Source organism: Odocoileus virginianus, chromosome 27, assembly GCF_023699985.2.
Source record: "Odocoileus virginianus isolate 20LAN1187 ecotype Illinois chromosome 27, Ovbor_1.2, whole genome shotgun sequence".
In the NCBI taxonomy this organism is placed as follows: domain Eukaryota; kingdom Metazoa; phylum Chordata; class Mammalia; order Artiodactyla; family Cervidae; genus Odocoileus; species Odocoileus virginianus.
The window spans coordinates 36,467,567-36,539,655 of NC_069700.1; the positions used below are offsets into that span (position 1 = coordinate 36,467,567).

Sequence of the window (72,089 nt, forward strand, 5' to 3'; positions counted from 1 at the left end):
CTGGGAAAGTGAATGTGGCAAAATACTAGCATTTGATGAGTCTGAGTTATATAGACTTTTGGTCTAATTTTTGCAACTTTTCCATAAATTTGAAATTAATCCAAAATAAAAAGTGAAAAAAATTGTCCTATGATTTGTAGATCCAGTTTTCCAATTTGAAAAATGGATTAATTATACTTTATGGTCTTTGGGAATGATGATAATATTTTCTGAGTTGCAAACTGGGAAATCTCTAAGTTTTCAATGTTTTAAAAATCTTGTAGGGACTTCCGTGGTGGTCCAGTGGCTGGGGCTCCATGCTTCCAACACAGGAGGCTCTGGTTGTCTCCCACCCTTCTTTTTCATGCTCTTGACTTGAAAACAGGCTCATTGTCCTGTAATATATTGCTTATTGATTTGACTGATTGCTTCCTGGTGGTGACATTTGAAATTATTCTTAATTGCTTATATTTCCTGAAAGTTGGAAGTTAGAACTAAAGTCTTAACTAGATTCAGGTTCAGCTTTTTAAAAATTTTATTTATTTATTTATTTTAATTTTTAAAATTAACTTATTTTACTTTACAACATTGTATTGGTTTTGCCATACATTGACTTGAATCTGCCATGGGTGTACATGTGTTCCCCATCCTGAACCTCGCCCCTCACCTCCCTCCCCATCCCATCCCTCTGGGTCATCCCAATGCACCAGCCTCGAGCATCCTGTATCATGCATTGAACCTGGACTGGTGATTCATTTCACATATGATAATTTACATGTTTCAATGCCATTCTCCCATATCATCCTGCCCTTGCCCTCTCCCACAGAGTCCAAAAGACTGTTCAATACATCTGTGTCTCTCTTGCTGTTTTGCATACAGGGTTATCGTTACCATCTTTCTAAATTTCATATATATGCGTTAGTATACTGTATTGGTGTTTTTCTTTCTGGCTTACTTCACTCTGTATAATAGGCTCCAGTTTCATCCACCTCATTAGAACTGATTCAAATGTATTCTTTTTAATGGCTGAGTAATACTCCATTGTGTATATGTACCACAGCTTTCTTATCTGTTCATCTGCTGATGGACATCTAGGTTGCTTCCATGTCCAGGCTATTATAGATAGTGTTGCGAAGAACATTGGGATATGTGTGTCTTTTTCAATTCTGGTTTTCTTGGTGTGTATGCTCAGCAGTGGGATTGCTGGGTCATATGGCAGTTCTATTTCCAGTTTTTTAAGAAATCTCCACACTGTTCTACATAGTGGCTGTACTAGTTTGCATTCCCACCAACACTGTAAGAGGGTTCCTTTTTCTCCACACCCTCTCCAGCATTTATTGCTTGTAGACTTTTGGATAGCAGCCATTCTGACTGGCATGTAATGGTACCTCATTGTGGTTTTGATTTGCATTTCTCTGATAGTGAGTGATGTTGAGCATCTTTTCATGTGTTTGTTAGCCATCTGTATGTCTTCTTTGGAGAAATGTCTGTTTAGTTCTTTGGCCCACTTTTTGATTGGGTCATTTATTTTTCTGGAATTGAGCTGGAGGAGTTGCTTGTATATTTCTGAGATTAACTCTTTGTCCGTTGCTTCATTTGCTATTATTTTCTCCCATTCTGAAGGCTGTCTTTTCACCTTGTTATAGTTTCCTTTATGTGCAGAAGCTTTTAATTTTAATTATGTCCCATTTGTTTATTTTTGCTTTTATTTCTAATATCCTGGGAGGTGGGTCATAGAGGATCCTGCTGTGATTTATGTCGGAGTGTTTTGCCTTTGTTTTCCTCTAGGAGTTTTATAGTTTCTGGTCTTACATTTAGATCTTTAATCCATTTTGAGTTTATTTTTGTGTATGGTGTTAGAAAGTGTTCTAGTTTCATTCTTTTACAAGTGGTTGACCAGTTTTCCCAGCACCACTTGTTAAAGAGATTGTTTTTTCTCCATTGTATATTCTTGCCTCCTTGGTCAAAGATAAGGTGTCCATAGGTGTGTGGATTTATCTCTGGGCTTTCTATTTTGTTCCATTGATCTATATTTCGGTCTTTGTGCCAGTACCACACTGTCTTGATGACTGTGGCTTTGTAGTAGAGCCTGAAGTCAGGCAAATTGATTCCTCCAGTTCCATTCTTCTTTCTCAAGATTGCTTTGGCTATTAGAGGTTTTTTGTATTTCCATACAAATTGTGAAATTATTTATTGGTAGTTTAATAGGGATTGCATTGAATCTATAGATTGCTTTCATTTCACTATATTGATTCTTCTGATCCATGAACACGATATATTTCTCCATCTATTTGTGTCCTCTTTGATTTCTTTCATCAGTGTTTTATAGTTTTCTATATATAGGTTTTTTGGTTCTTTAGGTTAATTTATTTTTAACTGGAGACTTCCCTGGTGGCTCAGATGGTAAAGCATCTGCCTACAGTGTGGGAGACCCAGGTTTGATCCCTGGGTTGGGAAGATCCTCTGGAGAAGGAAATGGCAACCCACTCCAGTACTCTTGCCTGGAAAATCCCATGGACAGAGGAGCCTGGTAGTCTATAGTCCATGGGGTCACAAAGAGTCGGACAGGACTGAATGACTAAACTTTAATTGGAAGATAATTGCTTTCCAATATTGTGTTGGTTCCTGCTATACAACAACATGCATCAGCCATGAGTACCCATGTGGCCCCTCCCTCCTGAACTTCCCCCCTCATCCCACTCCTCCAGGTTGTCACAGAGCACACAGTTGAGCTCCCTGCATCCATTCAGCAGCTTCCCACTGGCTCTCTATTTCACATGGGCAGGAATACTTGATAGGTGGTGTGTGTACTTCATCATCATGAGAAAATACCGGATCTTGGGCCTTCACACTTAGAGTGACACTAAGATTGATCACCGGCTCTAGGTGATGGCAGCTTGATGGCTTTGTAAAGTTCCTCATCAACTTTCTTCTAGTGCTTTTATCATCATTATTAATTATTGCATGAAGCAGTTGCTCCATGAGAGTAAAAAATTTACTTTTCTAATTAGATCGTTTCCATTTTTGTGGTTGGAATTATGATTTATTTTAAAGGATTTTTTAATCCCTGGTTGGGGAACTAACATCCCACATGGTGTGCAGTGCAATCAAAAGAAGAAAAAAAAAAAGCAAGCAAATAAAAAGTTTTTAAAAAATTCAATTTAAAAACAAATAAAAATCCTGTAAAGATTACATTAAAGCACATTAATAGATACACTCATTAGAACATGACTGAGCAACTAATACACACATCATGTTTGAGACTTCCAATTCATACAAAGTTCTCAATATAAAAACTAAATGTTCTTAAAAATTTATAAATTCTTAGTATAAAAATACCCCAAAGTAAAAAGACAGAGTCATGGGGATTTTTTTAGTTCTGAAATATTCATATTCATAGAATAAATGTCTGTAAATACACTTTATCATCTTTGATGTATCGTTTTTCTGTGCCATATTCAGCTATTAAGTTCTCTTCAAAATAAGGTTTTATGCTACAAAGTTAATTTTAAAATCAAACTACCAATAGCAGGGAATGTTAAAAGCATGACAAATGGGCTACCAGTTTAAAATGCAATGTGTTCTCATGCAACACGTAAAATTATTATACAGCCAGCATCTCACCCAGACACTGAAAAATGATGAATCCACAGAACCATGACTCTGGAAAGGAAGTGGAAGCAGCACTTGGAATCTGAGAGGAAACACCATTAAGTGAAAATCTTATGGAGTCTGACTGGCAGTCCCTGGCAGGAGCAGCCACAGCTTTGCCTCCTGACATGGAAAATCTTGCTGGTGGTTGAGAGAACCTTCTGCCTACTTCCTGGTTCAGGAACCCAAGATCTTTATCAGCCAGAGCACAAGGCAGCCATTCTGCTGTGAAGGTTAAAAAATAAAAAGGCCAACAATATAATTTACAAAAGGAAGAAAGAAGAAGGAAGAAGAAGAAAAATAAAATGCCATTTTATTAACATTAGTGTCATTCAAAGCAAAAACAACTTGTCAGAAAAGCAAGGGTCATTTCATATCGATAAATGATATAATCCACAATGAAGATGTAGAGGTTGTGAACCTTTATAAAATAGGACAGGCTTAAAATAGAAAAGGAGTAAAGCTTATGGAAAGTCAAGGAGAAACTGGCAGAAATATGAATTGTGCTAAGAAGAATTAACATGTCTTTCTCAAGGTTTGGAGACTGAAGAATAAAATAAGATTCAATCAGCAGGTTGATATTGAACAATGTATCTTACAGGTAAGTGTTACCCTATACCTTTGACTGTGGACAGACCAGGCTTCACAGCCCCCCGTTCAGCTGCCAGATCCTGGACTAAAGTCCTCCCTCTGCCCCTGCTCCCCATCTGGGTAGTGTTCATTGCCTGAACAGCAGGGAACATGTGCCTCGTGCTCTCAGACCCCCAGCCACCCCACCCTCCTTCCCCACTGAACTCTGATGCTTGGCAGCTCTAGCAAACTGCTCCCATTCTTTGTTGAAAGAACTGTGATGAAATTTTGCTTCCTTTTGCTTGCTCAAAATTAAAATTAGTTATTTTCTTAGGAAAAAAGTACTATTTTCAGCAGCTGGTTATATACTAGGACACATAATTTTACTATATAATAAAAATGAGAAAATGTAGAAGCCACGTTGATAGGGTCATAGCTAACATATACTGAGATAAGTTCAAACAAACAAAACTCTTCGATCCATGAATTATCCAACAATTTCCAAAATGAGGTCTTAGAACATTTGTGTTTTTGAAACTTCACTTTATAATCTGCAGAAGGACATTCATTACAACCATGTTTGTAACAACAAAATGTTGGAAAAACCCAAATTTTTTTGTCAGTAGGGAACCTAGGACATCTGTCAATGGAGAATTATGCAGCTGTAACCGACGAGTGTGTATAAGTTTGTTATTATCTCATCTCCATATATTCTGCAGGATGCATTATTATTTTTAAAAAGTAAGGTGGAGAAAATATAGATAATATGCTACCATTCACTCAAAAAATGTGGCAAGAATATGAATATCTCTTTGCTTATATTTAATTCACAGCAAGAAAATAAGAACATAATAAAAAACTGAAAAACTATAAAAAAATTGGTTACCTGCCCTGGGAACGTGGTGGAGGAAACATGAATAAAAATCTTACTTTTTGATTATACCTTATTTTGTAGATTGGATTTTGAAACCGTGTGAAGATTTTTCATGATTATGAAATCAAATTAAATTTTAAAAATAATTCCTAAAAACAGAAAACAAAATGAGGATTACTGTGTTGAGTTAGTGACTTAACTACACAGAGAGGATTATTTCAAGTGACTTAAAAAAATCCAGTAATTTTTTTTTCCATTTATTTTTATTAGTTGGAGGCTAATTACTTTACATCATTACAGTAGTTTTTGTTATACATTGAAATGAATTAACCATGGATTTACATGTATTCCCCATCCCAGTCCCCCCTCCCACCTCCCTCTCCACCCGATCCCTCTGGGTCTTCCCAGTGCACCATGCCCGAGCACTTGTCTCATGCACCCAACCTGAGCTGGTTATCTGTTTCACCCTAGATAATATACATGTTTCAATGCTGTTCTCTTGAAACATCCCACCCTCGCCTTCTCCCAGAGTCCACAAGTCTGTTCTATACATCTGAGTCTCTTTTTCTGTTTTGCATATAGGGTTATCATTACCATCTTTCTAAAGTCCATATATATGTGTTAGTATACTGTAATGGTCTTTATCTTTCTGGCTTACTTGGCTCTGTATAATGGGCTCCAGTTTCATCCATCTCAGAACTGATTCAAATGAATTCTTTTTAATGGCTGAGTAATATTCCATGGTGTATATGTACCACAGCTTCCTCATCCATTCGTCTGCTGATGGGCATCTAGGTTGCTTCCATGGCTATTATAAACAGTGCTGTGATGAACATTGGGGTGCACGTGTCTCTTTCAGATCTGGTTTCCTTGGTGTGTATGCCCAGAAGTGGGATTGCTGGGTCATATGGCAGATCTATTTCCAGCTTTTTAAGAAATCTCCACACTGTTTTCCATAGTGGCTGTACTAATTTGCATTCCCACCAACAGTGTAAGAGGGTTCCCTTTTCTCCACACCCTCTCCAGCATTTATTGCTTGTAGACTTTTGGATAGCAGCCATCCTGACTGGCGTATAATGGTACCTCATTGTGGTTTTGATTTGCATTTCTCTGATAATGAGTGATGTTGAGCATTTTTTCATGTGTTTGTTAGCCATCTATATGTCTTCCTTGGAGAAATGTCTGTTGAGTTCTTTGGCCCATTTTTTGATTGGGTCATTTATTTTTCTGGAGTTGAGCTGGAGGAGTTGCTTGTATATTTTTGAGATTAATCCTTTGTCTGTTGCTTCGTTTGCTATTATTTTCTCCCAATCTGAGGGCTGTCTTTTCACCTTGCTTATAGTTTCCTTTGTTGTGCAAAAGCTTTTAAGTTTCATTAGGTCCCATTTGTTTATTTTTGCTTTTATTTCTGAAATTCTGGGAGGTGGGTCATAGAGGATCCTGCTGTGATTTATGTCGGAGAGTGTTTTGCCTATGTTCTCCTCTAGGAGTTTGATAGTTTCTGGTCTTACATTTAGATCTTTAATCCATTTTGAGTTTATTTTTGTGTATGGTGTTAGAAAGTGTTCTAGTTTCATTCTTTTACAGGTGGTTGACCAGTTTTCCCAGCACCACTTGTTAAAGAGGTTGTCTTTTTTCCATTGTATATCCTTGCCTCCTTTGTCGAAGATAAGGTGACCATAGGTTCGTGGATTTATCTCTGGGCTTTCTATTCTGTTCCATTGATCTATATTTCTGTCTTTGTGCCAGTACCATACTGTCTTGATGACTGTGGCTTTGTAGTAGAGTCTGAAGTCAGGCAGATTGATTCCTCCAGTTCCATTCTTCTTTCTCAGGATTACTTTGGCTATTCGAGGTTTTTTGTATTTCCATACAAATTGTGAAATTATTTGTTCTAGTTCTGTGAAAAATACCGTTGGTAGTTTGATAGGGATTGCATTGAATCTATAGATTACTTTGAAAACCCAGTAATTAAATATATAAACCTAGTGGGATATATTCTAAGGATAAAAAGAATTGCAAATACCTTTAAGCTACTTTCAATTATCATGCTGTTTGTAATAATATTAGCATTGCTGTTTTGAAACTATGGTATATAGTACAAGATATGGCATATAAGTAATTATGCTTATATTAATAAAAATCAAGGGGTTAGCATGAGAAAAGATATATAAAATCAAAGAATAGCTAACCATATAACCCTAAACTTAAACTGAAAACATCAGTATGATCTCAGAATGCATTTCTCTTAAAATACAAAAAGAAAAAAACAAAAAAACAAAAACCTTATTCCTACCTCTGGCCACCAAAAAAGCCTAGAAATAATGACTTAGTAGTGATGTCAACTGATAGAACTTGGACTGTGTTTCCTATTACTATTTTTCACTAAAAGGAACCTGAATTCTTGAAGAAATAGCTAATTTCAAAACCGGGACAGGAAAAATTCAAGAAGGTCCTGGGACATACTGTCATATGATAAAAGCAAGAATTTTTCAATGACCATCAAAATAATGACAAAAAGAACTCACAAGTCAATCTGAATGGATTTTCACTGGCCAAAAATGGGAGCATTTGGGCTATAGATTGAAACTCAGGCCTCTCTAGATGGCGCTAGTGGTAAAGAACTAGCCTGCCAATGCAGGGGAGGTTGAGTGCTGCGGGTTCGATCCCCGAGTCCAGAAGGTCCCCCGGAGAAGGGTACGGCAACCCACTCCTGGGTTCTGTCCTAGAGAATGCCATGGACAGAGGAGCCTGGCAGGCCACAGACCATGGGGTCGCAAAGAGTCGGACACGACTGAAGCGACTTAGCTTGCAGGTATGTTTAAATCTATGAGTTCATAAAAAAATAAAGAACTCCTGATCACCTATAGTGGTTTCTGGTAATTGGCAAATAAAAGGAAAGGATCAAGGGTTTGTCTTATGTGTCTTATACCTTGGGGTAATCAAATAGTTGACAAGAAAAAGTTTCTGTATTCTAGAAGCATTTCTGCTAATAAGTTAATGAAGAGTGAGGGAATATTTGCATGCTCTAATGATATAATGAACTTGGACAAAAATTCCTAACACTACACAAAGAGAGAAAACTGGGCATTACATATTTGCTGATGAAAAGTCCTGTCATTATCACCAATGGTGTCTTCTAGCAAAAATATCCAGTCTGTTAAATTATTAAGTCTGTATCCAACTACCCATTGGAGAATGAGAACACAGCGAGTGCAGGGGACAGCAGACAGATGAAAAGACGCAGTGGATGCAGTCAGAAACACCCAGAGGGTTGGAAATTCTCCAGAACAAATCACCCTGGTATCTCCACCATATAAATGGTGAGAAGGGGAGAGTGGGTAGCAATCACTGTCCGTGCTCACCCCGGTCTTCTGTGCCCTTCACTGTACTCAGCCTGACTTCCAGTCGTCACGGGCTCCTCTGTGCCAAAGGAGCTTTTCCCCTGAACTGTGGGAGGCTGTTCTGCCCAATTCTGAAAGGTCAGGGGTGCCCGGAAATCAATGCCTGCAGAAGCAGCCCTTAACCAATGATTAAATCAAGTGGGTGAATAAGTACCCAGCTTTTTCAACTCTCAGGGAGATAATCCTGAGGGGCGTGTATGTGTGTGTTAATAGCTTTTCCAAGAATTCGGCTGAAAGGATTAAGCTTCTATTCTGCACTGGTAAATGGTTAAATGACCTTGTTGGTTTACGTTTAATACCCTTTGTTGGTTGTCTTCTCTTCCTGACTTCCCTTTCTCTTTCCCTTGTGGTGTTCCCTGAACTTAAACTCCATGGACTTGAATCCTGTCTTACAGTCTCTTTCTGGAGGAACTCAAACAATAGTAGAGGAAGATCTTTAGCTTAAAAGTGACTTAAGAGGCAGGGGAATTTGCACACTGACTGGATATTTGATAACTATACAGAAATATTTTTTTTGGTGTTTTATTTAGGTGGCATAATGCTATTATGCTTGTATTTAAAATCAAGAGTAAATAATAAAAGTATACAGATAAAATGATATTGGCAATTTGATTTCAAATAATATGGAGTTGTAGCTGGGAATACAGTATAAGACTGATACTGTAATGAGCTGATAATATTTAAAACTGGGTGATGGGTGTGTGAGAGTTCCTCATTCTCTTTTTTGTGTACTTTTGTGTATGCTGGAAATTTTCCCTAATTACCAAGAAAAAAAAGCACTCCCAGGGTGTTGTTTATAACTACTTAGTGCTTGATACTGCCTTATACAGAGTAAGCCAAGAGGCACTCAAAACATTATTATTGAGTTAGCATGTTGTGTCTTATGTTGGAGATACCAAGTCAAATACTGTTGATATTAATACTTTTAACTGATATACCAGAAAACTTACATAGAACGGGGAGGGGGGGGGGGGGATCATTGTATCAATTAGAATGATGTCAGCTTTTAAAAATTTCTTATTTGCTCTATCACTAATTAAAGTATTTCTTTGGCTTATGATTAGTCCTCATCTGTGGCTTGAAGTTATTCTTAAGTTATGAATGTTTTTATTGTAATGTTTAAGTGCTGGAATTTCTGGGGCATTTTGATGGTTCAGTGGGACGGGATATGGGACAGAATACTTCAAGCAGGACTCAGAAAATCTGAGCTTGTGAGTGCTGAATATTCTGGGCTATGTGTTTGAAATTTACAAGGTGACTGTTTTGTAGGAATCAAAACCTGATATAACTAACACTTTATTGAGAAAATCTTTAAAAGTATTTTATGTTAAGTGGAAGGGTAGGGTATATCTGAAGTCTGAAGCTTGTAAACAGAAACTTGTAGCAATTCCTACAGAAATTTTCTATCTTAAAATAGTTGGTTAGAGTTTTAAAATTTTTAAAATAGCTTGACTTTTTATACATATAAAATATTTAAATTTTCACTTTTTCCAGTTTAAGGACATTTGAAGGACATTCCAAACATATTCCTTTGCACTTTTCATAATCTTCTAATGAGTCTTCCTACAATCAAAGTCACATCTTATTATGATATTTATATTAATATTATATCAAACTGAATATTGATATATCAAACTAATAGCTTGAAAACAAGCTAGAAAATCCTACAAAAAGCAAATCTCAGCCTGTGTGAACTCCTGGGAAGTGACAGGATTTTATAGGGACTTACATGTATATAAAGTCAAGCTATTTTTTTTTCACTTCCTCTTAACCAACTTGGTACCAAAGTAACTAAATAGCTTCATATAGTAGACAATTTTTTCTGAGACTTATTCCTAGTTCTAGTTCATATATTTTGTTTTCCACCAATATGTAATTTATGTTATTAAGCTCTATTTTATAAAACCATCTAAGTAACTTATTATTATTTATAGAAAATGGTGTGGGAGTAACTAATTAGCCTACTAGTTAAATTTTTAAAATGTAACCAAGTAGATAAAGATTGCACAATGTTGTTCTCATAGATTGTTATCCTCAGAGTAGCATTCATGGAATTTATTTTCTTTTTAACAATTTTTTGCAGTGATATTTATTTATTTTGTCTGCACTGTGTGGCGTGTGGGATCTTAGATCCCCAACCAGGGATTGAATCTGTGCCCCCTGCATTGGGAGTGCAGAGTCTTAACCACTAGACCACCCCAGGGAAGTCCCAGAATTTATTTTCTAAGGTATTTCAGAAAATTATATTCTCATGCACATCATCAGCTAGATTCACTCAAATTTACTACTTGGATTTGACTGTTTGGACTGTATGATTAAATCTTAACAAGTTTGCCAGTTCTTGGAATCCATCAATGAATGATGGATTTAATATTTCTGTTAACAAAGAGTCAAAGAGATTTACTATAAGCTCTAAATAAGTGATTTAATTTCTTTAAGTTGTCAAGGAACAGTTTGGTCCCCCAAAGGACTCTGAATTGGCTAAACATATTATTATTATTAAGAAAAATGACCGTCAACTTCCTTTTAACTCAGTAACATAAAAAAACAGCTAAGACAATAGTTCATCCTAACATCATTAAATTGTAATTCTCAGTAACTCACAACTTTCTCTCATCATAAATTTATCTGCAAAATTTCAGTTTTGATCCTGATGCAGAACGGTGCTGACTTCTACTGCTCCCCTTCCTCGGGCCTTACTGCTCCACGGCTTCCCGAACCTTCTCTAAAGTTCTCATTTGAAGCCATGGTAGGGCTTCCCTGGTGGCTCAGTGGTAAAGAATCAGCCTGCCAATGCAGAAGACACGGGTTCGATCCCAGGTCCTGGAAGATCCCCTGAAGAAGGAAATGGCAACCTACTCGAGTATTCTTGCCTGGGAAATCCCAGGAACAGAGGAGCCTGGCAGGCTACAGTCCATGGGGTTGCAAAAGAGTCAGATGTGACTGAGTGACTAAACAACCACGAGTGTATGAAAGCACGTTCTCCCCATGCTGTGGCACGTGAGGGCCCAGAAGTGCCCCTGAGCGAATGCCCTCTGTCCTCTGCCCACTTCTCATGCCTTGTAAACTTGTCCTTAAGTTCCATGCACTCCTGGACCCACTAACAGAAACTCTGCGGATGCAAGTCCTCTGTTACTTTGAAGCAAGGGGTGGGAGAGGCTGAGACCCTGGTGGTGTAGCGTGTGGAGACTTGTCTGAGCTCTCCAGGCCTGTGGACAACCCAGGAGAGCAGACTTATCTATTTTTTTACATCCAGAAACTGAGGCCCAGAGAAGGCACTGGGGCTCCTTAGCTGGGAGCTGTCAGCCTGTCTAAGTCAGACCGTTTTATCTACAGCACGACTTCCTGTAGCACTTAATAACACTCAGAACTTAATAACAGTGACTCAGAAGAAAGCAGACCCTTGGGGAATGGGCCACCACCCACTGTGTGTTGACCTGGCCTTGAGCACAAGGGAAATCAGGCCGTTATGGGCACCTGGGGGTGGAAGTCGAGGACTTACCTTGCTATAAGAGAGGCACTGAAAGAAACTGGGGAAATAAAAATGTTCAAGCTTCAAATTCCCTCCTTTCGGCCAGCTCAAGCTGGAGCTTGTTTTATAGTAGAAGTTAGGCAGCCAGACCGGTCTGTAGGGCACCGATGTTTTTGTTGAAAATGTATGTTTGACTCTGGTGAAACAGAGTCTTTCACCAAATCAAGGGTCTCTTGTGTGTTCTGCAGGAGTGTGCATGCTTGGTTGTTTTATTTCTTCCTCTTCATGCTGCTCAGTGTCTCTTTTTTCTTTTGCTTTATCCAGAAATACCAGTTAAAGAGGGCAAGAAAATGCCCTCTCTTATCAGAGTTACACATCAGGTGGGAAGAAGGCTGTGTTAGGTGAGAGGGTATAAGATCTGGTTATAGTAAAACCCGGCAGCTCATCAGTGATTCCAGACACCGAGGCAGCCTCTCTCTCATCCCCCACTCCTGGGTACCGTGCTCAGATGGTCAAAAGAGGGAAGCTGGGTGATGGGCCTGCAAAGATTTTCACTGATTTTTCTCTGTTTACCCTTTTCTATGTGCTATTTCTAGATCTTCACTGTTTTGATCTAGGCAAGGATCGTTTGTTTGCAATGAGTGAAAACTAACTGAATCTTGTCTGGGTAAAGCTGGGGAGGTGGGTGGATAATGGAAGGAATTGAAGAAATATCCTGAACTTCACTTGCAGGAAGTGTGTCTGGACCTCCGGGGAACTCTCCCTGTCTCTCACTGTCTCCTGACTGAGATGACAACTGCTCTCTCCTATTTCCTAGGACCCTTGCTATAAAGCTGCCCTAGTGACTATGGTGCTGTAATAGCTACATAACCATTCAAGTTTAGTTATTAAGGATGTGTTTTTTGGGGACGTCCCTAGAGGTCTTGTGATTAAGACTCCATGCTTCCACTGCTGGAGATGCAGTTTCAGTCCTTGGTTGGGTAACTAAGATCCCTCATGCCTCAAGATACACTCCCCAACCCAGGCCAAAAAAAGTGTTTCTTAAGGCAAGGAAGATTCTGTAAAATGCTTACAATAAAAGTTTTATTAATTCACATTCATCTTAAAAAGTGTAATGAATCTACGCCTTGTAACTTGTTTCCTGTAAGTGCAGATGGAGGCTGTGTATAAGTCTAGATGATCAAGCAAATAGTGATGGGGTGCAGAATTCCTCAGAGGTTGGGGGTTGTTGTTAGGGGTGGTCAAAGAATCTGTTCCCCCAAAAGGCATGTGGCTTCTGGCCAGCACAGCTCAGAATTCCTTCCCTTCTCTTCCCTCCTCTCTTCTGCATGCCTTCTTAAAATGTAACCAGGTGGAGTGAAGGGTAAGGTAGGTCACCCTTCTAACATACACAGTTACTTCTGCGATACATGGCTGCTTGCAATGGTTGAGTGTGCTGTTCTGGCTTTTGTCCTTTGAAAGTTTTACAGTCTCTTCTTCATCTTGTATCAAATGCTGGGCCAGAGGTCAGAGTCCAGAACATTAGACTCAGATGGTAAACTGGTGGGTTGTAAATAGGGACAAGAATGGCACTAAACCTAAATAGATCTAGAATGAGTTACTAAAATTAAGGAAATGAGAAGCAAATTTGGATCCACTTAAAAGGAGTAAAACTAAAGAGATGTTCTATTTATGAACAGAATGAAAAGAACTGGAGAATGAAGAGAACGTGCGTGTTCTCTGGTAAGTGACGGGTTGGCCACCTCTCCTGTGCTGACTCTGGTCCTGCTGTGCTGACCACACTGTCGCTGTAGCTTCCAGGAGATGGGACCCGTGAGTCGGGCACCTCCAGAGGGCTCGGTCAGGGTGACACCTTAGGTACCAGAACGTCAATGTGGTTGGCACCGAAAGGCCAAGACATACCTGTGGTCTGATTAGAGCAAGAACAGTTAAGGTCACAGAGCTGTGGAAGCAGTTTTCTTCTTCCCTAGGAAAGGATGATGTGATAGATGACAACAAGCATCTGGGTAAATCCCTCCATCCAGTCTTGGACGGCATTCACGCCACCTGGCAGGTGGGTGGGAGAAGTTTCTTTGGTCCCAAGTGTTCTTCCAGGGCCCACATCCAGCCAGAGCCTTTCAGTTCTAAGCCAAGAGTGGGGCCAACATTTCCCATCCATTTGTGAACCACCCAGAGAGTGAGATGAGGAGAGGAAGAGACCACTTTTTTTTTTTTTTAAAGTTCTACCACTTTATTGCTACCAACCCATCTCCCTCCACCCTCGTGCACACATGCTCAGTCATGTAACCCCATGGACTACAGCCCGCCAGGCTCCTCTGTCCATGGACTTTTCCAGGCAAGAATACTGGAGTGGGTTGCCATTTCCTTCTCTGAAGAGACCACTTTTAATCTAGCTTGGAGGAGTCTCTAAAGCCTTGATCTGATTGAGGAGTGTGTGGTCTAATTGAGCAGTGAGTGGTACAGTGTTATTTTTAACTTGAAATTAATTGATTTGTTAGTGAATCGGCTGATTGATGGGTGTTGGGGATCTAAACATGAAAATCACAGGGTCATACCCCTTACGGAGCTCAGAGTTTAGTGGAGAATGTGGATAAATATTTATGGTATCGTGTGATGAGAGCAACCATAAAGCAGGTTCCAAGACAGAAGGAATCTTCTGGGCTTCATGTTAGACACAATGCTTCTGGAAGGCCCTCTTACCTGCAGGCTGATGTGGGCCTAGCTCCAGCTCCTGTTCTTCTAAATGAGACCTGAGTCTAAAGATCACAGATTATCTCATATCTGGAGCCATGCCTGCTGTCTGAAATTTCCGTGTGGTTACCGAGTTACTGGTCTGGTCCCTACAGGCCCATTAATTATTATCCATCCCACACGGCTACTTCTGGAGCAGACACTAGATAGGTAGTGTCAGGAACGGTACAGCATGTGTTTGTCTCAACTAATCTTTGAAACAGGCCTGTTCCCATTTGGCTGGTGCTGGGGAACCAGCATCTTTGCTTCCTGGTTTCTGTTACACCCTTTCCCTTGGCCCTGTCTGCCAGGCCCAGCTGGTCAAAGAGCTCAAAGGGAAAGACATTAGCATGGGAGAGACCCGAAGCTCAAGAAATGAGCAGCAATGTCACAGCCTGGATGGGAGGGGAGTTTGGGGGAGAATGGATACATGTATATGCATGGCTGAGTCCCTTTGCTGTTCACCTGAGACTGTCACAACATTGTTAATTGGCTGTATTCCAATATAAAATAAAGAGTTCAAAAAAAAAATGAGCAATAAATACTTCAGTTCAGTTCAGTTCAGTCGCTTAGTCGTGTCTGACTCTTTGCGACCCCATGAATCGCAGCACGCCAGGCCTCCCTGTCCATCACCAACTCCCAGAGTTGACTCAAACTCATGCCCATTGAGTCGGTGATGCCATTCAGCCATCTCATCCTCTGTCGTCCCCTTCTCCTCCTGCCCTCAATCCCTCCCAGCATCAGGGTCTTTTCCAATGAGTCAACTCTTCATATGAGGTGGCCAAAGTATTGGAGTTTCAGCTTCAGCATCAGTCCGTCCAGTGAACACCCAATAAATACTTAGTACATCATAATTATGTATAATTCAGCAGCCCATGAAAATAGATGACCCTGGGGGGCTGTGGTGATGTTTAATAAATATGCTGTCTCTGACTCTGAGTGGTTCTTTCTGTGCTAGTATTTGGGGAAAAACAATCCTTGCTACATGCAAAAGTATAAAAGACAGTCTGTTGAAAAGATGAAAAAGGAGCTTCTGTTTTAGACAAAGCTTGTGAAGTTTCAAGGATCACTTATCTATTGGTCCAACTGAGTTTCAGTGGCTTAAAAATAAAAGAAGAAAAATAAATACAGATATTTTGGTCTTCTCATTCTACTTACAGGCACATTTCCTAAGATTTTCTTCTCTACCTAGAAATAGGAATTGAGAACTATTCAGAAGAGATACTAGATAAGACTAGAATTTCAGTAACCTGAAGATAAATCCTATTCTTAGAAGTAAATGCTTGGTTCCAAAAGGTCTCTGAACACCATGGAGCAAGAAAAAACCACAGTCACTGGCTCAGATAACATAATAACGAACAAGTATTAGGTGTCTGGGCTTCCCAGGTGGTGCTAGTGGTAAGGAACCCGCCTACCAATGCGGGAGACATAAGCGACATGGGTTCGATCTCTGGTTTGGGAAGATCCCCTGGAGTAAGGCATGGCAACCCACCCCAGTATTCTTGCCTGGACAATCCCATGGACAGAAGAGCCTGGTGGGCTACAGTCTATGGGGTCACAAAGAGTCGGACATGACTAAAGTGAGCACATACGAGCATTAGGTGATTATGATAGTCAAGCACGATTCTAAAAGCTGTATATGTATACTAATTTATTTATTCTTGTAGGACAGAAAAGATTAGCAGCCCCTTCAGGTTCTGGTATGTTCTAATATGGGTTAACCCAGAAACTGTCACGGAAAGACAGATTCAGCAAAAAGACAACAGCCAATATATTAGAATCAAAGTCCCTGTGGCTTAGTGGTAGTGACTGGACATTGTGCCCTTGGGGAAAAATTAATGAGGTCAGAGCAGACTGGGTGAGATCTGGCACTTTTGCCACAGAGCCTGGATTCAGAGATGATCTGATGGGAAGCCAGGCAGACAGTGCAACTGAGGCATTCACCCAAGGGGCCGGGCCAGAAAGGCAGAGTTTGGGCTGGGAATACGGATTTGCCTGATGAAAGCCAGAGGCTGGCAGAAAGGATGTGGGAGCTGAGAGGAGCCTCACCCCTGGGACAAAATTGAGGTGCTTTTCATAGAGCACTGGGTTTGGGATGCTCCGGGGGACCCCGGGAAGGCCTCGAGGTCCCCAGCACTTTTGGAGATATCCTGCTGTGATTTGATGACCCTGGAGAAGGAGGGGACAAACTACAAGAACGACAGCAGCGGGAGAAGTTGTGCCAGGTTTCATCCCAAGCATAAGATTTCACCCCCTTGTCAGAGATTATCCCCTAACGGCAGAGAATCATGTTTTATTTGGTGGGCTTTGCTGAGGTCTTAAGCCTGGGAGGCAGCCTCTCAGGTATCTCTATGGGACTGCTCTGAGGTCATAGGGAGGAGTCTTTGCAACAAAACCCATGAATTTAGGGACATCAAAAGATGACTGTTAATTAAAGAAAAGCAGCATCTCAAATGGATGAGAAGCATCCACATGAGAAGCAGCATCTGCTATGGATGGGAAGACTGAGGAGTCTGCACTCCCTGAAGCCATCCCTCTGACATGCACCTAAACTACACACGGCCGGTACCCAACTTTTTCTCGGTCCCGAGTCCCCTCAGGTGCCCTACGTCGGGGTGGCTGCCATGGCTGAGGTCTTGATGCTGCAACATCCTTGGTTTACTGATAAGGCAGATGACAACCTTCGTTCACACCCTGCTTCAAGCCTTAGAGGGCTATTCGAAACTGTGATTCAGTCTTCTTTTCTATTCATTCTGGGATTCTGATTCTTAATAGTGCTCACTTCTGGCATCTCTATTGTTATGATTGCTAGGGGGTTTTGGTGGTTTAAACCCTACCTGGCTTGTACCAATAGGTACAAATGCCAAGCATTAACCACTAAGCTCATAGGCTTGTTATGAACCAGGAGATTGCAGGTTACTGCTGGTAACCCATGTGTTTGGGGCCTTGTAATATCCTTCAGTTCGTAATTCCCTAAATCTGGATAAAGCTTTGGCAGACTTCTGTAAAGGGCCAGATGGTAGATATTTTAGGTTTTGCTGGCAACGCCCAGTTCTGCCATATAGTGGGTAGCAGGGATAGACAATAAAACAAATAGGGGTGGCCGTGTTCCAATAAAACTTTATTCACAAAACAAGCAGTCATTGGGTTGACATGTGGGCCCCCATTGCTGACCCATGATATAAATAAATACACAGGCGAGCAAACAGGTAAATAACTTTCATGCTCTTCACAAGCAATTTTTAAAAAAATTTTAAATTGTCTTTTCCTGAAGAATGGGGAAAGAAGGACCCATTTTGCCTGTGTGGAAGTATGTGACTGTCTTTTCCCTTCTACCTCACATTGTGACTTTGGAAACTAACAGCCTTAAACCAAACTTTATGTCTGCTTTTAAGATACAGAAAGAATGTGTTGTTCCAGGCTTCCTTTAAAGAGAGGGGTCCCCTTTGCTATTCCCCCACCCCCACCCCAGCTAGTGAAGTTCTTTGCAGGACGGCCTCTGGTGGGAGTTGAGGAACGTCTCTGAGACGGTCTGTCTTCTTTCTCCTGCGTCAATGCCAACAATGACCAACTGAACAGTGTTTGGAATTTTACCTTCTAGGGTGACATCCACACTAACAACAGATTTAAAGATAGGACAAAGACCATTTCTTCCAAAACTGGAAGCGTACTAAAACAGAATTCATGTGAAAAACTAGAAGAGAGCTTTTCTTGGAAGATTAAGTCTAAGGGTAAAATGTCTTTGCTCTTCTCATTTAAGGAGAAAATACTCAGACCAGTGGGCAAAACTTGATTGACTCTGAATTCTCTTCAGCAATTAGCAAATCCATACCTGTTATTGTTTAAATTGTGTCTCCCGCCCCCAAAGAGATGTTGAAATCCTAACTCCTGCTACTTGGGAACGTGATCTTACCTGTGATAAAGGTCTTTGCAGATGTGATCAAGGTAAGTTGAAGCCATTAAGATGGTACCCATCCAACACCCCGGAGAAGGCAATGGCACCCCACTCCAGTACTCTTGCCTGGAAAATCCCGTGGACGGAGGAGCCTGGTGGGCTGCAGTCCATGGGGTCGCTAAGAGTCAGACATGACTGAGCGACTTCACTTTCATTTTTCACTTTCATGCATTGGAGAAGGAAATGGCAACCCACTCCAGAGTTCTTGCCTGGAGAATCCCAGGGATGGGGGAGCCTGGTGGGCTGCCATCTATGGGGTTGCACAGAGTCAGACACGACTGATGTGACTTAGCAGCAGCAGTAGCAGTAGCAGTAATCCAACACCCTAAGGGAAGTTTGCACACACACACACACCACACACACACACACACACAGAAAAATGCCGTGAGAAGACACAGGGACACACTGGGAGAAGACGGTCACAGAGTCATGGAGCTACAAGTCAAGAAACACCAAAGATGGGTGGACACCGCCAGCAGCTGGGAGAGAGGCACAGAACAGATGCCCCCTTGCAGCCCTCCAGAAGGAGCCAACTTTGTTGGCACCTTGATTTTGGACCTCTTGCCTCCAGGACAGTGAAAGAATACATTTCTATTGTTGTGAGTCACCCAAGTTGTGGTCATTTGTTATGACAGCCCTAGAAAACTAGTCCACCGCCTGTGGACTCAGATAAATCCTGTGCAGGGCTCCCCTCTGCTCATGTTTGCCAAACGCTCCCTTCCTCCTATTTAGATGCCTGAGGAATGGAATAAATTTAATAATTCGGCCACCAGATGCGACCGGCTGCACTCTGGTTTTAGTTGGACTGATCTTTCAGATAATCTGGGACTTTTAAAGTCTGATGGAAGTGAGCATTTTAATACCCATCCTCTTTTTGTTCTGTGAATTCAGGGACGAGGCCGAAGGCGGTTTGGCAAACAGTCAGCCACTGGTAGCATGACTGCAAAACCTGATATGTCAGCTATTGTCCTCCTGTATTAGCGGCATCTTTGGGTGCCATGAACTCATGAGATATAACAAAGCAGGGTATTGTCTAAACTCTTCTGAATATATGGCTGGTGTTCACATAACTCCCTTTGTCTTGGTCTGTGCCTGTCAAACGGGAATTCTCTGGTGTCTTTGTTTTCCTGTGGAGCTTTCCTTTCTAATTTGGTCTGTGTTTGATGACATGCTTAGAAAGGGCACCGTGCACCTGGCATAGCCGGGTCACGACAAGCGCTGCTGAGTCGTTCCGTAGTGCTCCGCACTTCCAGGGGGAAGGGAAGGAAATTTTCCAGGGAGAAGAATGGTCACAGCTATCACACTTAGCCTATAATTACCTACGTGCAAAACCCTCCTCTAGGTACTGACAGCAGATAACTCTTTCCATTCTCACAGGTACCACTTGAGGCAGGTATCCTCACTCAACTGCCCAGGCATCTGAATTGCAGGGATGGTAAGTAAAACCTGCTGGTCACAAGACTGGCCAGGGCCGGAGCTGAGCCAAGGAACCCAGGGCAACTGGCTGCAAAGTCTTAGGTTTCACCATTACTCCGTTGGCTTCCTGCCTGGGAAATACTCCCATCCTGAATCTGAATGCTGTGATTTTTTTTTTTTTCCTCACTGAAAACTAGTCTTTCTATCCTTTTCAGCTAATGCAAACTTTGGGTCTATGTCCTTGCCCAAGGTTGTGTGATCATCTTTGGAGGAAGGGGAGAGGATGAGATGGCCTCTGGAGTCCAGCTTGAGGGAGTCACAGTTGGTGGTGTTACAGAGGTCTCTCCATCTTGGAATGAGGAAAACCATGTGGGCACTGTTTTCAAGCAGTTACATTTCCTCCAACTAGGCCCACTCACCAGAAATACCCTGCCTCTGTTGATATTCAGTCGCTCAGTCGTGTCTGACTCTTTGTGACCCCATGGACTGCAGCATGCCAGACTTCCTTCACTATCTCCCAGAGTTTACTCAAACTCATGTCCATTGAGTTGATGATACCATCCAACTATGTCATCCTCTGTTGCCCCTTTCTACTCCTGCCCCCAATCTTTCCCAGCATCAGGCTAAAAATTGAATATTTTACTTTAAAAAATCATGCTATTATATGATAAAATTAGTGACAGTGACCATTTGCAGATCTACTACTTCCTTACAGAATACACACATTTTTGCGGGGGGAGTGTGGATGTCAGAGACCCAGAAAGGGAGGGTCCAGGCCCAGAGCCTTATGGCCCCGCAGGCCAGCATCTCCTCCGGTTGGAGTGGGGAGGAAAGCAGAGAGCTAAGGGAAAGGATGGTCAGAAATGCTTTGAGGGCAGGGTTTCAATCCCATCTTCCCCAACACCTCTCCCTGTCAAAAAAAAAAAAAAAATTAACTCCTTTATCTTAAAATAACTTTCAGAGATAACATAACCTATTATAGAATCAATATAATGTCCCACCTGAAAAATAAAGAAAAAATAAAAGGAACATAAGTTAAACTCATAATAGTTTGATATCTGTTGCTTGGGACCAACTAAAATCACAGTGATGTAGCCAAATGTTTGCACCCACATGGACACTCTGCAAAGCCACACAGAGGAGGATGTGCTGAATTGAGGGTGTGTGCCTGACTCAGGCACTCCCCATGGCCTTTACCGCAAGAGCTGAGATCTTCCGGTTGTGAGCAAATCAAATAGAATTATTACAAAACAACCTACAGTCGTCCTCTGCTTTAAAAAAAAATTATCATCAAAGCAACATACAATTTTCTTTTTAATCTAGCGGCATTACTGGGATATTCAGCTTATATCAAAATAGAGCAAAAATACTGTGTGCTAAAATGGAAAACAGAGTCGACTCCTGAATCTGTCACCTTCCTAGATTAGTTCCATGGTTAAGTAGGATGTGGTGGATAAATGACAAGGTCCTACTGTATAGCACAGAGAAAAAGAATATGCATATATTTATATATAATACACAATATATTATATTTAATTATATTAATTATTATTAATAATTATTATTAATTGATTATATTCATTATATTTAATTTATTGTATATAATATATATAACAGAATCACTATGTTGTATAGCAATAATGAACAGAACATTGTAAATCAACTCTACTTCAATTAAAAAATAGGATATATAAACCATCATTATTAAGTGACTTTTAAAGCATAATAAATATTGATAAGATAAAGTTAAAAAAAAAAGCCAGATGGGACTCTTCTTTGAGTTGTGGGATCTGGAGACGCACATGGAGTCCACGCCATCTGCCCAATATGCCACCTGCAAGTGTTGGGCCGGGCAGCCACGCCCTTAGATTTTCCCAGCATCCTCCGGGGCTGTAACACTCCATCCAGACTCAGAGGTGAGCACGTCCCGGTCACAGGGCTTCTCTCGCCTGTTCTCCATCTCTGTGCATCGCCTTCTCCCTTCTCCGTCCCTCGACCACTTTCTTCTTCATCTTACCTGCCCCTTACGTTCTGCACTTCTCTGTTTACCTTCCCCAGACCCTCCCCCTTCAGCAGGAGGCGGTGACGGCCGCTTTCAGGAGTGGAGCTGAGGGCTGCTCGTCTCTTGTGGAGAACAGATCTCATCAGGCTGCCCCTGTGGTCCTCCCAGCCCTGGCCTCCTGATACTACACAGTCTTTCTCTTTTTTCCAGTTCTCAAGTTTTAATATAATTTCAACGGCAAACGCCAGACAATACTGTGTGAGGAACACAGTGATATCAGAACCATAACTCTTTAATACAGTTTTTATATAGATGCTTAAGCACCAAACAATGGCTAAAAATTTGTTCAAAAACTTGCTTACTGGCACTGTGCCAGATACACATTATTGGCTTTGATGTCCGTGTTAACCCCATTTTGCAGATGAGGACTAAGACTTTAGGAAATTAAATGGTAGGCCAAGCTTGCAGATCTCATAAATGACAGAATTGGAACGTATGCTTATGTACCAGGTAAAGGGGCACCAGAGAACCAATTTCCCTCCTCAGAGAGCTGAAGAGAACCTGACTGCTAGTATTTACTGGTTGGGCTTCCCAGGTGGCGCTAGTGGAGAAGAACCCACCTGCCATTGCAGGAGACATAAGAGATGTGGGTTCGATCCCTGGGTTGAGACGATTTCCCTGGAGGAGAGCATGGCGACCCACTCTAATATTCTTGCTTGAAGAATCCCATGGACAGAGAAGCTTGGCAGCCTACAGTCCATAGAGTCACAAAGAGCTGGACGTGACTGAAGCAACTCAGCACATACCCATGCGTTCATTGGGCATTGCACGTGTCATCAAGTGTGCGCCACTTGCATTATCTTATCATCATCATCCCCTTAACAACCCTGTAATGACCAGGCCTTTGTTAGCATGGCCACCACAGCCTCCCCCTTACAGATAAGGGGCCAGAGGCAGGAAGGTTAAGTAGCAAGGCGGAGGTTCAGACTCAGGCTGACTTCCTGGGGACCTGGGTTCTTTCCCACTAGTCTAAGCTGATGAATGTGTTCCTGATATCTGGGATCAGGGATGAGGGGTATTTGGGCTGAACTTAGGGAGGAGAAGGGCCTCCCTGGTGTCTCAGATGGTAAAGAATCTGCCTGCAGTGCAGGAGATCTGATTCCATCCCTGGGTCAGGAAGATCTCCCTGGAGATGAGAATGGCAACCCACTCCAGTATTCTTGTCTGGAGAATTCCACAGACAGAGGAGCCTGGCAGGCCTCAGTCAAAGGAGTCGCAAAGCATCAGACACGACTGAGCGACTAACACTTAGGGAGGAGAGGAGTTTCCAGAGGTGGGAAAAGGGGGCGCTGTGCCCAGACGGCTGGAGGGGCACAGAGCAGGGAGGGCCCCACAGCTGTGCAGGCCCCGGGGAAGAGGGCGGGAGCCGGGAGGGCAGGCAGCCTGTGCTTTCTCCTTTATGTTTTAGAGGCATGGGGCTTTTTATTGTTCCTTTTTTTCTCCAGCTGTATATTGAAGGGAATGAACTTTACTGGTGAGCATTTGTAATTGGAGTAAATATATCCCTGTCTGTCCTGAGTGACTATTAAAATGATGTGTTAGGAGGCATTGCTGTCTTTCCTCTTTGGTACTCTGGGTACCACGTGTACACAGGGGATGGTCTGATAGCAGGAGCTGGAGTCCAAGTCTGGATCCCACCCTGTGACTTCATCTTCCTCATTCTTCTGCAAGTCTGGGGCAGTCATATGTGCCCCAGCTTATCCTAGAAAGACATTAGGAGAGTCCAAGAGAGAACAGATGTGCAAGGCTTCAGAAGGAAGGTGCTGTCAAACTCGAAGGAATGAAATTGTGTGTTACTCTGATGAGTCTGTTCTTTTAGAACATGGCAGTCATTCACAGCAGCGACAGGAACTCAGTGTCAAAACGTCGTGACCTGAAGTGATCTGCCGGGTGCCCTAGTGTTTTCATATACATGATCTAATTTAATCTTTACAACTGTCCTACGAGATAAGCAGAATGGTTAATGTTTACCATTTTTACAGAAACCAAACCATTTGTTTAGCAGATGCTGGAGTTAGATATAAAACACCAGTTTTCCAACTCTCAATTTAGGCTTCTTTCCAGAGACAATAGATGAGGTCACAAGGGGATAACCCTTGTTAAATTTTTGGCTCATTGTTTTTCGGTCTCTTCTCTAGTTGGAGTGGTGGGGGCTACTCTTCGCTGCGGGCTGCAAGCCTCTCGCCGTGGTGGCTTCTCCCGTTGCAGATCACGGCTCTCGGGCACATGGAGTTCAGTAGCTGTGGCTCCCGGGCGCTAGAGCAGTTGGGGCGCACGGGTTCCGTTGCTCCACAGCAGGTGGGAGCTTCCCAGAGCTGGATCGAACCCACGTCTCCTGCATTGGCAGGCGGATTCTTCACCAACTGAGCCACCAGGGAAGCCCTACAATGCTTTTTGAATGTAGTGCACGATCCACAGAAACACTGGATTTCTAAATCTTTTTTTAAAATCCACTTGGAAGTTTGCCTCTTTTGCGTTGACCCGTGTAGAGAAGTGGCCTCTCCCGCAGGATCCCATGAGGCGCTGCACACACCCTGGGGTTCTGTGCATTGCATCATCCGGCAATTACTTGTTTACACTTCTGTCTCCCAGCCTCACTCCCACACCCCTCCTCCCCTGGGGACATCCAAGGACTAGTTATCTTGGGTCCAGCGCCTCGCAGGTTGCTAGACATAACAGTTCAAGATGTATCTTTATTTTTTCACAAAGGGAAAATTTGTTTTGACTGCATAACATTTAAAGACATTTAAACAGTAAAGGATATGTCCTAAACAAAATAAAGGTTAAAAACAAATGGAAAAATTAGAAACAAAGGTGAATGTCAAATCCCCTAAACTATGAGTTAGTGATTATAAAAATATTGCAAGACTAAGTTTAGCTGGGGGTAGTGGTGTCATTTGGGTTTGTGTGTGTGTGTGTGTGTGTGTGTGTGTGTGTGTGCATGCACACTTGTGTTGTTTTAAAAAACAATAAAAAATTTTGAGATATTAACCAAATATCATAGTTTTCTAATAACAGCTCATAGGATATACAAATGATCTTTATGCTTTTGAATGTTTCCTTCTGACTATGTTGAAGTTTAATGATGGCTTAAATGATCATGGACCTTTTATTTTAAGCAAAATATAATATTTATATGATTTATTCTCTAAAGGAAATAACGTGTGCATAAGAATTACATAACAACCACTTATATTTGAAAAACAATACCTTAGAAATTGTAATTTTATCAGCAAATGTGGTATCAATGAAAAGAATAGTGGTTAAACTAAAAGCAGATAAATCAAGATGACTTTTAAAGAGAGAAAACACAGGCAAATTTCCTGTGGCCATGGAATTACAGGGGCCACTGAAAACGGAAACAACCTGCATGTGACCCCGGGTTCCAGAGTCCTTAACTCTCCTCCTCCCTCGGGGACCTGCTGCACTGGTCTTTTAAGACCTGTGTGCAGGGCTGCTTGTCAACTGGGAGAACATCAGCTCTCAACTTAGTTCCTCAAAGCAACACACATTTATTCTAGTTCTGTAGGTTAGAGGTGTGATTTTGCTCTCTGGTTTCTTTGCATCAAAGTGCTGATGGGCAGGACTCTCATAGAGAGGCTCAGGCTAGGCTCATTCAGGTTGTCGGCAAAACTCAGTTCCTTGCAGCTGTAGGTCCGAGGTCCTGTTTCCTCGCCAGTTGTCAACTGGGGGCTGGCAGTAGCTTCTAGAGGCCTTTCTTCAGCCTTTGCACATGGACAACTGCAGCTTGGCAGTGCAGTGAATCCTACTCCCACTTGGAAATTCCCTGACTTCCTCTCTGACTCCAGCTGGAGGAATTTCTCTGGTTTTTCGAGGTCTCAAGTGACTACACTGGGTCCATCTGGTGAGTCCAGGATAGTCATCACCTCAAGATCCATAACCTTAATTACCTCTGTGACTCCCCTTTGGCCACATGACATAAGATATGCACAAGATCCAAACAGTGGGGTGTGGCCATTAATCGGCCCACTCTAGGGCTGCTTGGGGAAATTGGAAATTTACTTCAGCTGATTTCCCTTGTCTTAGCTCACTGAAGTTTCTTTCAGTTGTTGAAGCTGCCAGCCAGCTCTCTTGAGTTTTTTTCTCATGGGAGAAATATCCATCTAGCTTTCCAAGAAGGAAGTTGTAATTCTTTCTCCAGACCTTCAGCCAGACCTTCTTCTGGTTGGAGTTGTGTCTCCAATTCATGCTTCTGATGCTTTTCTACATTTTTGGAAGTTTTTCTTCTAAGAGATAAATTACCTCCTCAGCTGATTTTCTGCAGAGTTTCACTGTGTGTTCTTGACACAGTTCAGGCAGTATTTGAAGTTTCAGTTGAAGTTCTTGACTCTCATCTTTAGGCTGTGAATTTTTAGACATTAAGATACTTGCTCAGTTTGGAAACTTTTCATTTGAACTGTAAACTCTTCATCCATCTGATTTTAGTCAAATTATTTAAAATAATTCCTGTTTTTCTCTTTCAAGGATACATTTAAGTAAGCAGCATTGATAAGTTTCTTCAGATTGACTTCTGACTGCTAGTATAAGCAACTGTGTTTGAATAACTTTTTTCATCTAATTCAAATGTAATCTTTCCTAAACTAAGCAGGCAGATGTATCATCTTCAGTATAGTTTCAGTTAGAGATGTGAACTGGCTCCTTTCATCACTTGAAACTATTTTGTTTTGTATGGTTTGAGTATTTTTCCCCCTTTTTTTAATTCCCACACTTTCCTCCATCTCATAACTTCTTGGATAAGCAGTTTAAAGCTTTCCAGAAGATGAGTATTTTCATCCAAACCACTCATCATTTCTCTTTGAAGTTGTTCTACAATCTTCTGAGATGCCTTTAATATATTTTTGGTGTGAGTTACTAGGCACTGGGGGATGTTGATGCCTCTTCAACTGACTGTGTGTTTGTCCTTCAAGGTAAGCCATTGTCACACCAAGAAATGAGAGGTTGGGGGTCTCGATTTTCTTTTTCAGGAAGCCCTATTGTATCCTCAAGTGAAGAGATGGACATATTCGGATTTTTGTCACGTGCTTGTAACTTCAGAGGACCGACCTCCACTAGAGGTGACTCAGGCCTTTTTGAGTCTTATAGTCAGTCTGATCTTCTCTCTGACTTTACCGTAGTATTAATCCCTGGCACAAAACCTTTTGCTTCACTCTTTTTCCCTTCTTATAGCTCAGTTGGTAAAGAATCCACCTGCAATGCAGGAGACCCCAGTGCAATTCCTGGGTCAGAAAGATCCAATGGAGAAGGGATAGGCTACCCACTCCAGTATTCTTGGACTTCCCTTGTGGCTCAGTTGGTAAAGAATCTGCCTGCAATGCAGGAGATCTGGGTTTGATCCCTGGGTTGGGAAGATCCCCTGGAGAAGGGAAAGACTGCCCACTCCAGTATTCTGGCCTGGAAAATTCCATGGACTGTATAGTCCATGGGGTTGCCAAGAGTCAGACATGACTGAGCAACTTTCACTTTTCCCTCCTTAAAGTACATGGGCTCTTTAGTACAATGAGCAGATACCACACTCAGTGGGAAACTCAGAGAGAACTGAGCACCATTCCCAGCATTCTGACAACACAGGGAGACCTCCACCCAGCTGTTCCATGGCTGCTGGAAGGATATTTCTGTGGCAGTCAGCAGGCCCTGCATGGCTCCAAAGAACACTGCAGCTCTGTCACTGGTTGCCAGTGTCCTGTGAGCCACAACTGATACTCTGCATGGAATCCTGCAGAGTTCTGACCCAAACAAGTGCCTGATATCCAGGGCAGACCATCAGTGGGGCTGGATTCTATAAAACGGGGCTCTTGAACTTTGCAGTGCATGAGCAAAGAGAAAATGCACAAAGAGAAAGTGGAATTATATAATGTGGTACGTTGGGGAAAAATGGAGAAGACTGACTGCAGCCTGAGAAGCACTGGCCTCTGTGGGTTCCATCTGGCAAACCCACAGCCAAATCCCTTCCACTACTTCCCAACAGCAAAGAGGAACTGAAGAGTCTCTTGATGAAAGTGAAAGAAGAGAGTGAAAAAGCTGGCTTAAAACTCAACATTCAAAAAACTAAGATCATGGCATCCAGTCCCATCACTTCATGGCAAATAGGTGGGGAAACAGTGGGAACAGTGACAGACTTTATTTTCTTGGGCTCCAAAATCACTGCAGATGGTGACTGCAGACATGAAATTAAAAGATGCTTGCTCATTGCAAGAAAAGTTACGACTAAGCTAGACAGCATATTAAAAAGCAGAGACATTACTTTGCTGACAAAGTCCCTATAGTCAAAGCCATGGTTTTTCCAGTAGTCATGTATGGATGTGAGAGTTGGATTATAAAGAAAGTTGAGCACCGAAGAATTGATGCCATTGAACTCTGGTGTTGGGGAAGACTCTAAGGACTTGAGAGTCATTTTAGACTGCAAGGAGATCAAACCAGTCCATCCTAAAGGAAATCAGTCCTGAATATTCATTGGAAGGACTGATGCTGAAGCTGAAACTCCAGTACTTTGGCCACCTGATGCAAAGGACTGATACATTGGAAAAGACGCTGATGGGTCTTTTCCCATCTTGCTGGGCAAGATTGAAGGCCAGAGGAGAAGGGATGAGATGGTTGAATGGCATCACTGACTCAAAGGATGTGAGTTTGAGCAAGGTCCGGGAGATGGTGATGGACAGGGAGGCCTGGCGTGCTGCAGTTCATGGGGTCGCAAAGAGTCAGACACGACTGAGCGACTGAACTGAACATCCCAACAGCAAACTCAAGAGGCATCAAAGCAGGGCTGGGTCATTACTAGTTCCCTGCTCAGGAGCGTGGCAGAGCATATGGTGGCACGTGCTCCATCCCTGGGGAAGCCCACCCCCCCGCCATGTAAAGTCTCCTCCTGCAGCTTGGAACCCAGGGCTGCCTGTGGTCATAAGGACCTCTCACCCCTGAGAACTCCCTCTCTCATCTGTGTTTGGTCAGTGTTGTCAGGGTCAGAGGGCTGACAGACTTCACCAAAGGCACAGACTTGTTGAGCTGGATTTCTACTGGAGGATAGGCTTCCCTGGTGGATCAGTGTTAAAGAATCTTCCTGCCAATGGTTTGATCCCTGGGTCAGGAAACGTCCCTGGAGGAAATGGCAACCCACTCCAGTATTCTTGCCTGGAGAATTCCATGGACAGAGAAAGCCTGGCAGGCTACAATCTACAGGGTCACAAGGAATTGGACACGACTGAGCAACTGAGCATGACTGAAGGAATTCATCAGAAATCAAAGGGAAGTGATGGTATCTCAATATTTCATGGACTTCTGGTGGAGCCAGTTTGTCCCTGCTCCATCCAATCCTTCTTGGATGGAGAAGCTCTCCTCCAGGGACCCTGCCACCTCCAGCACGTGCCCTCCGCCCTTGCCTGGGGCCAGGCTCTAGAATACTGTACCACCTTCAGAAGGGGCCTCTGGGGAGAGCCTCTGAAGAGTGGGCAGGTCTTTCTTTGAGCTGAACTCACCACCTTCTATTTTATTTAATGTCACATTTTAGTGTCTCTGGAAGATGTCCTAGTATCTCAGGTCAGAGCTGTGCTGTCCATCACCCAGAGTCCTGACTGGTCCTTGGTATCTTTATCCATGAGGGAAATGAGGGAAAGCCATCAGTGAAGGCCTGTCGGGGGGTCTGAGGGGCTCGAGGGTTTGGGCTGCAGGTGCCCCGCTCCCAGGAGCCCCTCTGTCTGGCTCACTCCTGAACCAGAAGCAGTCCTCTGGGGGTCGGTGGGTGGCCTCCAACCCTCTCAGGTTTCTTCATGTGTCCAGGAACATGGCGGCCCTCAAGACGTATTTAAAGAAATGAATGTTGCCTGCCAACTCATTCAGCGCCCATGTAATTTAAGGCACTGGAATCGGAATGGCTGTTAAATCTCAGAACACAAACGTGATGAGACACAGATATGTCTCTGTCTCTATAATTGCCATCTCCACCTCTGTTCCTAGCTCAGTCTGCGGCAGCTGGGGCTGCTATAACAAAACACCATAGACCAGGAGGCTCAACAACATGCATTCATTTCTCACCGTTCTGGAGGCGGGGAAGTCCTGAGAGCTAGTCGGGTCAGTCTGGATGAAGGCCCTCTTCCTGGTCCACAGGTGGCCATCTTCTCAAGGCGACCTCACAGGGGAACAGGGAGGGCTCACTCCATCTCTTCTTACAAGGACACTAATCCCATCACGGGGCTCCACCCTCAGGACTTAATGATCTCCCAAAGGCCCGCTTGCACATATAATCACATTAGGGGTTCAACATAGGAATTTTGAGGGAACACAGTCCCCTGTTACACATAACATTGTAACTGTATATATAAGTACATATATATGTATAAAGCTATATATAGGATTCATTTCTACATTTAGCTGATACTTATTTAGTGATAAATATAGATAGATCTAGCTATCTACAAAATTTAGTAGGATATATTTTTATATTCATATATAACACCATTTAACAGAATAAATATAAACAAATATATTCTATCAAATTGTATATAACTATATACTGTATATTTATATTCTATATAGTAAACACTAAATAAACACATCAGCTAATTGCTGAAATTAGTCCTAATCTGCTTTTAAAGGTTTGGAAATTTTAGAGAAAAAGTATGCAATTTAAAAAATTTTACTGGGAAAATAAATATAGAAATATTATCAACCTTCTAAGAAATTTAAAAGTAAATAGGCAGATGTAGACTAAGGTTTGGCTGGATAACCCCTTTTGCCTGTGATGTGTTCTCAGCTGTGGAATTCATGATGTCCTGTTAGTTTGGAGAGGTTCTTGTTGCCATGGATGTGGCAACAGCCTTCATTATACTCGCCTCTTCTTGGGGCAAGGGAGAGCGCTTTGAATGTAGTAGATGTGCAGTAATTGATTATTAAATAAATGAATGGGGCTTCCCTGGTAGCGCAGTGGATAAGAATCCACCTACCAGTGGAGAGGACACGTGTTCCATCCCTGGTCCAGGAAGATTCCCACATACCACGCAGACAGTAAGCCCATGCGCCACAACTACTGAACCCTCCTGCTCCAACCACTGAAGCCCACAAGCCTAGAGCCTGTGCTCCTCGATGAAGAAGCCACCACAATGAGAAGCCTGCACAGCACAAAAAAGAGTAGCCGCACTCACTAAAACCAGAGAAAGCCAGTGCAAAGCAGCAAAGACCCAGCGCAGCCAAAACCAACCAAATAAATAAACAGAAATCAGCTGTTTAAAAATAGTAATAATAAAGGACCTTGTGTGTGTGCTAAGCCGCTTCAGTTGTGTCTGACTCTGTGTGACCCTACGGACTATAGTCCGACAGGCTCCTCTGTCCATGGGATTCTCCAGGCAAGAATATTAGAATGGGTTGCCATGCCCTCCTCCAGGGGATCTTCCTGACCCCGGGACTGAACCTGCATCTCTTACATCTCCTGCACTGGCGGGTGGGTTCTTCTTTACCACTAGCGCCACCTGGGAAGTTCCATAAAGGACCTTCCCATTCTTTAAGAATAATTGGAATGGGAATCTAGCAAGCAGTGAGTTACAATGGGTTTGTTATTTTATCCACATGTTCACTCATTTATTCAGTCAACAAAATGTGCTGATCCCCTGATGTGCACTAGGCATGTTCTAGATGCTGGATGTTCACGGCAGTGCCTGAGACAGACAAGGTCCTCTCTCTGAAGGAACATAGTCCCAGAAGGGTGGCAGAACGTCAACAAGCCAGTGAGAAGGTACCCAGCGCTGGCAGCTGTGGTGTGGAGGTGTGAGTCCAGTGAGAGCTGCAGTCCCGGGGGTGGAGGCTGCGCGGCTGGAGCTGCAGGCACAGAAGAGCCGTGGAGAGGGACACCTGCTGGAGGACAGGCCAGAAGCACCGCGGCCACTCTCTCCCACCTCTGACCTCCCTGGGTTCTCCCCCTGGAGAAATACAACCTCAGCTGAAGAGTCTGAGACCAGGTGCTGCAGTCCCTGGGGGTCAGCCCCCCAGAGCACAGAGCAGGGCAGAGACAGAGCATGATCCAGGCCCAGCGGGGTCAGCCAGGAAGCTTCTCCCCACATCTGAGCACCCTGAGGGCAGGCTCTAAGTTGGGTTTACCTTTCTCTTCTCCATGGCACCCAGGGGACACAAAACTTGGCAAGAAGCACATGCTTGCTAATTTAATTGTGTGCTGTGGGGTTGGCCCTGCCTGATCTAAATGTGCGCTTCAGGCATCAGTCACCCCATGGGGACTCTGGTTCTTCACTGTCCTTGGGGAAACACGACATCTTGTTCACCATATATCATAGCAGAGTGCCTGGTACTTGTAAACATTTGCTAAATGAGGATTCTTTTTGCATGCAGAATTTTCTTTGTTACCCATATGCAGAACTGTGATAGAATAAAACATGTCTCAGCTTCAAGCCTGCACTAAATGGAAAGGTTTCATAGAGGTTAGGGAAGAAGACTTGGAGGACAGACTAATTATTTCAGTTTCCTTCCTCCTGTCTCCCTGAGGAATCCTCTCTTGTGATGGTGATGAAGAATTGATGAATTGAGGGGAGAAGGATAAATTAGGAATCTGGGATTAACAGATACACACTACTGGATGTAAAACAGATAAACAACAAGGACCCACTGTATAACACAGGGAACTCTACTCACATCTTATAACAATCTATGATGGAAAAGAATCTAAAAAAGAATATATATATGTATTCTTTTGTACATATTCATATATGTTAAGTGTAATTGAATTACTTTGCTGTACATCTGACACTAACGTAAAAAGAAAACAAAAGAATTGATGCATATTATTTCCTCTCTTAGACTATATAATGTGCTCTTTCCCCCAAATCATCATGCATTAGGAACCTTCTTCTATGGCTGGAATGAGAGGAATTTAGTCACAGACATGGACTGTCCATATTGTCTTAGAAGAGTATTTTAATAAAATCAAGAAGCGTTTAGAGCATTCTAGAAATAGAGGAACAGGGAGACCTGGGGAGGAGAGGTGAGGGGGGCAATTCTGGTATTAGACCAGTTTCCTTGAGTTCATTGGCACCAGATTTATGCAAGCACCCGAGGCTTACAGAACCCATTAAATGTAGGCTAGAGACCCATAAGAGCACTGAATTGAGAAAAGGCTGCAAGAGCTGTCTGCGCTTGTCCTTCAGAAGGGAAGAAGCAAGATCTAAGGAGGGGGCCGAGTGCAAGACCTGTGAGCCCGGAAGCGGGTGGATGGAGCGCGTGCTGCAGCGTGAACGCAGACAGAGGGGCGCTGGGGAGGCGGGCAGGGCTCTGGGAAGCTCCTTACTCCCTGGACAGCTGGGGCGGGAGATGAGAGCTACAGCTTCCAAACGGTAATCCTTCATCGTGTACAGACAACACTCTAGGAAAGCTTTTCTTTTTCCCTCCCGGGCTCACCTGAAGCCCTTCCCCAGCTCCTATGCATCCAGGAGGGCCACATGCCTACTTCCGGCCGAAGTGATGTAGATGCAATTGACATAAATCACTTCCATCCCTGGCCTACCAAACATGCATCCTGCTCAGTGTCCCCCCCATCTTGTTGAGGAGGAAAGATATCCCCAAGATGGAAAGAGAATTTCCAAATGTGGAGCCTCTGATGATAACCTAAACGTGAATGCAAAGCAAACATGGTCAGAAAGGGGGAGTAAGTTCTCCGTTCGTATCACTGGACTCTTCCCTCCTCTGGGTACATGTTGCTGGCTGGGATGGGGAGACAGTGGGAGAAATGTTTGTTGCTATGATCAGAGCCGTGCTTCTTCCTTTTTGGCACATCATCCCTTCTGGGCTACATGAATAACAGTAATTTACAAGGTTCTTCTTTTTGAAGACTGTGATCACTTCTGAATACCAAGGCGAAGTCCGGATGGAAGATCAGTTATGAGTCAGCCTGACTTACTTTATAAGGCTTTGCTTTGAAAGGGATAAGGAAAGAAACTGCATAGGATCTTTAGGTTAATCTGAGGGTACTGTTTCTGTCCAAAGGTTCAGGAAAAGTGCTTTCTCCTCTGCACCACTCCCTAAAGAGCAGATTTGGTCTGAAACTGGGTGGAAGGTTGGTGCTGGCATGAGGAATAATGCATGTTCCACCCAGGTCCATAAGCCGGCAAAAGGGCGGGGCAGGGTGTTCCCAGGGGCCACTGGTTGGATCTCTCCCCCAAAGGCCTGTCCCCTTTCCTGAAATGACCCTCCTACTGCTCTTCTCTGTACCACTCTGAGGGCAGGAAAGCAGAGAGGAAGGCCTGAGTATCTTTTCACTGCTAGTCTTTCTACCGAGTTTGCCAAGTACACGGTGTGCGAAATGGTTATTCCTTTGAAACACAAAGGAGTAATTTCATGAAATAACTTCCTGTGTATCATGATTTGGATAGATGGTATATGAATGTTGGGGGAGGGGAGTGAGTGGTGGTGCTCACCTGCAGAGAAACTTGGAGTTCTGTGGGGGTTCAAAGAAAATGCAAGAAGACTCTGGGGCCCTTGGCTGGGAGGCTCACGATTGGGAATGTCACCTCTGCTTCTTTTGGGGGCCCAATCCCTGGTGGCTAAGTAGTAAAAAAAAATTCACCTGCAATGTGGGAGACAAAGGTTCCATCCCTGGGTTGGGAAGATGCCCTGGAAGAGGGCATAGCAACCCACTCCAGTATCCTTGCCTGGGAAATCCCATGGACAGAGGAGGCTGGCGGGCTACAGTCTATGGGGCTGCAAGAGTAGGACATGACTTAGCGACTAAACCACCACCACTAGTCTCCGTACCTGGTCATGAGACTTGGGGAAGCTTAAGGAAAAGTTATTTCTGCCATTTAGAATTTTCTAGAAATGACTGAGATGGCCTCAACTGAGTTTTAATATTTTACTACTAGGACTTCCCTGGCGGTCCCAGTGGTTAAGACTTTGCCTTCCAATGTAGGGGGTATGGATTCCATCCTTGGTTGCAGAGCTGAGATCCCAATGCCGGAGCCAAAAACCAAAACAAAAACCAGAAGCAACATTGTAAAAAAAAAAAAAAAATTAAGAAGGACTTTAAAAAATGGTCCACGTGTAAAAGAAAAAAAACTTTACTGCTAACTCAGATCAAAGGTTGAACACCTCGTGTTGGTAACATGTCATTTGGTCATTTGGATGATGAGGTGGAAGGGAAAGGCTGTGAGGCTGGTCTCCGCAGCAACACGATTTCATTTCCTAAGCGGTGGTTTCGTTGCAAATGATGATGACTTCGAGTCTGTTCCGGGTTGGCTGTGGTCAGGGGGAAATCAAGATGAGAAACCACACTTAATCTATAACTCATGCACGGTCAGGACTGACAGACAAACCTGGGCTCCTGTCTGAGTCACAGAGCAAGGCATTAGCAATGCTTTATCCCTTTTTATTTTTCACTAGTCTTCAGGTTATTGGAACAGCTTTTTAAATGATTTGTTGCTTCCTTTTTTGTTGTGTTTCGTTGAGGTGAGTCATCATGAAAACAAAATAAAGAAGAACAAAAAAGAAACCAGCACCCAGCTATCACAGAACACTTCAAAGCTGCCCGCGTCTCATCACTGACAAAGCGCTTGTTGAATGCAGCTTTATTGATGGTGAGGAGATTATAAACAGGATATACCTTTTAGTTTGTTGTTCCTTATACAGTACAAGAATGTTTTAAGCAAACAGAGAAATTTTTGGCCAAAATTTGCTAAATAAACACAAAGACTTTTAAGGAGTATTCAAGACAAGTATTTTATTTCTGGTTCCCTGAGAGGGGCATTTAAATGATCTTTACCCTCTCAATGTGCTGAAGGGTAAATTGTTAATGTTTTAGCATCTTTAGTTCTCATAATTACCATGGAGGAGTGTTTAGGAAAGTAGTCTGCAATTTTTAAAATATGAAAGCACATATTGAAAAATAATTCCTTTGAATTATTTTTGTGCTGGAGAATATAACCATCAGTGGCTGGGCTGGGAATTCTAGTTTATTCAGAGAAGACTCATTCAGAGTAGATGGCATAAACTCATTTCTTTGTAACTCTGGAAAAAAAATAATTAAATGAAGTGATATTAGTTTCTTTTATCTAATAACTTGGATGAATTTGAAAGATATTTGGCCAGGGTAACCAGCAAAAGATGGACCTCTTAACACTTACATATTTCCAGGCAAACCTCTAACTACACGCACGTTTGTAAGATACACTTACTATAATGCTGCTCTGCCTTAAGTCATAGAGCCAGTCAGTACATCCTCACATCCTTCTTACCTCAATTATACCTCCTCACTCATAACACTCCACTACCATCTAATCCTGGTTTGGAATTATATTCATCTGCACCATCACTGACCTCCTATTCATAACCATTCTTACAACATAGGAAGCAAAAATAAAACCCATCCAACGCTGCTGAAAGCAACTAGCACATCAGGGATAACAATCTGGCACCAAAAGTCTAACTAAAAATGGACAGACTACAGTCTGGTATCCTGGAAACCTTCACATCAGATCTCTGGCCCATTCCAAAAAAGAGAGCTTGAATTTTATTATTTCAGCTGCTGGGTGGCCTGCTATTTCTCTGATACATTGAACTAATGCTTTTATTTCATCAGAGAACTCTGGTATTACAAAAATAACAAGTCCTTGGCTTTCATAAAAATAAAAAGAGGAACAGGGTTGGATCCTAAGGCCTGGAAGTGTGATTGATTATAAGTTTAAAACATAATGAAAATGAAGTAATTTTCCAGTTGGAAAACATGGAGACGTCGTCAAGTTTTCTAGGAACACCTGCTTCAGTAGTTGGGTTAAAGAGTGGGTTTCCCTTACATGTGGCTGGTGACAGACATCATTTTGATGCTATATAGTTCCATGTCTTTCAATTGTCCATGCAGGATGTTCCAAGATGTAAAACTTTCACCAACCCTTATGTTCCATGCTCCCTACTAATTTGTTATGTCAGAAATTCTGGAATTCCAAATTTCTATCAGTTTTTTGCTTATTGACCTAACTGTTGAGGCAGACGAAACAACAGCAGTATACCCAGGAATCTGGTTAGCGAGGATATTTGTATGCTCTGAGTCTTCAGGCAACCAAAGTAGAAAATACATTAAATGGCCATCTCAAACGATCTGTCCATTCTAACACACGCTCTCTTCCAGAAAGTCACTACCGAATTTATGCATATTTTATCAAGCTCTGATGGATGAAAAATCTACTTTCAGCATCTTTTCTCATTCTTCCATGATAAAATATTATAATTGATTGATTGTTTTTCATTCAAATCTTAGGTTCCCCACTTCAAATGTTTCTAAGATCTCGGTGGGAGACACATCTCGTGGTGAGCCTCAAGAAATTATGTCTACTTATTGCCCACTTATGGCCTGTAACCTACAATATGTCACTTTTCTCTCTCAAAATTAACAATGTGCTGCTATAGGTTTCTCAATTGTATAAGAATATATCATAGCAAACTAAACAATATTACAGTCACCCTCATGTTGGCTTTGGAAATTGTGGCCAAAATAATTTATTATAAATTAAAAGTTAATTTTACCCCTAGTGCTGCAAGGACAAAAGTCTATCTATATGTTGTACATTGTGACTTAAGAGCTCAGTGATATAACCAGCTCCATACACTGGCTTCTCACATGGCTTTATTTTTCAGCCTGGGACAGTAAAGAATCAAGGAGCAGGTCTGTTCTGTATTGCCCTGCATGGGGAGAGGAAACAGCCCAATGTTTTTATATTAATAATGTCTTATTCTCAACCTACGGTGTTTTAGCCTTTACCCAATTGTTACCATTAAACGCGCAGAGACTGAACTTTCTATCAGGGGCAATGATATAAAATTGTTCCACAAAATGTACTTTATGAACCACTTTTCACAGTTCAAATAAAATATCTTAAATATAAATATTGTAACTCTAGCCATAACCTATCTACACAAGGTGGGAGAGGAGGGGGTTCATGGAAGCCCAGTTATACTGTCATAGATACTCATGTTTCACCATTTAAATACTTTGTCTTATTTATTCAAAATCCATTTGCACGTAACCCATAATTGATAGGCCCTTCCTCTCCAAAACAAATGAACTATCAAAGAATAAAAGGATAAATTATAAGAAAGGAAAATATATATCATTTACTACCATCATTCCTTTGCTCCCAAACTTGGCAAACATAATAAAATAAAAAAGGGATATGGAGTGGATATAGTTTCATTTGTAAAGCTAATTTGCAACAGATGAAATTTTAAAAATATGTAATCAAATGGGCATATATTAACATTTCAATGGGAAATGAATGTGTTAGATTTTTAATTAAGAAATCAGGATTGATATGAAATGGTAAACAACAGGATTTACCAACAGGAAAATCCATTCATCCCACTTCTGCCAAATCCAGAAATTCTAAACATTTCCTTCATTCTCACTCATCTAAGAGTAGAAGAAATCAAATTATTGTTACTGGCTCCATAACCTTTGGGCTGTGTATACTTTAAGTTAATGATATTTAAGGACAGACTTTTATTTGATGTTCTTCTGGGGGTCCTACATGAAGGTCAAGGTTGCCTTTAACCATCTTGGGGTAGTTTTTAGGTTAGCAATTATATCAGTAATATCAATATTTGCAATCCCTTTAACAGGGAAGCAAAGTAAAGTGCAAATACTTCCAGGAGAAACAGGAAAAAGATTTAAATTTACACTAGAAATGAAATGACTGATGTCAGTTTCTTCTCTGAGAGTAGGATTTTATGGTAGGAAATACTCTGGAGGGCCTGAGGCATGGAGGAGGGGATCAACCTTAATCCCAAGGCGTCAACCTGGCAGCCCCGGGTGGAGTCCCGGTTACTTTCCAGTCGGACTCTCATCTTAAGCTTTATTATTTTCCTCCTGAGATGCCTTTTGAAATTTTTTACTCAGGCACGCATAGGAAAAGAAATTGCATTGAAACATAGAATTAAATCTTGAGTCCTTATGAATCCAGATGGACTTCCATTTTAAAATAAAGTCTATAAAGAATATTTTTAATTTCCTAAAGAAAAACTAAGAGGACAATCAACTTCTGTACGAGAGATCTCTTACTCACATAAGCTTCATGTGTTACTAAAAGGCGGAAGCGCCATCTCCAAGGTGGGTGTAACCGCTCTAGTTTAAAAAGGATGCAGCGATGAAGTGCGCACCGCGAGTCCTGCCTGCCACCCAGTGGCCGCTGAAATCAACGGTTTCTTGACTCTTGGCTCTGGCTCTGTCTTTAGATTAAAAAATAAATAAATAAAATCGACAGAGGGATAGACGATGCCCCACCAGCAACTGCAAACCCCCAAGACGGGTGCCTCGATGGACTTGAAAAGACTGCCCCGTAGTAAATGTTAGATATTTTCCTTCCCTCTCCCCCAGCTCACGCGTCGCCGCACCGGCCGCCCGCTCTCCCCGCGGTGCCCGGGGCTCAGATGCTGACGGGCGCCGAGGACACGGAGCTGGCGCGCGACTCGCGGGTCACGGGGTTGGGCATGGCCAGCGCGCAGCACGACACGCCCACGGTGGCCTCGGGCAGCTCGTCGTCGTCCGTCCACTCGTTGAGCTCGGGGTTGAAGCACTGGATGCATTTCTTGTACTTCCTCTCGCCCTCGTTCCAGCCGCCCAGCAGGTAGGCGCGGCCGTGCAGCACCGAGGCGCCCGCCGTGCTCACGCCCACCGGCAGCGGCGCCGCGTAGCTCCACTGGCCCGAGGCCGGGCAGAAGCTCTCCACGGTCAGCACGTCCACGCGCTCGCCGCGCGGCCCCAGCTGGCTGCCGCCCATCACGAATACGCGCTCGCCCAGCGCCACCGCGCAGTGCCAGCCGCGCGGCGTGCTCAGCGCCGGCAGCTCCTGCCACGCGTCGCGCGCCGGGTCGTAGGCGCACACGGAGCGCGAGTAGGCGCCGCCGATGTAGCCGCCGGTCACCAGCACGCGGCCCTCGGCCACCGCGCTGGCGTGGCAGCAGCGCGCCACCTCCAGGGGCGCCTTGGGCAGCCACTGGTTGGCCGAGGGCACGTAGCACTCGAGCGAGGCCAGGCTGCCCTCGGCGTTGCGGCCGCCCACTGCGTACAGGAGCCCGTTGAACACGCTCAGGCTGAAGTGCGTGCGCCGCTGCGTCATGCTGGCCAGGTGGATCCACGTGTTGAAGCGGGGGTCGTACCTGGAAGTGGCAGAGCAAGCGTGACAGGCTGGCGGGAGGTACCCGGGGGCGGGGGATGAGGGGGCGACCACCAGCCCGTCCATGCGAGGAGCCCGGGGACCCAGAGCAGCCCCTTGCCGGGATGGAGGCTGCTGAGCCTCTGATCCAGTAGCAAAGTGGGGCCCTTGGGAAAGGCAGGGCCGGCAGGGAAAGGGAGGGTGACTCCCGCGACTCCCGCTCCTCCCGCGTGTAAAACGCAACCGCCCCGTTGAGATGACCTCCGTCCCCCTTTCCTCTGTATTCAAATATCCATCCTCCGGCAGGACTTAGGGGATGCCGGAGTGGAAGAGGGTGGGGCCGGAATGTGTGAAATCAGAGAAGGGAAAAGGAAACGTGGTCGCTTGAAAGCCAATTCCCTGTATCTTCAGACACCAGCTGCCCCGCAGCTCATCCTCACAGCTTAATCAAGACAGGGGTTGACTAACTGGGTTTGTTTCTCTTTTTCTCACAAATCCCTTCTTGTTCACACACCTCTCCTGGCCACCGGCACCAAAAAGCTAGTCACTAAGTCTCCTATCGTCTGTTTAGAATGAGAACAGTAGAACTCACGTCTCAGCGCATCAGCAAAGCTAAACTTTGGATGCTTCTCTAATTTCTAGCGCTTATTATTAATAATAGGCCCGATTTTTTTAGCGTAGGTATACACTTTTTTCAGTGTTCAACGTTACAATTCTTATACCATTAGCATTGAAGTCAATACCGCAAAAGGTCGAGTTATCAGCTGGAGGAAAAGAAACAACCATAGGAGACTAATACTTTCCTACTTCCGTAGTTCCAAGTATTGTAAACACAGAACTGACTCTGTTGTTCATTCACGTTTGTCTCATTTCACCTTCAAGTCAAGACTTAATCATGGCTATCAAGGCTAAAAATCATTAATTGTTTAATTTAAATGACATGTGCATATATTGTAAAGAATATTTTTTTGATTTACTAGATGAAGTTTCAACTCTTGTTCATTCATTATGTTTGGCTTTGAGCCACTACCACAATAGAAGCACTGCTTTCTGAATATTTCATGTGTATGTGGGTTTCATTTTTTATTATAAATATACAAAAAAAACATGCATGGAAATTTCACTTTCTGCAGGATTCATTATGCTTTTGCTCTCTACATGCATCAAAGATATGGATGGTATTTAGTCTTTAAAGAAATGTTTAAAATTAATTAAAATTAATTAGCTGTCACATTTTTAATAATCTCAACCTAGTTGCCAGTTATGAATTTGACAGTCATCAGTAACAAGCCAGTTGTGAATCTGACAGTCATCAGTCACAATCCACTTAAAAGAAATTTTGCATCCTTTTAATCTTTCTTGCTTTGCACCCAGTTTTTTTCAAAAAGGCAGGGTATCATAAGGAGCACCCTGATCAGAAATGAGAACATGTGAATTCCACTTACTAGCAGTATCACTTCTCTGAGTGTCAGATTTCTCACATGTAAAATCAGAATCATCAGACTCTTCCTGGCTTGCTTCACTGGCACATTCAGAAATTTCTAGTGCAGAATATATGTGAGTGCATTCTATAAAATGTGAAATTTTATATATGTGTATTGTGGCATCATTATTATTATTGATTTACTGAGCCAGTGACCTAAGCTAATAGACATGATTAGCTTCCTTCTATGTCAGGGCAGTTCTCTCATGATATTGCACCATTTCTATTTCTAATAAAAGAGTCAGTACCTGCAGAAATTGCTGACTGCATGCTTGGCTTGATTTCTTGCATCGTTCTGGTCTTCCCCACCAGCCACGTAAAGAAATCCATCCATCACAGCCACACACTGATTAAAACTCTTGGCCGGCATCTCTGTAAGCTTGCTCCATCCGATTTCAGGGTCTCTATACAAGACGTCTCTACTAAGGGACTTCTCTGTAAGGCCTGGGCGGCCCCCCACAGTGACAAGCACACGGCACCCCCCTCGGATTCTCGTGCGTCTAGACTGTAACGTGTTCTGATGATAGGGAAGGAGGTGGTAGTTCATAGCATCTACAAGAAGCTTATGACAGTCAGCATCTTGCATCATTCTCGGTACTGACTGAACATAATTAACCAGGTCTTGTGCAGAGATGGTACCAAAGCGAATATTGCTCAAGAGATCGGCAGCGTATTTCACTCTCTTTTGGTCAAATTCTAACCATTTCATTGCAATCTGGAATGCTACTATTTCAGAAGGCAACTGTAAATCATCATCTATAAGAAGTTCATTAATTTGCTCAAAGGTAAGTTTCATAAAATGATCTGTTTCTGCAAATTCAAGGAAGTTATCCCGGATAAATTTCTGGGCGGCTGCCTTTGCGTTTCTCAGGGAGTATGTTTCTGCAATGTTAGCAATGTACATGCAATTCTCAACGTTCATCTCTTGTATCAGAAAATCACTGCACATCTTGACAAGGGTGTGGATCTGAAGATAAACAGCAGCAGAAATGATGCTTCCTATGGTATACAGGGAGAGAGTGAGCTTTCCCGTGTAGGCATATGCAATGACCGTGGCCAGGCCCAGCGGCGCGATGTCATTGAGATCCACCCTTTGGGTTGAGGGGTCTTTTTTCAGGATGTTGTAAAAGTATTCACTGCATGAAGCCATCACTGACTTGTGAACGTCAAAGGATTTGGTTTTGGTGCCAATGACTAAGTCACAAAGGAAGCCCTCCTGCCTCATTTTACTCAAACCTTCCAAGAGGTTGGGGCCATAAGAAGCATCTGTCAGTTCAGAAGAAATGCAGCTAAGGCCATTGCCTCCTTCCAGGAGCCCATTCAGAGCGTTGAGCTTGTTGAGGGGACTGTCTTCCACAATGATGGTCATCTCATTGACGTCAGCTTTGTTCTTTCTGACAGTCTTCTTTTTGGGGGCCATGTTGGCAAACACACTGTCACAGGCAAGAACTTGCTGAAAAAAAAAGAAAAGACACGGTTTTAATTGTGCTTTGGACTTTGAAATACTACCCTGAGAAACTTTTCTCTCTCTTTTTTGGTAAGATAGTAGTTTTTAAATGGCACAATGTAGATTAAGTCTCAAAAAAAGATTTAAAGACATTGAGCTAGATCCACATCTTATTGACAGTTGACTTAAGCACCAATCATTGCAGACAATGCTAGAAAGATTTGTTATCAAATGAAACCTCTCAATAGCTAAATGGACAAATTTTATACAGAAGAAATGACCAAATATTCTCTGATCTAGCTGTACAATAATTATGGAATAAGTTAAACATCATTTCAAGCACTCAGTTTGCACTCAGGAAGAAGTAAATTATAACTATGCTTAGTCACTCAGTCATGTCTGACTCTTTGCAACCCCAGGGACTGTAGCCCGCCAGGCTTCTCTGTCCATGGAGATTCTCCAGGCAAGAATACTGGAGTGGGTTGCCATGTCCTCCTCCAGGGGATCTTCCCAACCCAGGGGGCCACCAGGGAAGCCCAAATTAGAACTATTCTGAAGTTTTTCTCGATGAAAGACTATAAACCTAAAACTCAGGAATTCATGTTAAATGTAGAATATATATTAGAATACATATGGCTTATAATCAATGGATAAGGATTTGTAATGATGTTCAAGAGCTTCCTACTCTGCATAGTCACTAAAATAGTTTCCAGATGAATTAAATACCTAAATGATGCATATATACACACAAACTTAAAAACTTACAAGAACTAGAACAAAATAGTTAAAAAAAAATCTTAGCATCAAAAAGATACTTAAGCATAACATAAAATCCAGAAGCATGCAGGGAAAGACTGAACTCTTTGAATGTTAAAAAGTGAAAACTTACATCTATAAAACAACACCAATGTTTAAAAGACAAGCAACAGACTGTGAAAACAAATATTTGTAACATTTTTGACAGATAAAAGGTCAAAGTAAAGTTAACATGTATCTATTTTTATTTATTTTACTGTTTGGCCACACCTCAGAGCTTGTAGGATCTTAGTTTTCTGATCAGAGATTGAACCTCCTCCCCAGCACCGAGTCCTAACCATTGGACCATCAGGGAATCCCCTAACATGATATTTAAAGACCTCCTACAATTAAGAAGTAAAAGGTTAACAAAGGAATCTTTGTAATAGAAAGTGGTTGCTAAGGAACATCAATAAAAATGTTATATAAACAACAACAACAAAAGAAGTAAAAGGTAACCCAACCAGGTAACTAGGTTGTTCACAGAAAATAAAACACAGAGTTAATCTTTTTTTTAAAAGCTAAACTAACAATAATTAGGGAAATGTCAACTGAAATCCAGAGAGCTTTTTATTTTTTGTGGTCAAATTTTGCTTATCAAATGCTTAAAATATCTTAAAATATGCATAATATCAGATGTTGGTGTGGTACGCTCCATACATTGTTGATGGGAAGATAATTGATACAGACTTTTGAATAATAATTTAGCAGCCTATCAAAAACAAAAAAATTTATGCTTTGACACTAAAGTTCTAAGTCTACTAATGTGCCTCTTAGAAATATACTTATATGGATGCTGACACATGAAGGACAGTAGCCATTTCATATTATCAATATCATAAATATTTGAACCAGCTTCTAAATCTATAGGGAGTGTAGGTTTAGCTGTATATTTAGAGCTGTGAACAGCTCTAATATTAACTGTAGACTTGAAATATATTAGAAAAGTGAAAGTGAAGTCGCTCAGTCATGTCTGACTTTTGGCGACCCCATGGTCTGTAGCCTCCCAGGTTTCTCCGTCTGTGGGGTTCTCCAGGCAGGAATACTGCAGTGGGTTGCCATTTCCTTTTCCAGGGGATCTTCCTGACCCAGGGATTGAACCCAGGTCTTCTGCATTGCAGGTAGACGCTTTACCCTCTGAGCCACCAGGGAAGTCCAAAATATATTAAGTTTACCAAATAAATACATAGATCTTAAAGTTCAGTTCAGTTCAGTCACTCAGTCATTCCGACTCTTTGTGACCCCATGAACCGCAGCACACCAGGCCTCCCTGTCCATTACCAACTCCCAGAGTTTACCCAAACTCATGTCCATTGAGTCGGTGATGCCATCCAACCATCTCATCCTCTGCCGTCCCCTTTTCCTCCTGCCCTTACTCTTTCCCAACATCAGGGTCTTTTCAAATGAGTCAGCTCTTCACATCAGGTGGCCAAAAATATTGGAGTTTCAGCTTCAACATCAGTCTTTCCAATGAACACCCAGGACTGATTTCCTTTAGGATGGACTGGTTGGATCTCCTTGCAGTCCAAGGGACTCTCAAGAGTCTTCTCCAACACCACAGTTCAAAAGCATCAATTCTTCTGTGCTCAACTTTCTTTATAGTCCAACTCTCACATCCATACATGACCACTGGAAAAACCATAGCCTTGACTAGACAGACCTTTGTTGACAAAGTAATGTCTCTGCTTTTTAATATGCTGTATAGGTTGGTCATAACTTTCCTTCCAAGGAGTAAGTGTCTTTTAATTTCTTGGATGCAATCACCATATGCAGTGATTTTGGAGGCCCCCAAAATAAAGTCTCTCACTGGTTCCAGTGTTTCCCCATCTATTTGCCATGAAGTGATGGGACCGGAGGCCATGAGCTTAGTTTTCTGAATGTTGAGCTTTAAGCCAACTTTTTCACTCTCCTCTTTTATTTTCATCAAGAAGCTCCTTAGTTTTTCTTCACTTTCTGCCATAAGGGTGGTGTCATCTGCATATCTGAGGTTATTGATATTTCTCCTGGCAATCTTGATTCCAACTTGTGCTACCAAGGGAACATTTTATGCAAAGATGGGCTCAATAAAGGACAGAAATGGTAGAGACCTAACAGAAGCAGAAGATATTAAGAAGAGGTGGCAAGAATACACAGAAGAACTATACAAAAAAGATCTTCATGATCCAGATAATCATGATGGTGTGATCACTCATCTAGAGCCAGGCATCCTGGAATGTGAAGTCAAGTGGGCCTTAGGAAGCATCACTACAAACAAAGCTAGTGGAGGTGATGGAATTCCAGTTGAGCTATTTCAAATCCTAAAAGATGATGCTGTGAAAGTGCTGCACTCAGTATGTCAGCAAATTTGGGAAACTCAGCAGTGGCCACAGGACTGGAAAAGGCCAGTTTTCATTGCAATCCCAAAGGAAGGCAATGCCAAAGAATGCTCAAACTACCACACAATTGCACTCATCTCACACACACGCTAGTAAAGTGATGCTTAAAAATCTCCAAGCCAGGCTTCAGCAATATGTGAACCATGAACTTCTAGATGTTCAAGCTGGCTTTAGAAAAGGCAGAGGAACCAGAGATCAAATTGCCAACATCTGGTGGATCATCGAAAAAGCAAGAGAGTTCCAGAAAAACATCTATTTCTGCTTTATTAACTATGTCAAAGCCTTTGACTGTGTGGATCACAATAAACTGTGGAAAATTCTGAAAGAGATGGGTATACCAGACCACCTGACCCGCCTCTTGAGAAACCTGTATGCAGGTCAGGAAGCAACAGTTAGAACTGGACATGGAACAACAGACTGGTTCCAAATAGGAAAAAGGAGTCCGTCAAGGCTCTATATTGTCACCTTGCTTATTAAACTTATATGCAGAGTACATCATGAGAAACTCTGGACTGGAGGAGCTCTTTAAGTATCACAGATTAAATTATTTTAGCCCTTCTCAAAATATTGGGCACGGTCATCAGAACATGCTAACCCTGGCTTTTTAGATGGATTTTATCTACAGCCATGGTAGCATTCACTTTCTTGTGAAATTAATGGCATTTAATTTTTTTTTATTTTTTATTGAAGTATAATTGATTTACAATGTCATATTGGACCTAGAGAGTATTATATAGAGTGAAGTCAGAAAGAGAAAAATATATTAATGCGTTTATGTGGAGTCTAGAAAAATGGTATAGATGATCTTATTTGCAAAGCAGAGATAGAGACACAGGGACACCAAGGGGAAAAGGGGTGGTGGGGAGGGATTGGGAGATTGGGATTGACTCATATATGCCACTGATCCTGTGCATAAGATAGATAACAGATAACTAACGAGAACATACTGCACCGCCCAGGGAACTCTATTAAAGCGCTGTGCAGACTGAATGGGAAGGAAGTCTAAAAGGGTTAGATGTCTGTGTATGGCTGACTCACTTTGCTGTATAGTAGTAACACAACATTGTGAAGCAACTATACTCCGATAAAATTAATTTTTTAAAAAAAGTCATGTTTCCCACCAAAAATAATAAAATCAGCATGTGTAGTTCAACAGTTAACAGTTTGTTGTGTATCATTCCAGATTGTATGTGCTTATGCATTATAGGTATCTATAGATCTTTCAGGGCTTCTGTGTGGCTCAGTGGTAAAGAATCCACGTGCCAGTGCAGGAGATGCAGGAGATGTGGGCTTGGCCCCTGAGTCGGGAAGATCCCCTGGAGGATGAAATGGCAACCCACTCCAGTGTTCTTGCCTGGGAATTTCAGGGACAGAGGAGCCTGGCAGGCTACAGTCCATGGGGTTGCAAACAGTTGGATATGACTGAGCGACTAAGCAACAACAATTTCTTTGATATAAATACACTTGTGGTTGGTTTTATGTTGTCAACAACCAGTTTGCTAAATTCCTGAAAATATAAATTGGTTCTTATAAGCTCTAGCATATCACTGTGAGACAACTTATCTCAACTCTGTGCAACTGTGTGAACTATAGCCCGCCAGGCTCCTCTGTCCATGAGATTCTCCAGGCAAGAACACTGGAGTGGGTGACCATGCCCTCATTAGGGGATCTCCCTGACCCAGGAATCAAACCGGAGTCTCTTACGTCTCCTGCATTGGCAGGCAGGTTCTTTATCACCAGTACCAATCAGAGAAGCCCAAAACAAGTTTGTGCTGTATTATTCAGCAATTTGCTTTCTTCACTTGGATGTACTCATGTACATCTTTCCATATCAGCACACACATACATTTATCTCATTCTCCCTAATAGCTGCAGAGATTCCCACAACAAGGATCTATAAAACTTGTTCAATTACTCTCTTATTGATGGGCATTTAGGTGTTTAGCTATTTTACCATTTTTGAAGGGTGGTGTGTGTGTGTATTTTAAGTCTCACTGGGGGGTGACACTTAGCTTTGATTTCCCCTTGAATACTTTCAATTTAATTACTACCGGAATAGATGTTTTAAGAATTCTATAACCTTTCTATTGTGTTTGTTCTTGTTCTTTTCCATGTGGAAGGAGAGAGTAGGGAAGAAACGGAATGTCTGTCTCTTTGCCGGGCCTTTTGTCTTCCTCATTAAGCTCTACTTGCCCTGTTCACATTTACATTTGCTTACAAGACTGGAGCATGTTTCTCCTTCCTCTTTCTTCCTTGTGAGCAAAGCCACATGCATCCTTACCTGTGAAGTAGATTTTCAACCCACCATCATTTAAGTCTTCAAATGCATTTGACTTACGTGGTGACTGACCCTTTATTGGATTTTTCTGGGGAAAATTTAAAAAATCTTGTTCAGCAAGCAGTTATCAGTGTGTGGGTGGCACTGTGCTAGGAGTGAGGGAGCAATACAATATGCAATCATGTTAAATAGACAAGCAAGGACAAGTACGAAATGACGGCAAGAGAGTAGGGAAGCACAGCAGAGTACCTAAAAAAATAACAAACAGCAGTTTCTACCACTAGGAGCACACATGTGTTTTTGGAAGAAGCCCTGTCTGTTTTTCCTCGAGGAATCCCTTCAGGCAGTTTTTCACTCATGTAGATGTAGGGCTTATAACTATGCATCACTCTTTGTTTTGGAGGACATCAGGGAAATCAAATAACACACTTCTAAATAATCCATGAGTCAAAGAAGAAATCGCAAGGGAAATTGGATCTTATTTCAAACTGATAATTAAAATATGATGTAAATACCAGCTTGCCTACTTATCTGAAGTGTGACTTTTCATAGATTACTGACCTCCCAGAATGGAGTACAGAATGAAGCAGGGCAAAGGCTAGTAGAGTTTTGCCAAGAGAACGCACTGGTCATAGCAAACACCCTCTTCCAACAACACAACAGAAGACTCTACACATGGACATCACCAGATGGTCAACACTGAAATCAGATTGATTATATTCTTTGCAGCCAAATATGGAGAAGCTCTATACAGTCAGCAAAAACAAGACCAGGAGCTTGACTGTGGCTCAGATCATGAACTCCTGATTGCAAAATTCAGACTTAAATTGAAGAAAGTGGGGAAAACCACTAGACCATTCATGTATGACCTAAATCAAATCCCTTATGATTATACAGTGGAAGTGAGAAATAGATTCAAGGAACTAGATCTGATAGACAGAGTGCCTGATGAACTATGGACGGAGGTTTGTGACATTATACAGGAGACAGGGATCAAGACCATCCCTAAGAAAAAGAAATGCAAAAAAGCATAATGGCTGTCTGATGAGGCCTTACAAATAGTTGTGAAAAGAAGAGAAGTGAAAAGCAAAGGAGAAAAGGAAAGTTATACCCATTTGAATGCAGAGTTCCAAAGAATAGCAAGGAGAGATAAGAAAGCCTTCCTCAGCCATCAATGCAAAGAAATAGAGGAGAACAATAGAATGGGAAAGACTAGAAATCTCTTCAAGAAAATTAGAGATACCAAGGGAACATTTCATGCAAGGATGGGCTCAATAAAGGACAGAAATGGTATGGACCTAACAGAAACAGAAGATATTAAAAAGAGGTGGCAAAAATACACAGAAGAACTATACAAAAAAGATCATAATGACCCAGATAATCATGATGCTGTGATCACTCACCTAGAGCCAGACATCCTGGAGTGTGAAGTCAAGTGGGCCTTAGGAAGCATCACTACGAGCAAAGCTAGTGGAGGTGATGGAATTCCAGTTGAGCTATTTCAAATCCTAAAAGATGATGCTGTGAAAGTGCTGCACTCAATATGTCAGAAAATATGGAAGACTCAGCAGTGGCCACAGGACTAGAAAAGGTCAGTTTTCATTGCAATCCCAAAGGAAGGCAATGCCAAAGAATGCTCAAACTACCACACAATTGCACTCATCTCACACGCTAGTAAAGTAATGCTCAAAATTCTCCAAGCCAGGCTTCAGCAATACGTGAACCATGAACTTCCAAATGTTCAAGCTGGATTGAGAAAAGGCAGAGGAACCAGAGATCAAATTGCCAACATGCTGGATCATCAAAAAAGCAAAAGAGTTCCAGAAAAACATCTATTTCTGCTTTATTGACTATGCCAAAGGCTCTCACTGTGTGGATCACAATAAACTGTGGAAAATTCTGAAAGAGATGGAAATACCAGACCACCTGACCCGCCTCTTGAGAAACCTGTATGCAGGTCGGGAAGCAACAGTTAGAACTGGACACGGAACAACAGACTGGTTCCAAATTGAAAAAGGAGTACATCAAGGCTGTATATTGTCACCCTGCTTATTTAACTTCTATTCAGAGTACATCATGAGAAACGCTGGGCTGGATGAAGCACAAGCTGGAATCAAGATTGCCAGGAGAAATATCAATAACCTCAGATATGCAGATGACACCACCCTTATGGCAGAAAGTGAAGAAGAACTGAAGAGCCTCTTGACGAAAGTGAAAGAGGAGAGTGAAAAAGTGGGCTTAAAGCTCGACATTCAGAAAACTAAGCTCATGGCCTCCGGTCCCATCAGTTCATGGCAAATATATGGGAAAACAGTGGAAACAGTGGCTGACTTCATTTTTAGGGGCTCCAAAATCACTGCATATGGTGTTTGCAGCCATGAAATTAAAAGACACTTACTCCCTGGAAAGAAAGTTATGACCAACCTAGACAGCATATTAAAAAGCAGAGACATTACTTTGCCAACAAAGGTCTGTCTAGTCAAGGCTATGGTTTTTCCAGTGGTCATGTATGGATGTGAGAGTTGGACTATAAAGAAAGCTGAGTGCAGAAGAATTGATGCTTTTGAACTGTGGTGTTGGAGAAGACTCTTGAGAGTCCCTTGGACTGCAAGGAGATCCAGCCAGTCTATCCTAAAGGAAATCAGTCCTGGGTGTTCATTGGAAAGACTGATGTTGAAGCTGAAACTCCAATACTTTGGCCACCTGATGTGAAGAGCTGACTCATTTGAAAAGACCCTGATGTTGGGAAAGATTGAAGGCAGGAGGAGAAGGGGACGACAGATAGATGGTTGGGTGGCATCACCGACTCAGTGGACGTGAGTTTGAGTAAACTCCGGGAGTTGGTAATGGACAGGGAGGCCTGGCGTTCTGTGGTTCATGGGGTTGCAAAGAGTCGGACACGACTGAGCGACTGAACTGAACTGAACCTCTCTGAGTCTGCACGGACTTACCTTTAAAGGAAAGATAACAATAGTGCTTGCCTGTAGGGTGGTCCATGAAAGCTTAGTGAGGAAGCATCTGTACAGCATTTAATAGGGTATCTTGCAAAAAGTCAATGTTCAAAAAATTTGAACTGTTGTCGTTAAAACCAACAGCCCCTGTTATTTGTGTTTAGAGGAATAAAGGAAGTAACGTGTTTAAACTTTGAGGTGAAGCCCATCAGAGAAAAACAGCCTCACTATGGAGAAGTAATCAGGGGATTAGGAGATTATTTCTGGAAAAGTAGACATTTCTAAGGGATCTTTGAAAATGCCAGGGAGAGAATTGGAATTCATGCAATGGCATAGGCTGAAGAACAGGTTATTTTTACATTGCTGTGAATAAGAAAGGGTAACCCTGGATGTTTAGGAAACCTGGGACACAGATTATGTAAACAAAAGAACTGAGTATGTGGGTGACTTCCCTGGTGGTCCCCTGGTTAAGACTACCCACTTCTGTTACAGGAGGCACTGCTTCCATCCCTGGTTGGGGGACTAAGATCTCATATGCTGCATGGTGTGGCCAGAAAAAAAAAAAAAAAAGCAAAACAAGAAACCCTAAAACAAACAAAAACACGGATTATATGGAACAGGTTGACTCTATGACCCTGGACTTTGGAATTCAGATAAAAGGAACTGTTTTGTTGGGGTGAAGTGAGGATGGGAAAGTTTGCTGATAGCAAGAATCTTGCTGGCTCTAGTACTAAAAGCTTTTTAAGAGGAGTAGGTATGGGGGTAGGTGGAGGGGAGGGGGAACAAGGGCTTTAAAGCAGAAGAAATGCCCCTCTGGAAGCAGAGAGGGATGTGCAGATCGAGACGGCTGGAGTGACCGAGACAGGTGGGAGTTAACACCAGACCGACCCAGAAAGGATGCTGGGCCCCTGGAAGGTTTGAACTTGAGAAGCTGGTACCCGACTGGGAAGGATAAAGAGATCTCCAGGAAGGAGAGGACACCCTGAGGCCCTAGTGCACCCCGTCAGGTTTCTGCCACGGCTTCCTGCTCTTGCTTCCTGTTGCCACCTTTTCTTTCCTCCATAGTCTGGCCTTCCCGCTTCCTGCTGCCCTTGGCGTTCCCTTTCTGTCTGAACCCTCTGGCCCTTGTCCCGTTTCCCCAGGACCCTCCAGGGTGAGGCATCAGCTGGTCTGATAGATGATCCAGGCTAATCCATCAGTGGGCAGACCTAAGAGGTACTCTTTCTCCCAGATATGTATGGTTTCTTGGTGGTTTTTGTTTTTTTTAAATTAGTGTCCTCCTGTCACTCACATACAAATTTCTAACAGAGTTGCCACAATGGAACATTTATTTTTTTAAGTATTATTATGGTATATTATTATTTAAATAATATTTTAACATCATTAATTTATTTAATCTTAATGTTATTAATATTTTAAATACATATATATTTTGCAAATAAGAGAGGGCTTTTAGAGTCCTCAAAATCACTTTGTAAAGGCTTCTTTAGCTCTTAGATGCAGGGGACTGTTTAAGAGTTTTGAAATCAGAGCCTGCAGACCACTTCCTGGTAGCCTATTTCCCCAGATCCACTCATACATTCAGTCTTTCTTTAAGAGAGCTGCCATTGCATTCTGTTTCTAGGTCTGCACCTCGGGGATAAAGCTCTCCAGGCACCTGCCCAGGGGTACTCGGTCGGGGCTGTGTTTCTTCAGTAACACTGCAGACGCCTCGGAGGAGCCTGGGGCCCAGGCTCACTCCCTGGAAGCTGGGCCAGGTCCTGATGTTGTCCTCTCGTCTGCAGAGATGGTCACTGCCTCCTACATCCTGGGCAATGCTTTTCCTCTGGCATCTCCCAGGGGGACAGGGCCCTGGCCACGGTGCTTCTCAGTTTAGGGCGGCTGCGGGGTGCTCCAGGCCCGCTGCGGGTTCGACCAGCTCGCTCCTGATGGGGGAGCAAGACCCAGAGGCTCTGTTCTCAGCAGGCGCCCTGGGAAGCCTTCGATGACCCTCTGGGCCCCTCACACCAAGGCCTTTCTGACTGACACGCTAGGGACAAACACCATACACTCTCACCATGCCACATGACTAACACACCCAGCATTTTTCTACCATCACACTTAAATGAAAAGCAAAGGCAGCCTTAAAGGAAAGAAGTTATAAGCAGGCAGCCTGGGTCATGAATGGAAGAAAAGGGGAACACTTTAATTCACTTCCATTCACTCATCTGGTGGTGGTGCTGGGTTGCTCGGCTGATGGTGTGGGCTTATGGAGAGAGATTAGAAAAAGCAGGAAAATTCACAGAAACGTACTGCTCAGCCCCAAGGTCATATGTGAACACGTAGTCAAAACAATCTACACAGGAACCCTCATTGTATTTTTCAGTTATTATGCGTGGAAGTGTTAGTGGCTCAGTAGTGTCTATTCTTTCGACCCCATGGACTGGAGCCTGCCAGACCCCTCTGTCCATGGGATTTCCAGTCAAACGCTGGAGTGGGTAGCCATTTCCTTCTCCAGGAGATCTTTCCAATCCAGGGATCAAATCCACGTCTACTGCATTGGCAGGCAGATGCTTTACCATCTGACCCACCAGGGAAGCTAATATGCGTGTGTGTGTCTGTGTGTGTGAGTTTTTACAATTATACAAATGTTCATTATGCACCCCTGGGTCATACTGCAAATGATCACAAATGATGGCCACGGATGATACCAAAATGCGGCTGCGTGGGAGAAGCAGAGGTTACACCAGGGAGTTAGTTGCCTGTACACGTCCTTATATGATCCAGACTATAACCCAGGTGTTGAGTAATCTGTTTGGAAAGCCTTCCATTTTTTTTTTCTTTTTTTCCATTTATTTTTATTAGTTGGAGGCTAATTACTTTACATCATTGCAGTGGTTTTTGTCATACGTTGAAATGAATTAGCCGTGGATTTACATGTATTCCCCATCCCGGTCCCCCCTCCCACCTCCCTCTCCACCTGATCCCTCTGGGTCTTCCCAGTGCACCAGGCCCGAGCACTTGTCTCATGCATCCAACCTGGGCTGGTGATCTGTTTCACCCTAGGTAATGTACATGTTTCGATGCCGTTCTCTTGAAACGTCCCACCCTCGCCTTCTCCCAGAGTCCACAAGTCTGTTCTATACATCTGAGTCTCTTTTTCTGTTTTGCATATAGGGTTATCATTACCATCTTTCTAAATTCCATATATATGTGTTAGTATACTGTAATGGTCTTTATCTTTCTGGCTGACTTCGCTCTGTATAATGGGCTCCAGTTTCATCCATCTCATTAGAACTGATTCAAATGAATTCTTTTTAATGGCTGAGTAATATTCCATGGTGTATATGTACCACAGCTTCCTCATCCATTCGTCTGCTGATGGGCATCTAGGTTGCTTCCATGTCCTGGCTATTATAAACAGTGCTGCGATGAACATTGGGGTGCACATGTCTCTTTCAGATCTGGTTTCCTCGGTGTGTATATATCAACTCGAAGTTGGATGAGGGTTCTACTTGTTGTTTTCAAAGCGTTTTTCTTTTTTTAATGAGTGAGCACTTTGTGGCCAGTGGCTCAGTCCCACAGCCTGGGGAGGGCTCTGACTGGGGTCACAGTCAGTCTGCATGGGGCCTGCGTGGTCAGCCTAGCTGAGCCGCCTGCGGCTGGGACACTTGCAAGACTGTTTCTCTGTTTTTTCCGTGAAGCACGAAGGGCTGGATTCTCCCTCCCCACTGTGGGGTTCTAATGAGTCGTCCCCTTGGGATGGAAGAACCGTTCCAGCACCCTGGGACCGTGAATGGCCCTGCCATAGCAGGACACCCTGGACAGAGCAGGTCCAGCCCTGGCAGCTGAGGCTGCGTCATGGGAGGGACAGCTAATCGGAGGCACTGCCAGGCCCCTTCTGTCCCTTCCCTTTTTGAGTAAGAGAGGTGCAGGGTGCAGAAGGCTGCAGGAGGCTTCCAACTGGCCATACTTCCATCCTGTGGAGGGAACCCGGAGAATTCTTCTCTGGTCTTGAACCCCACAGCCTGCTTCCCCCTCTGCTACATCCACTGTCTCCCACAGCAACCTCCCGGGTGCCCTGGAATAGCTGCCCATTAGAAAGTGGGCAAAAGGCAACATAAGGCCACACTCTCCTCCCACTGCCCACCACTTCTCTCAGCACTTCTGCCATTTCTATGACAGCAGGATCATGTATTCAACATGTGATCAATGAGTGGGCAGTTACATGAGCTGTCAAATTTGCTCTGATCTTTTGTCTTTGAAAATTTTAAGTATGTGAATTATTAACTCCTAAATATAAATCATCAAGCATGAATCTAGACTCTTGTATTCAATGGAAACCATTACCTTTATTTCTACCTAAAATATTGATAATATTTATAGAACTAGCAAACGATGAGGACTACTGTGTTCTGTGCCTAGGTGAATACATGATTTTATTTTTATAAATTTAAGCATCATGAAAATTCCAAAAAGGCAGGTGATATTATGTTCACTTTACAAATGAAGAAATTAATATTCTGAGAGAGTTTTAAAAACATATCCAAATTCACACACTGGGTACCTAATGTGTAGTGGAGCAAAGATACAAACTCAGATTGAATCCTGACCCCCTATATTACCTTTACATCCAGAGCAGCTTGTAATCTTTCATAGGTTAAAAAGTTAGCTCCTTCCAACATGAGCAGATAGAGACTGAATGAGGTGGAATTCAAGTTTATAATTTCAAAGGGTAGATATGGAAAACATGAAATGGTTCTTTCTGGCTGCAAACACTGAAGCTGCCCTTCTCAATGTGAGACAGATTTGTTTAGAGACAGTCAGAGCCTGTGAGTTTCTTTATCTTATTAGGGGTAGCAAAGCTATGAAACTCCAGTAGTTTGGGTAAGCCAAAAGCAAAAGCAGGTCCAAGGAGATCTTGCATGAATTTGTTGACCAGAGAATCAAACACTTCCTTTTAAGTGTTAGGTTGAATACGAAGTTATCAACTTTTGCTTAAAGACAAATATTGCCAATTTCTTATGGATCAACTTAGCTAGAGACCTGTCTATCTATAAAGTGTACAGACTCTATACCTAAAGCTACCTTCTGTTATCCAAACCTGAATACACGATGTAAGGACACTGTGCTAAGATTTTTGGTCTTGATTTTGTTGAAACTTTTAGTAAAATAGCTCTTTCTTGTTTCTAGTCTTTGGTGTGTGTATGTTAAGGTTGTGAGAAGTGAGGCTGGAAATCTGGTTTGTAAGACTAATGATCTGGTCATCACAGAACCAAGAATTGGGCTTTGGTGTTAATGTTGCTATAACCATCTGAATGACCTGTGGCAAAACACTCAATTTTTTAGGATTTCAGTTTAATCATCTGTCAAATGAGGAGGTATATACCCTTCAGTTCTAAAATTTTATAGAGAGTTAATAATAAACAGCTGGCTTTTGCTGTTAGAATTGTCAAAGTCTGGTCTGTATCACTTCTTCTCCCTGATCCCCCTTCAGTATGGCCTTTTAGACCTGTAGTATCAACTCATGATTAACTATGGATAAACCAACAGAGATGGGGGATTCTTCATCCTGGGATCATGCATTTGGGTCTGAGATGCCATCTTTAGCAAATAAAAATAGAAGATTTCTAGATAAATTTGAAATTCAGAAAAACCACTAATCATCTTTTAGAATTTAAGTGTCTCCCAGGCCACATTTGGGACAAACTTATACTAAAAACTAAAAACTTATATTAAAAACTAAATTCAAGGTACCTGGCTGTCCTGAATTATATTGGGCAACCCTTTTCTGGGTTTTCAGGAGTCCAGGAATTGCATGAAAAATTCTAGACTATTATGAAAACATATTCTGCAGCTGTGTTTATGTGTATTTTTCTCTAAGTGGGCCCAGAGCTTTCATGGGTTTGGAAAAAAAAGCCCATAACCCCAAATATTGGGTTGGCCAAAAAGTTCATTCGGGTTTTTCCATAACATCTTTTTGGCCAATCCAATAGATCCGGAACCACTGGACCGAAATGAGGCTGCCAAGAAATGCTAACGTAATTCTACCTACCCTCTTTTACTAGGGGCAAGTCCATGTGGCCGGATCACACTTGTCCCTCATGGCCTGAAACAGATTTCAGATGGAAACTCCTAGAAGCGATTGCAGACTGGAGCCGTCACTTCAGAAGTAAGAACGCGTTCTTTCCTTCCACCCTCCGCCTTGCCCCCTGGGAGGCCTCTGCCTGGTACGGCCTGGGCAGCCTTATGTGCCCAAGTGTCCCCATCAGCCTCCTGCCAGGCCGAGCTGGGATCCCAGAGGGCCTTCTCGCCAAGGGGCGGCAGCTGCGCCTGCCCGGCCCCAGCACATTCCAGCCACCGCGTGTGTCCGCCCGGCAGCTCCGGGAATAGAAACAGCCGGCCTCTGCCTCTTGCCATTTTAAGCGAAGTCCAGCTTTAGGGGGGTTTTCCATTTTACTGTTCCACTTCCAAAATGATTTCTAGCATAAAACACATGTCAGTATTGCCACAGGTGCACATTTGGAACAAAAACTTGATTTAAAGTTAAATTAAAAGCTCTTTTTTTTTTTGCAGGAGACATTTTGTCAATAGGCTCTAAACTTTCTGGGAATTCAGAGCTGTCTGATTTGTTGGTACTGATTTCGACACAACGGATTATATTTTATCTAAACTTATCATATACTAAGTGCTCCTGATGTTCCTGATAAAAATGAAGATGAACAAAACCTCAGAGGTTGATTTTCCCCTCCTTCCTCTCTAACACAGAAAAAGAAAAACCTACATTAGGCATTAGAGGCTTAAAATGATTGTTAGAAATTATCAGTCACTTTGCTTTTATAAGTCATCCCTAGCATGCCTTTCTATGACTATACTTCCTCCTCATCTGTCATATTCCTTAGATTTCAAGAAAATGTTTTCTGGCTCAGAGCTTCAGGACTGGAGGACCTGACCGAGGGGAGATCCTTGTCGATAAAATCACTACCACCGCGAACACACAGACACCCCACTTCCACCCTCCGCCATTCACCCCCCAGATCTGGAGACCGGGGCCCCAGCTCCTTACCCTCCTGTGTGAGGGGCGTCCCCGACTTGTGATGCTGAAGTTTCAGCTGCAAACTCCTTTTGAGAAGCAATCTGCGGAGAGAGGGCGGAGGAAGACCCGGTGGGGAACCAGCAGCAGCCACCTGCCGCTCCAGCAGCAGCAGCGCTTAGAGTGACCCTTCCCCGCCCCGCGGCTGCGGCGATGAGCCTGCGCTCCCTCTCGGGCTTCAATTTCAGGCCACCCCGGGGCAGAGGGCGGAGCCTCTGGTTGGTGGAGAGGGTTTGGGTTTCTTGATCTCCCCACTTACTGAAAAACAAAAAATAGTCAAGCGCCCATAACTGAGAGTGAGGAGAGAAAATTAATTAGGTGAATATTTAATTGTCCGAAGCAGACTAGAGTGTGTGTGGACTTGGTCAGTGAAAGGGAAGGTCGTGGATAAAATGAGCTTCTGGAAAGGTAAATAGCCTGGTCAGCTCAGGTCCTTTGAGAAGACTGGGCTTATAAATAGACTGTTCTTTAGACGAGGAGCTTCTGGTAGCTCGCACATGGCACCGTCATCATTGGAGTCATCTCACAGATCCACGGGGCGAAGTTCACGACCAGCCCCGAATCTCCGGTGGTCCCCAGGGAGGCCTGAGATGAACAGGCACCCCAGCACACACAGAACTTGGGGAAATACTTTGGCAATGCTTCCCGTGGGGGGAGAAACATAGAGGGTTATAACTGACCGCAAGCTTTAAATAGGCTCCGGGAGTGTGAAATGGCTGCTAAAAAAGTTACCCTGATAGTAGGCTGCAATAATAGAAAAACAGATCATGGAAAATAAATGTTCTAATTATTCTTGATTAGTCAGAACGCGCGTTCAGCATTGCTTTGCTGCCGTGGCTCGCTGAGAAATTCTTCTGTATCCGGAAGGAAGGGGCTGGAAGGATGCTGGGTGTTCTGGGACCACCTGCAGAAAAGAAGAATCAAGAGAGAGCTCAGGAGAAGTGGGAATCCTGGGTGCAAGTGTCCTGGGGGCTGTTGGGCAGCAAGGGGCCTCAACTGAAAATTTTGTGGTTTTAAGATATCAAAAGTTAAACCCAGTGGGTAGAACTTCCAACAAAAGACCAAAGTACTAAACTCTATTCCTGCTGTGATAAAAAATGAGCCTTATATCAGTGTTTATGATAATGATGATATAATGGCAAGAGCCTCTAAGAGGTAGGTGTTGGAGCCAGCACTGTTTTCGAGGGTTCGATACTGCTCATTTCAGTTCTACTGGAACAACACTGAGATAATACTTTCAATAGACTATTACTTTAGGTAGAGGTATGAACCCAAGTGGAAGAAATCAATGGCAGAAATGGGAAATCTAAGACAATTTGATTTAAAAACATTTACAGTGTAACTACATGTGCCAGGATTCAACTTCTGCTGTGGTTTGTATGCTAGAAATGGAAGGCATAGAATGTGGGTGAAAAAGGAGCCTGTATGTGGCTGAAAAAGGAGTCCTAGTGTATATTAGGACATTTACTCTTTATTTTTAAAGCAACGGGAGCCTATGTATTAAAGTCTATTATGACAAAAAGATATTCATGATGAGATTCGCATGGGAAAGAATGCCAGAGCATTTGGGGACTTTAACTTTTGTAGACTTTAGAGGTTTAGAAAGAGAGAGAAAATATTAGGTGAGTTATCAGCAAAGACTGGGATAGAGTAGATGGTGCTGGTGATGGAACATGGGTTGGGATTGCCCATGGGTTGGGATTGCCCGGCAGGGTGGAAGGCACCATCGAGGTCAGTCGCGGTGACTGTGGGTCTGAGACCTGTCAGTCTGCGTGTACGCTTTTCTTAAACCAATTTCAACTGCAGAGAAACCAGTAAGCAGGACTTAACTGGAGAAGGGGTATTGCAAGGTGGGCAGTCTATTTGTTTCCATTGCTGGTTCCCATCTCTCCTTCACCAACCCCGCCTCTGGACCCTATACCACAAGCCATCTCAAATGTAAGCTTCAGGAGAGCAAGGAGCTTTATCTGATGAGTCCCAAGTGCCTGAAGCAATGCTTGGCACATAATGGATGATGAGTCATTGTTTATTAATTGACTAGGCAAATAAATGAATGAATAATTAAACACTGAATGAGTACAATGAGGTTAGGGGACAAGAGAGTGGAGGGTGTATGCCAAGAAGTATTATAATAACAGGCCTGAATGAGTACAATGAAGTTAGGAAGCAAGAGAGTGGGGGGTGTATGCCAAGAAGTATTATAATAGGCCACAAAACTGAGCTGAGTAAGGATGTATATGAAATCCTAAGGGCAGGGAATTTTTCTTGTTAATTACTGCCATCCTAGAACCAAGAAGCTGCATATAGTAGATACTCAATAAACTAGAATTTATAAAAAACAAAAACACTGGACTTACGTGGTCGTCCAGTGGTTAAGACTCTGCACTTCCCCTGCAGCTGGTGCGGGTTCAATCCCTGATCAGGAACCTAAGATCTCACCTCCCTCACAACATGGTCAAAAAAAAATCCACTGCCATAAATAAATAAATGGTTACCTTAAAAAGTAATACTAACAACACAGTAAAATGCAAAGCTGGAAAGTACTGTGATATTTTGCTTTTTATTTATCCTATTTGTCTCTTATAGAAATTCATAGGGATTCTGTAGATAAAACAAATGTGTTTTTTAAAAAAGCTTTTATAGCTGAAAGAACCATTGGACAAAAATGCATGGTCCCTAAAGTATATGTGTCTGCTGTAGATTACAGCTCTGATCCTTTAGTCAGTTCTCAACTCTTAGTTTTAATAGGAAGTCATTTAGAACGCTGTTTCTCAAATTTTAGTTGACACAGGACTTCTGAGAACATTTTGAAACACTGATTCTGGTTAAGGGATGTCTGAAGTGAGACCCAAGATTATGCCTTTCTAACTAGCTCACAGATAATGCTGATGCCACTCCAAGGGCCACGCTTTGAATAGCAAGGATTTGGAATGCTTGGTTACTCAACGTCTGTTAACGTCTGTTAAAAGGCAACAGAAGCCATTTTATCAGAACCCAGTATTTCACTATCATGTCTTCAGATCTACTGGAAAAAGTTCCTGATGTTTCCTCATTAAGTTGTAACAGCCTGGACTTCCCTGCAGGCTTAGTAATAAAGAACCTGCCTGTCAAAGCAGGAGACACAGGTTCGATCCCTGGTCCAGGAAGACACCACATGCCTCGAGGCAACCAAGCCTGTGTCCCGCAACAACTGTGCCCCCAAACTACTGAAGCCCACTGGCCCTAGACCCTGTTCTCCGCAATGAGAGAAACCCCCACAGTGAGCACCACAACTAGAGAGGAGCAAGTGGAGAAAACCGGCACAGCGATGGCGACCCGGTGCAGCCAAAAATAAACAAACAAATAAGCAACGTGGAACAGCCCTCCTCCTAAACCCAGCTTTGGATCACTGACACGACCACCTGTTTGAGAACCTTGCTGTCTCACTCCTCCCCGGTCTGTACTGCACCCTCCGTATCTGCAGCTAATTTCCACCACCATTGAATGGTGCACAGGCTCTTTCTATTAAAAACAACAACAACAACAAACAAGACTTTCCATTTAGTCTGTTTTTCCATGCAGTTAAAGCCCTATTTCCTTCCATGTCCTCACAGGCAAATTTCTCAGGCACATTGTCTGTCTTCACCTGCTGCCTCTCTCTTGTTGCTTTGCATTTTCCCCTCAACTGTATCCAACCAAGCTTCCCTGTTTGCCCTCCACCAAGTGATTTGCCAAGGTTGTAAATAACCCCAGGTCACTGTTTATTTTGGACATTTGCCAGTGCTTGACCTTTCATAATGATTCCACACAGCTGACCAATTGCTCCTGCTAAAAATGCCCTTTTCCCATTGGTTTCTATTTTTCTCAAATTGCTCTGGCTATTTCTTCTCATTCTCTTTTCCTCACGGAAGGTCTTCTGCTCAACTCTTGAAGATTACAGTGCTTCAGGTCTGTCCTAGACTCCCTTTCAGCCTCAAAACTGTGTCTGGAAGACGAGCTCATGCATTCTTAGATAGCCACAGATATCTAAGAATATCTTTCCAAGACTGAAGTCATCCTTTCCCTCCAAGTAGATTCCTCTCACAATATTCTCTTTGGTAGTGAACCTCGTCCGGTTCCTTAAATGTCAAGTCTGGACTCATACATGACCTCTTCCTCACCAGCCCGCGCCCCCATCTCCACGTCTGACTGATTGCCATGTCCTTGTGCTACATATCTATAATCTCTTCTCACTGCTGCCATTCTGGTCCAGGCCATCAGCAGCTCTCACCTGGACCATCGTGAAATCCCCCCAAATGACTTTACTGTGTCCACTCTTGCTTCCCTCCAATCCATCCTCTACACCGTGCAGTCAGAGTGATCTTTTCACATGTGATCGTTTGACTCCCACAGCTTTCCGTTTCCTTAGGAGACAGTCTCAACTCCTTCTTGGTTTGCAGCGCCTTTCAGGCATCTGGTCCCACAGTGTCCACCTCTGTGATTGCTTCATTCAAAACCCTTTCAAGGGCCCCGGATATTCCATACTCATCTTCTGCCTTGGCTTTCCCTACTGGCTGTTCCAACTGCCCGAGTGATCTCTTCTTCACTTTTGCCTAATGATCCCTAACTTATCCTTTGCCTCGTGGATTAAATATCACTTCCTCAAATAATCCTCTCTTGAACCTTCAGCTCAACTTCTGTGTTCCCGCAGCAGCTTCAGTTTCCCTCCCAGAGCACGTGGCTGGGGATGGGTGGAGCCATGACGTGGACCCACATGGTCCGGCTCCAGAGGCCATGCCGCTGACCTTGACTTTGATGGAGGTAGGTCTGTCTGATGTGTCCACAGCTCTAATCCTAGTCACAACATGGTGTTTAGCACATATATTACTTGGTTAATTAGTAGATTACTTAATTCAGAAAATTGCTAAATGAATAGTTTGTCTTTGTGCTGGGGGCTTTTACAAGTGTATTCTTAAGCTGTATAGTGTCTATTTGGTCTCAAAGGCATCTTCTCATTTTGTAGATTGTCTAGGTGTGGGCTGGGCCGTATACTAATTGACTGAAAGTTATAGATGTATTTCAGTGTATAGAGCAGCATATATACACATTATGTGAGTCACATATGTAGCTTTAAATTTTCTGGGAGTTGCATTAAAAAGAGTAAAAAGGAACAGGTGAAATTAATTTTCACAATACATTTGATTGAACTCAGTATATGTATAATAAGGGTTATCAATATAAAATTAGTGAGATACTTTAAATTGTAAGTCCTAAGACTTCAAAACATGGTCTTTTACATTTTCAGCACATTTCAAGGCCTGAAATTTGGACCTGTCCCACTGCAAGCACACAATAGCTAGTAACATTCACCACAGGCATATGGATGGTGCAGGCGTGTGGGTAGTACAGATGTAAACTAAATTTGAAATGAAGATTCAGCCCATGAGAGTCTGCAGGGTGTGTGTTATCCTCATTGCTCCTCCTGCTATGATCTCAAGATACACTCCAAATTATTCCAAATAAAAACTGAACTTTAGGGACAGAATTTATCTTAAAGTTGCTCTTTATTTTTTTAATCATTTTTTTTCTACTCTGTTTACAGCATTTTATTTTTTATTTAAAAAATTTTAATTATAAAAGTATGACATCACATTTATAGGAGACTTGGAAAATACGGAGCAAAGTTACATATAGTTCTATTATATATTACAATTTTTTTTAGGTAGATAAATGAAGATTTTTAGTTTGAATTTTAATATCAAACTCTCAAAAATTTATAGAATGAATAGACTGATAAGTAGAAGGATATAGTAGACCTGAAAAGCTATGGACCAATTCAACACAATTAAGATTTATACAATTTTCACACAACAGTAGGATACGCATTCTATCCAACTTCCCATAGACTATGAACCAGGAGACACAGAAACATATCCAGGGACATAAAAAAGGTGCAAAAATTTCATGGTCTGAAGTTATTAAAGTCATATAGGATCTGTTCTCTTATGAAATTACATTAGAAATCAATATCAAAAGATATTTGAAAATAATCCACATATTTTCAAGACCAAGAGAGGTCTTTGACTTAGCCATTGAAAGCCTCAATAAAATGAAAAGACTGGACAAGCACAGAAGATGATTGCAGCAAAGGAAACATTTAAATGGGAAATTAGTATCAAAATGAGAAATTAACATCAAAGATACTTTAAAAACCCCATATAATTGGAAATTAAATGTTTACTTTTAGTTGATGGGTGTATGTATTTAAGAAGCCATAGCAAAGAATATTAGAAAGTATTTGTAACAGAATAAAAATTAAAAGAATTTATCATAATTTGTTGCACGTAGCTGAACTTGCTCAGTGTAGTTAAAGTTGCTCTTTACATGGAAACTGGAAAGTAAATCCTGACCTGTGTCTTGAATGATAGCCTGAGAATGGAATTTAAGCTTGTGCCTTCTGACACTTGGGTTCCCTGGGATGCGCACTTTCATCTCAGGCTGGAGACAGGAAAAGTTGAGAACAAAGCTGCCTGGGACTTCCCTGGTGGTCCAGGAATTAAGACTTTACCTTCCAATGCAGGGGGTGGAGGTTTGATCCTTGGCTGGGGAACTAAGATCCCACATATCTCATGACCAAGAAAAAAAAAAAAACCAAAAAATCAAAACATAAAATGGAAGCAATATTGTAAAAAATTCAGTAAATGCTTTAAAAATCATCCACATAAAAAAGAATCTTAAAAAAAGAGAGGGAGAAATATCCAAGCTGCCAGTTTTTGTGCTCTGAGAAGTCGAGTCTGGAGAAGATAGCCCTTTGTTGAGCAAAAGTCGAAGTGTCAGTCGTGTCCGACTCTTCGTGACCCCATGTGTCCACCAGGCTCCTCTGTCCATGGACTTCTCCAGGCAAGAATACTGGAGTGGGTCTCCATTTCCTTCTCCAGGGGATCTTCCCCACCCAGGGATTGAACTTGAGTCTCCTGCATTGCAGGCAGATTCTTTTACCATCTGAGCCACCAGGGAAGCCTTTGTTAGGCAAAGGCTACAGCAAGTCTGGTTGTGCAGAGTCAAGGAGCCAGAAAGGCTGGGAGAACAACAGGCCTGAAGGGTGAAGCAGGACGTGTTCCTTCCGGCTGCCAGACCTCTAACCCACCGTGCTTTCCCAGGCCGTAAGGTGGGGTACAAGGCAGAGTTGGTCTCCCACCCTAGAAATCAGAAAGCCAGATGCTTGCTTTGCCAGCCTTCTTTGCAGGGATGGCGTGGATGAGTTCCAGGCATGGACCTGGCTGATCAGATGCCTGCGCCTCTGACTGGAGGTTGAGAGCTGATGGTGCCCAGCAGCAGGCCCGAGAGGAGGCCCGCCTGGCAAAGGGGGCGCCCTGGCTTGCAGGAGCAGCGCGGGCAGTGGGACCAGTGGCTTCCTCACTGTTTGGACCTTGAGACATTCAGTTGTGGCTTCCGCGGCCCTGTGGGGGCAGCTGTGGTGTCTGGAGCTTGTCTGGACTGTGGTTCTATCTGCAGAAGCCCCGTTTTCTCCTTTTATTTCCCTGGTCTGTCTCTCTGGTCATCTAGCAGTGATTCCCTGAGCTGCACGGAATCCTTTTAAAAAAAAATTTTTTTTTCTTTTTCTTTTTTTTAATTAATCATTGTGGATGGTGACTGCAGCCATGAAATCAGAAGATGACTGCTTCTTGGCAGTGTAGTGATGACAAACCTAGACAGTGTGTTGAAAAGTAGAGACATTACTCTGCCGACAAAGGTCTGCATAGTCAAGGCTATAGTCTCCCCAGTGGTCTATGGTTGTGAGAGCTATACTATAAAGAAGGCAGAACATCAAAGAATCGATGCCTTCCCACTGTGGTCCTGGAGAAGACACTGAGGGTCCCTTGGACAGCATGGAGATAGAACCAGTCAATCTTAAGGGAAATCAACCCTAAATATTCACTGGAAGGACTGATGCTGAAGCTGAAGCTGCAGTATTTTGGTCATCTGATGCAAACAGACGACTCTTTGGAAAAGTCCCTGATGCTGGGCAAGATTGAGAGCAGGAGGAGAAGGGGGTGTCAGAGGATGAGCTGGCTGGACGGCATCACCGGTGCGATGAACATGAATGTGGGCAAACTCCGGGAGATGGTGATGGACAGGGAGGCCTGGCGTGCTGCAGTCCATGGGGTCGCAAAGAGCTGGACACGACTGGGTGCCTGAACAACAACAACATAGTTGATTTACAACTTTGTGTTAGTTTCAGGTGCACCACACAGTGATTCAGTTACACACTTATATGTATGTATGTACATATATATGTCACATATATGTATGCATAGATATATGCACACACATGTTAATATATATATACACAGATTCTTTTTTGGATTCTTTTCCCTTACAGATTATTGCATGATATTGAGCACAGTTCCCTGTGCTATACAGTAGGTCCTTGTTGGTTATCTATTTTATTTATAGCAACATGTATCTATTAACCCCAAACTCCTAATCTCTCCCTCCCCTCCTCACTTCCAGTAGACCCCTCTTCTCCTTAGTTACCCAGTTACCTAGCTCAGGAGCTCGTGAAATGAGGGGCACTGAGGAGCTGGGAGCAGACCGCCTGGGAGGTGGGAAGGCCGGAGCTGGGGGCTGCGGCACATGGCCTGAGCTGGAGTCTGTGGGGAAAAGGCCTGGGAGGACCTTCTGAGGCCCAGCGGCCTAAGGCCCCACGTCAGCCAAGGTGCCTGAAGAACTGTGTTCAGTGGCTTGTGTTCTGTGGAGTGAGGACCCTCCACGGCGCAGGGGTGTCAGGAAAGCCTGCTCTCCCTAAACGCTGGTGGGTGTTTCGAGTGGAGATCACTGAAGGGAGCCCTCGGTGGGCAGAGCTGACAGGAGAGCTAAGCAGAAGGACGTGATGGGAAGTGACAGACGCCGGCCTGAGGCCCTGGGCCCGCCTCTGAAATGCAGGTGAGGGCAGGGAACTCCCCAAAGGCTGTGACTTTGAGAGGTCACGCCAGTTCTATTTAAACACTAAAAAGGCTCAGAGACCTCAGTTGACATCCAGGTCACACCAGAGTTAATCCACTTGTCTTCACTGAGAAGGACACGCAGTGACAGATCACAGGGAGCGGCGAGGCTGTTTCCATCTTTGCTGCAGGAGGTGGAAACTGCCTGCAAGAGGAGCTGTCAGTGACTCTGCAAACAAATGCGACGCGCAGAGCCAGCAGAGGCTACGTGCCAAGAATTCCAGATAACAGACTCGAAACCTTGCCTTTTCAAGGGGGCACAGAGTAGGGTGCTTTATTATTCAGACAGGTAGGTTGGAAGCAGGAAGCCCCACGTTCAGCCCAGCAGCACGGATGCATTGAGTTCCCATCAAGCTCTAACTTCTGGAAAATAAGCAGGAGGTTCATCAATGTAGTCACAACTCTCATGGAGACTGCTGCTAACTCAGTGAGTTCCCACTGCCCGTTCCAACAGCCTCTAGAAATGCCAGCCGTGCTGGGCTGCCCTGAATATAGCTAAGAGCTTCTTGACGTAAGTGGACACTTGCGGTTCACATGCTCTGTTGTGACATTTTAAAGGTGGCAGCACTGTTTTGGAAAGTAGAAAGCATATTCATTGCAAACACTTCTGAAAGTATGATGCAGTTTGCAAAACCCAGAGCAAGGTTTCTCTGATTGTAAGTGGACAGCCACTGCGGGCTATTTTTCAGTGTCAAATAGTGAAAGCAATATTCATATGCGAGCTGAGGGCCAGCCCACCTTTGGGGTGGCACTGTGGAAGAGTCTTTCTTATAGAATGTAGATGCCTGTTAGTCAGACTATTTGCATTCCTGGCAGCATTTGGCTTAATAAAAAGTACGTACTGACTCCCGTGATATCACTTCACCGACAAAGGTCCCTATAGTCAAAGCTATGGTTTTACCAGTAGTCACACACAGATGTGAGAGTTGGACCATCAAAAAGGCTAAGCATCAAAGGGTTGACGTTTCTGAAGTTTGGTGCTGGAGAAGACTCTTGAGAGTCTCTTGGACTGCAAGGAGATCAAACAAGTCAATTCTAAAGGAAATCAACCCTGAATATTAATTGGAAGGACTGCTGCTGAATTTGAAGCTCCAATCCTTTGGCCACCTGATGCAAAGAGCTGACTACTGGAAAAGACCCTGATGCTGGGAAAGATTGAAGGCAGGAGGAGAAGGGGACAACCGAAGACGAGATGGTTAGATGGCATCACCGACTCAATGGACATGAATTTGGGTAAACTCCAGGAATTGGTGATGGATAGGGAGGCCTGGCATGCTGTGGTCTATGGGGTCGCAAAGAGTAGGACACAACTAGCGACTGAACTGAACTGAACTCCGCTTCATATAAACAAGCTCCATTCCAAGAATGAGTTTGAAAGGGCAGTTTGTTTATAAGTCCAAAGAAGTTAGCCTAGGTACTAACACAATTGGCTGTATAATGCTGGGCCGTAATAGGTTTATAATACTTTTCACACAAATAATATATAAAAAACAAATACAAAAAAAAAACATTTTTAATCTTGCAGTACAGTACCTTGAAAAGTACAGGAGTATATAGTACAATAGCTGGCACACGGGCTGACATCGAGTGAACAGTCAAGAGCTACTGACTGGAGATGGTAGCACTGAAGGATCGTCAGCAATAAGAGATAAAGGGCAAGCCACAATGTCACTCACGCCTCACATTGATGGCACAGCCTCTAGTTCCTTGCTGGAACCAGATGCATGTTCTCGTCTTTGAAAGTTTGCAACTTGAAGTTTCACATGTAGGGGGCTTACTATATAGTTCTCTTGAAATGTGTATTTTGCTGGGGTAGGTCTGCTGTGGGGCCTGAGATTCTGCATGGCTAACAAACTGTCAGAGGCAAGGGATGCTATTGGTCTGCAGACCATGGTTTGAGATACTTCAGTTCTATTCCTGACATCCTGACTTCCTTGCTCTGAGGTAGAACCCCGACGATACCATTTTCTAAAAGCTTTCCAAGGCTCTTTTGTGAACAGAGTGGAAGTAATGAGTAGCTTGGGACCCCCAATGAGGGCAGGAACATTGAGAAGGGGACTGAGTTAGAGATGCTTAGTTCTGAATACTTCAGCTAAGAAAGTGTTCTAAAAGATGAGTGTAATATGACTTGAAATTATGGAAGTTTATAAAATAAGAGAATCCTTCATTCTTCACACAGTATAAAGAAAATTAAAAAAAAAATTAAGCTATCTCTCCATATGCAACAATTTTCTTTTTCTTTTTAAAGTCTTTTTAGGCATGCGGGATCTTAGTTCCTGACCAGGGATCGAACCCATGCCCCCTGCAGTGGAACTGCAGAGTCCTAACCACTGGACTGCCAGGTAAGTTCCAGCAATGATGTTCTAACTCAGTGATGAGTCACGAGTCTCTTCCACTATCAGTACTTGCAGACATACTGCATCCTTACTGACAACGATGTTGCATTCCACAGCATGGTTAAGCCATAATTCATCTCACCAACTCCTCATAGGGGGACATCCTGTTGACTCTAATTTTTCTGTTTTGCAGATAATGCTCTGAGCACATATCCATGGACACATGTACACGATGTTCTGTAGGACAGATTTCTAGATGTGGAAGTGCTGGGTTATTTAAATAATACTTCTCAAATTGTCCTCCAAATCACATCTTCTCCAAAAGGCTCACCAAATTACATTCCCACCATCTTATATAAAAATGCTTTTTTCCAATCACTTTGCAACTAGAGGGCATTGTCAATCATTTCAAGATTAACCAATATGACATGTGAAAAGAGTTCCCATGGATGTTGTAGTTTGCCTGTCATGATGAAGGTGTGAGGATGAATTAGATTGAAGTACCTCTTCTTGGGATGGCCTGACTATAGCTTTTGTCCCTTTAGCTATTTGACTGTGTTCTTACAGTAATCTTTTGTCTACTGTGCGTTATAAGTGTTTTCAATCTGTTCCACAGTGGTACTCAGACATATTCCCTTTCTATACAGTGAGATCTATTAGTTTGCATCACTTCTGAGTTTTACTTCTTGTTTAAGAAAGACTTCCTTATCCCAAGATTATAAAATATATTCCTGGTTTCTCTATCTGCTACTTGCATAGATTTGTCATTTATTAATCTATCTGTTCATTAATCCTTGTGCAAAATAAATGCTTCACTTAGGACTTGAAGTTGAGCTATTACTTTGTTTCTTTTATTTTCAAATTTCATTCTCAGCATCAGACAGGTCTTTATTATTCCTGGATTTGAATTATCTCCTTTATCATATAGTCAACTCCACAGATACATTCTGGTCCCTCCTTTTATCTCTTCCTCTTTTTATGTGACTACCCAAGCTGTCAAAATTTCTGCAGTTTTATAGAACTTCTATAAAGTTTAGTTTTCATTTTTCTTCTTCTCCCCTTCCTCCTCCTCTTTCTTCTTTTAACAAATTTCTTTTTCACTTTTTTCTAGATGGATTTAGAATTCCCATGTCAGGTTCTAAAGCAGTCTCATTGGAATTTTTATTGAAAATGCATTTAAATCCACTAATGTGAGAAGAATCAACTTTTTTACAGTATTGAGTGCTCCAGACAGAAACAAGTTCTCCCTCTCCACTTATACATGTATATTATTCATATATATTTAAAATATTTTTTCAAATATAGATCTTACACATTTCTTGTTAAGCTTATTCCTGATATTGACAGACTGATCTATTAATCATCATTTTAATTGATTACTAACAGTATCAGTTTGATTTAAATATCTGCTGTTGCTGCTAAGTAGCTAAGTCATGTCCAACTCTTTGCAACCCCATGACTGCTGCCCACCATGCTCTTCTATCCATGGGATTTTCCAAGCAAGAATACTGGAGTGGGTTGCCATTTCCTTCTCCAGGAGATTTAAATATATTCATCTCCTAATCATCAACCTCACTAGGCTCTTAAGGCCTCATAGTTTAATTAATTGTCTTTGTAGTTATTAAGCTTTGATTTTACAAAACCCATTTATTAGTTTCCTTTTTCAACTATGAAACTAATAAGTATGCAATTGAGAAAATTAGAAATATAGAAGAGAAACTACCCCAGCAACCAAGGACAACTATTATTACTTTATCATTTTATTTGCATCAGTTTTCATTCCTTTTTTTAACATTTTTTAAAAAATTGAAATGTTGTAGGCTTACAGGGCTTCCCTGGTGACCCAGTGGTAAAGAATCCACCTGCCAATGCAGGAGACACAGGAGATGCAAGTTTGATTCCTGGAAAATTCCATGGACAGAAGAGTCTGGCGGGCTGTAGTCCATGGGGTTGCAAAGAGTTGAGCATGCACACACAATTGAGCATGCACACGTGCACAGGTTTACAGTATAATATTAATTTCAGGTGTACAATATAATGATTCAATGTTTTTATATTGTACAAAGTGATCATTACTATGAGTACAGTTACCCTCTGTCATCATACAAAGTTATGACAAAAGGAACTATA

At 42.8% G+C, this 72,089-nt stretch overlaps 1 protein-coding gene and 1 long non-coding RNA gene across 5 annotated transcripts; one reads left to right on the forward strand and one right to left on the reverse strand.

Moving 5' to 3' along the window:
- The first annotated feature begins 7,742 nt into the window (after positions 1–7,742).
- LOC139031465 (uncharacterized) lies at positions 7,743–39,358 on the forward strand. 3 transcript variants are annotated; one of them, XR_011483963.1, is made up of 5 exons: positions 8,486–8,738; positions 20,013–20,070; positions 35,566–35,693; positions 37,370–37,419; positions 38,843–39,358. It is a non-coding gene; the product is annotated as an uncharacterized lncRNA (long non-coding RNA). The 3 variants fall into 3 exon arrangements; XR_011483964.1 differs by lacking the exons at positions 8,486–8,738; positions 38,843–39,358 and adding an exon at positions 7,743–7,889 and having other exon boundaries at positions 37,370–37,995; XR_011483962.1 differs by lacking the exon at positions 38,843–39,358 and having other exon boundaries at positions 8,489–8,738; positions 37,370–37,995.
- Positions 39,359–39,481: 123 nt separating this feature from the next.
- KLHL31 (kelch like family member 31) lies at positions 39,482–58,823 on the reverse strand. 2 transcript variants are annotated; one of them, XM_070456671.1, is made up of 3 exons: positions 58,634–58,823; positions 41,991–43,195; positions 39,482–40,263 (listed from the first exon to the last, which is right to left on the reverse strand). In XM_070456671.1, exons 2-3 carry the CDS (start codon positions 43,160–43,162, stop codon positions 39,531–39,533), a joined length of 1,905 nt encoding a protein of 634 aa, XP_070312772.1. In that variant the 5' UTR covers positions 43,163–43,195; positions 58,634–58,823; the 3' UTR covers positions 39,482–39,530. The 2 variants fall into 2 exon arrangements, with proteins under 2 accessions (XP_070312772.1, XP_020767871.1); XM_020912212.2 differs by lacking the exon at positions 58,634–58,823 and adding an exon at positions 44,216–44,316.
- Between the last annotated feature and the right edge of the window lie 13,266 nt (positions 58,824–72,089).

What these genes read in the sequence shown, in the direction of transcription:
- KLHL31 (XM_070456671.1), bottom strand. Translation starts at nt 43,162, where the DNA reads ATGGCCCCCAAAAAGAAGACTGTCAGAAAGAACAAAGCTGACGTCAAT. An exon ending in GCAGTCAGCAATTTCTGCAG is followed by an intron (nt 40,264 to 41,990) that starts GTACTGACTCTT and finishes TGCCACTTCCAG; the next exon opens with GTACGACCCCCGCTTCAACA.